Source organism: Giraffa tippelskirchi, chromosome 5 (genome assembly GCF_054371585.1).
Source record: "Giraffa tippelskirchi isolate mGirTip1 chromosome 5, T2T-mGirTip1v1.2.pri, whole genome shotgun sequence".
Taxonomy (NCBI): domain Eukaryota; kingdom Metazoa; phylum Chordata; class Mammalia; order Artiodactyla; family Giraffidae; genus Giraffa; species Giraffa tippelskirchi.
This window is the reverse complement of record NC_137279.1, coordinates 162,514,278-162,586,366: the sequence shown is the minus strand read 5'-3', so window position 1 is coordinate 162,586,366 and position 72,089 is coordinate 162,514,278. Positions and strand designations below refer to the sequence as shown.

At 42.0% G+C, this 72,089-nt stretch overlaps 1 long non-coding RNA gene across 1 annotated transcript; it reads left to right on the top strand.

Annotated features, from left to right (window-relative positions):
- The first annotated feature begins 38,274 nt into the window (after positions 1-38,274).
- Positions 38,275-47,536, top strand: LOC145505054 (uncharacterized). The gene is made up of 4 exons (XR_014052795.1): positions 38,275-41,548; positions 45,723-45,865; positions 46,827-46,919; positions 47,251-47,536. It is a non-coding gene; the product is annotated as an uncharacterized LOC145505054 (long non-coding RNA).
- Positions 47,537-72,089: the final 24,553 nt, after the last annotated feature.

Genomic DNA, 72,089 nt, shown 5'->3' with positions numbered 1-72,089 from the left:
GCAGAAATTCAACTTAAACTATCTTTGCCCAAAAAGGTGAGGCATTAATTATTCACAGGATCCAAGAAAGGGATGAATAATCAGATACAATCAGGGCAGTAAGACAGCTGGACATCAAAAACGATTGGACCTGGAACTTGAAAACTCCCCGTAATGGCATGTGCCCATGTCTTTTCTCTGACTCCTTCAGTATGTCAGCTTCATTTTCTCTCATTCAGGCTGCCTTCTTTCACAAGAGAGGGAGCATAGAGGCCTAAACCTTCTTAGGTTCACATCACTCATTTTATTCCTCTGGAAAGGGGCGTTGATGCATTTTCCTAATTTCAGCTCCAAAAATGTAAAGCAAGAGCTCATATGGCCAGGGTGAGATCCAATGCCCACATATAAATCAGGCAGTGGTTCTTGCAGATTGCATAGTTACAGTAGGGGAAAGAAAAGGCATAGTTCTCAGAAGAAGAAAAAATACCCTCTTCCCAGAAAAATGAGAGGGGTGCAGTTGAATAAATAACATTATAGTGGTCCACTAAAGCCTTGATAAAGGATGTTAGCTAAAGAGTTATACACAAAGTCTGTATGAAAAGATGCAAAAGAGCATGCGAATGTCAGGGCATCTGCAACACTGAGTGTGTGTGTGTGAGAGAGAGATAGAAAGGGATTGAGATACTATATGTGAGGGTTACAACTAATTGTTCATTGAAGAGTCAGTGCTTCAGTACAAACTCTGACGAGACATTTTAATTCCCTTTATTCTAATGTCCTGGTCATCAGGGCTAATTTGGCTTCCGTAGCTTCAAGAGAAAAAGATCTTTTGGACAGAGTACCAAAGATACTGGCTGCTAAAAAATGTATAGCTCCAACTGTAAACAAATAATTTAACAGCTTTTTTTTCCCCAAAATCTTTTGTGAAGTTCGTCTTGTTTCCTTAGTGTCTAGCATAGAGTAAGATTTCAAAGTCTTCACAGAGTCAGTGCATGAAAAAAAGCAAGAGTGAAGTCCCTCTGAAACCATTCACTGCTAGTGGAAAGAAGAATAATGTCAATTCAAATTTGCCAATGTGAAGACAGACCCATTCTCTTCTACAAGGATAACTAAAGGGGGCTTTTGTTATTTTTGTCCCATGGATCTCATTTTTAAAAATATCTTCTTTGTCTATGATAGATTGGGGATTATTTTTCTGAACTGTTTCTCTATAATAAGATTATATGTTCCCACCTATTTACATGTGATGTGCCTACACAAACTGAGGGAGGAATCTGCATCCTGGCCTCACTGACTTTGAGCATGCCCGTGTGACATACTTTGGCCAATGGGAGATCAGGAATATGTGACACTTATCAAATCCAATCAGAAGCTTTAAATGTGCTTGCAGGGTTTGGCTTGATCCCTCTCATTCCCACCTCCACTGCAAAAAGAGCATTCCCAGCTAGTGGCCACTGTTTGGTTTAGGTTGCAGTACAAGAAGATACATAAGCTAAGTTGAACCCAGCTGATCCACAGCTTTCGTACAATGTGAATAAGAAATAAATATCTGTTGCCATGAGCCTCTGAGACAGAGGTTGTTTATTATTGCAGCAAAACCTGACTGATATACTGCCTAAACAAACTCTACATATTGTCATAATTAAATCAGTTCCCATTTTTTTATTTCATCAAGTGCCATGCATAACCACTAGCCAGCATAGGCTAGGTAGTGATAATTTGCTGGAGTGGAAAGTTTATGGGCAGTGAAGCCAATCAAACTAATACCTCGTGTAGCCCAGATTCTTCCTCTCCACAAAACCCCGTTAACTTGTAAAAATCAAGATCACATTATTGTTAGGGTGAGAAGAAATGTATGTGAGATGTCAGCACAGCATAGCTTATTAGTGAATGATTGTTCAATGAAGGAAGGAAGAATTCATGAACCAACGAATAAATTTCATATTCCATTCATTCAGTCTCTAATTATTTACTGAACACTTATGCACTAGCCCTTCTTGGAATATGGTATTGAGTAAAATGGGGGAAAACATCTATAAACTCATAAAGATTAAATGCCCATGGGAGAGACAGAGAAAAACCAAATAAATAAGTAAATCTATCATGCAAGGTAGAATAAATTCTATACAAAAAATAAAGCCTGGATAAAACAATATCACATTAAATCATGGGATGATCAGAAAAGCCCTCTCTGAGAAGGAACACTTGAGCAAATACTTGACTTAGATGAGGGTACATAATGGGGCTTCCTTGGTGGTTCAGTGGTAAAGAGCCCAGCTGCCAATGCAGGAAACACAAGAGGCGTGGGTTTGATCTCTGAGTTGGGAAGATCTCCTGAGTGGGTGGCCTTGCCCACTCCAGTATTCTTGCCTGGAGAATCCCATGGACAGAGGAGCCTGGTGGGCTCTAGTCCTTGGGGTCACAAAAAGTTGTACATGACTGAAGTAACTTAGCATGCACCATGCAAATACCTGTAGGAAGACGATCCCAGAGAGAGGGACCAGCAATTTCAAAGGCCCTGAGGGGAATGTACTTGAGATGGTCTATAGGAAAAGCAGAGAGACTTATGTGACCAGAGGACAGTGAGAGAGTGGAAGAGGAGAATTAAATGAGGTGGTGTGGTTTGAAGCCAGATTCTGTGGCATCTTATAAAACTGCAGACTTTACTATAGGTGTGGAAGGCAGTGCTGAGGCATTCTGAGGAGAGCAGCAATACATTTTGACTTAAATTTGAAATTTTTGCTCCATGAAGAGTAGACTGGAAGAAAGCAAGTAGGGTCACTGTGAAGCACTACTTCAGGGGCATCTTCACACTGAAGTTGATGTGGATGGTGTCCCTGGCGTTATACTGTGTACCGTATGTGCTCATAGTCATTGACCTGGAGGCAAGGCTGGAAGTAAGGGGTTTGGTCAAGCAAGTGCAAAGATTGATGTTTGAGGCTAGGATGAGAGTGGAGGGGATCAGTAAGAAATGGCTAGATTAGGATTATATTCTGAAAGTAAAACTGATGATATTTGCTGATACATTGGATACAGGCTATGAAAGAAAGGCAAAGGTCATAGATTATTCCAACTTTGGACCAAGTAGTTGGGTGAACTTGGTGTCATTTATTGAATGTGATATATTGAGGTAAAGGCGGGCTTATGGAGCAGGGTAGAGAATATGTCAACAGTTCTGCTTTAGTCCCATTATCTTTGAGATGTTTCACACCTACATGAACATGGAAAATAGGCAAATGAGATGAGTTTGAAGGTCAAAAGGAGAAGGTGGGAACGAAGAAATAAATTGGTAGTCATCAGGATATAGATGCACTTAATGTCATGGAATTGAGTAAAACCCCTCCAAGAATGTCAGCTGAGAAGAGATCAGCCCATTTGTTTTTTGTGTTTCCCTCAGTGACAGGATTAGTCACGTAGTAGATGATCAATAAATTAGTTAAATTAGATGTAAAGGCTTTGGACTAAAAAGAAGAATAAGATGCAGAGACAAATATCCATGACATAATAATAACCTTGACATTTTGCAATCTAGGCTATAAGATATATCTTGTTAATTGTCACAGCCATGTTCAGGTCTAGTTTTTAAGGGTTGTCTAAGTTCTGATCCCAAAAGATAGAATTCTATGCTCAGCTGGCATTCACCTTGGTGTCTTCTCTGAGTCTCTAGATTTCTTGGTATGTGAGACTGGGATTTTTTATTTGAAATAATAATATTTATAATAATAACAACACTAGCTTCTATTTATTGAACACTTATGATATCTCAGGGTCTTTAAAAATATACTCGCAAGAATCTAGTGAGCTAGCTGGGTATTATCATCCTCAATGTGCAGTAAGGAAACAAAATCCATACTGCTCCTAACTGGCAGAAAGGGGTTTGGCACTTACTTCAATTTGGCTTCAAATTCTGGACTCTTTCCATACTTTCTGGCTGTAAGAATTCAGTCCTTTACTAAAAATGGGTTCAATTGGATAAAATACTCATTTTTCATATTTAGGATAGTAATAACATCTCTCATTTGTTGAGAGCTTGCTATGGGCCAGGGAAATATGCTAAGCAATTTTGATGTATTATCTCATCTACTCTTCATTAGGACAGTTTGAGGTAGCTATTATTATAATCACCATTTTACAGATGGGCACATTGAAACATAAGGTTATTGGTTTCTTCTAGGTCACACAACTAATTTAGCAACAAATATAGGATTCAAGCCGAAATTTGGTTCCAGCACTTAAGCACTTGTCCAATGCAATGGCTAATACTTGCAAAGTAATACTGTTTAGAACAATAAATAAAAGCTAAATAAGAAAAATGTTTTGGATCAGAGGAATTTGTTAAGAGAAAAAAGCAACTTATACAGTGAATTTTTAGAAGTTATTTTGAACCAGATAATGAAACTTATTTTAGAAATATTTTTCATTTTTCTAAGTAACCCAAGAGGAAAAGCTAAAGTCACTCTTTAATGCTATTTGAAATGAATCATGGTAGCATAATCCACTGGGAAGAACTCATTTTCAAAAACCGACTTCAAATTTTAGCTCTGCAACTCTCTGGCTCTATAATCTTGGATAAACGACTCTTCTCTTGACTTTAGTTTCCTCATTTGTAAAATCAAATAGTAACAGTTTGGGAGGGGATCAAAAAATGGAGTAAATAAAAAGTACCTTATAATTTACTTATAAGGAAATATAAGGAAAGTGCCTTATAACTTGTGAAGCACTACAAAAAATATGCATGCTTATTATAATATATGTAAATGAACAGAGTCTCCAGATGTAAATGGATGAAGGAGCAAATTACCCAGAGAGACAATGGTCTCTTTTAATTCAGGCACACAGTAGGTGTCCTATAAATGCTTAGTTAAGTTCAATGGGTAGAGAGTATCAGTCATGCAAGAAGAAAAAGCTCCACGGATCTGCTGTACAACAATGTGCATGTAGTTAACAATACTGTAAATGTACCCTTATTAATTGCTAAAAGGGTAAATTTGTTACATGTTTTGGTACAACAATTTTTTTAAAAAAAATTATGACTACAATGTGAAGACCACTTTTCATTTCAAAAGTTTCTTCTAAAAGCCAAAGTCACTTTTGAACACCTGGGGAACACCTTCAGATTTCCACACTAAAGCAAACCTTTATTTCAGAAATCAACTTTGATGCTTGAAAATAAAAGACCAAAAACTGTTTCTTGGGGGCAGAGAGGACTTCTCTCAACTTCTCTCAGCTTGAGAGGTATATAGCAACCTGAGAACTGCCTGGTGTTCTTCATCTCTGAGCCCCCAGCCCTCTGTACACTCTACCTTCCCCACGCTTTTACACCTCTATCAGCTGCGGCTGCCTCCTCTCCAGCACCACTTGAGTCCTTCATTCCTCTCAGCCACCCTCACCCCCCTTCCACTTTCCTGCAGTTAGCCTTTATGTGGAATTTACCACTAGTGCCACCTGGGAAACCCCTATATGGAATTAAGGCATAGATATTCTTTCATTTCTATGGCATTCTTAAATTTTTTTAAAGCTGTGGTATCTCTATTAATTTAGGAAATTCCAGTAATTCCCTTTTAATGAAATATTCAAGAGAACTGGACATTTTGTATTCAAGTCATTCATTGAACAAATATTATCCAGACCACAACTCCATCTGGGGATACATTTGTGAACAAGACCAATTCAATCCCTGCTCTAATGGAGTCCACAATTTGGAGATTAGAAAAGAAGTAAGCAAAATATGGTGTGAACAAATTGTTGCACAGGATTATTTATAGCAGCACTATTCACAATAACCAAAAAGTAGAAACCACCTAAATGTCCATCAATAGATGAAGATGAACAAGTAAGCAAAATGTTGTATATACATACACAACAGAATATTACTCAGGCTTAAACAGCAATGAAGATCTGATACATCTATATATAATACAATGAATGCACTTTTCAAAAACACTGTACTAACAGAAAGAAAGTTGGCTTAAAACTCAACATTTGGAAAACTAAGATCATGGCATCCAGTCTCATCACTTCATGGCAGATAGATGGGGAAACAGTGGAAACAGTGTCAGACTTTATTTTCTTGGGCTCAAAAATCACTTCAGATGGTGACTGCAGCCATGAAATTAAAAGATGCTTGCTCCTTGTAAGAAAAGCTATGACCTACCTAGACAGCATATTAAAAAGCAGAGACATTACTTTGCCAACAAACGTCCATCTAGTCAAAGCTATGGTTTTTCCAGTAGTCATGTATGGACATGAGAGTTGGACTATAAAGAAAGCTGAGCACTGAAGAATTGATGCTTTTGAACTGTGGTGTTGGAGAAGACTTTTGAGAGTCCCTTGGACTGCAAAGAGATCGAATCAGTCCATCCTAAAGGGAATCAGTCCTGAATATTCATTGGAAGGACTGATGGTGAAGCTGAAACTCCCAATATTTTGGCCATCTGATGCAAAGAACTGACTCATTTGAAAAGATCCTGATACTGGGAAAGATTGAAGGCTGGAGGAGAAGGGGACGACAGAAGATAAGATGGTTGGATGGCATCACCGACTCGATGGATGTAAGTTTGAGTAAGCTCCAGGAGCTGGTGATGGACAGGGAAGCCTGGCGTGCTGCAGTCCATGGGGTCACAAAGAGTTGGACACAACTGAACAACTGAACTGAACTGAACCGAAACAAACCAGACACAAAAGATTATATATTATTCCATTCCTTTTATATAAAACAGACACAGAAAGCATCAGGTGCTAAGAGGTAGGGGAAAATGGGGATTGATTCCTTAATGGCTACAGGGTTTTATTCAAGGCTGATGAAAATGTTTTGGAACTCGATTGAGGGAGTGTTTGCTCAACATTGTGAATGTGCTACATCTACTAAGTTTGTGAGTGAACCACCAAATTGTATTCTCTAAAATGAGGACCTATTTGCAGGAAAGACAGACACATAGACATTAAGAGCAGAAGTGTGGATGGAGGGGGTGGGATGAATTGGGAGGCTTGTATTGACATATATACACTATCATGTGTAAAACAGATAGCTAGTGGGAACCTGTTGCATACTTCAGGGAGTTCAGCTGGGTGCTCTGTGGTGACCTAGATGGATAGGATGGGGGAGAGGCCAAGAAGGAGGGGAGATATATATATATATACATATATATACACACATATGTATACGTACATATGTATGTGTATATATGTATATATATACACACATATAGCTAATGCACTGTGCTGTACAACATTGTAAAATGACTATATCCTGATAAAAAAATATATATGTAAAATATGCCCAATGTCAGCATATAATATCTTTTTTAAATTATTTATCCGTTGGGATATATTTGATAGGTTGTGAAATGCATTCATTGAAATTGTATAACTTTTGAAATGCTTAACATACTATCTCTGTTTTGTGATAAACTTATAGTTATTACTCATCATTTGCAAAGATCTAGAAGATTAATATTTTAAAAATTTTTTGCAAATCTCTATGAATTTGAGTTCTCAAATTTCCAATGACTTAAAATGGGATAAAATAATCTAAAAAACATGTTTCTTCTTTTTTTGGGGGGATGTTCAGAGCTTTATACACGTTATTTCCTTAACACTCCCAACACCCCCAAGAAGGAGGTGTTGGTATTATTGTGTGTTTTTTTTTTTACATCTCAATTTTCCAGATGACACTTGGGGAGGCAAAGAAACCTGAGCACAGTTAAACAGCTAGCAAGTTTCAGGGTGGAGGTTTGACCCCAGGCAGCCTGATATCAGGGGCTTCTGGGAGATGTGAATTCAGTTCCTGGGTCAGGAATATCCCTTGGAGGAGGGCATGCAACCCACTCCAGTATTCTTGCTTGGAGAATCCCACAGATAGAGGAGCCTGGTGGGCTACAGTCAATAGGGTTACAAAGAGTCAGACACAACTGAAGCAACTTAGTACGCACGCAACCTGACATCAGACCCCAAGTGGTTAGCTTGTATTCTAACCTGACTCTCAGAACTCCATCTGGCTGGGCAAAAATACTCACTATGTGACTGGAAGGTCTAAGGTCCAGGATATACTCCACAACCCCAACTACTCTGATAGCAACACGTGTGACACCCAGCAACCAACTGGCCATGTGGGGCTTCAGTCTGGCCCCCAAGGCCACCTCCCTGACCCTGGACTGGATCTCAGGAGGGATAGTCCAAACAGGACCGGTAGTGAGGGGATGGATAGTTATCCGAAATTGTTTCAAGTTTATGTGCCAAATCTTCTAAAATGTAAATAAATTTTTGAATGTATTTAATCCGCTAAAATACATTTGTATTAAATTACATTGACTTGTCATGGGTCAGAATGTCCTTTCTTTTCGTCCATCTTTTTATTGTTGCCAAAACAATGCTCTATAAGCATAGACTTTAGTCTGTCACATCCCTCAGAGTTATCAATTTTAGGATGAGCTCCTTGATGGCATTGTTTCACCAGGTCACAAAAAACATGTTTCTTTCACAAGTAGTGTTCTTTGAGAACCTCCTCCACATAGACAAAGAAAGTGGATAGATATAAAGAATTTTTATTAAATATTAAATGTTTTCTAGATTGTCAATTATCCATATCAATCCCCATTAATAAAGTATAACAAATAATGATAATTATTATACAAAATAAAATGGTAATTTTATACTACATGTACTTCAATTTAATTTTTTAAATATATGGTATTAAAATTGCTGTGATGGAGTAAATGCAAGATGAAACTTGTTTAGGATAAGTTTCAGGGAGGAGATGCGCTACAAAGTAGATTTTCATCCATTCCACAAATATTTATCAAGGTTTTTCTGCACAGTGGGACCTGTTCTAGGTGCTGTGGATACAACTGTGATGACAACAGCAACCTCCCTCTTCTGTTACATTGGCAGAGGAGCATGGGAGAAGCAAACAAAAATATAATGAAAATGTTTTATATTATATTAGGAGGTGGTAAGTGCTATGGGAAAATACAGTAGAGTCCAGAGCTTGGGGAGCTTCAGAACATGTTGAAATACAGCAAAAATTATCCAGACAAAAGGGAAAATGTTTAAAGGCCCAGGAGAAAGAGAGTCTGACATTTTCACTAAACCTTATAAAATTTCTTTCCACTTGTATGTGGATAACTCATGAATCTTCCCCATCCTGAGCCAGCTTAATCTTTCTCTTTTATTCCCCACCTCAGTTAATGTTATCTGTCAAGCTAAAACTTTAGTGCTATTTTTAACATATCCCTGCTCTGTAAGACTTGAAGATAATTTTCCAAACAGAAATATTTTAGTTGCTGTTCAGTGAAGAATGTGCAGTGCTATTAACTCTAAAATTAATATTGAAATTTTTGAATGCAGGATTTTATAAGATATCCTGAAATCTGAAGAATAATCTTATGATATCCTAGGTCAATATTTTTCTGCTGAATACATCTGCAATTTTATAATTTGAATTAAGAGGGAAGAATAGGATTTGCTTTTAGAAATTCTAATCAGAGCTAAGTTTTGCAAGATTATTTCTACTCTGTGAAACTAATATTGATTTTATTAACTCTATGGTAAAAGCTATAAAAATAAGGAGAGAGTTGATCAGTAAAAGAAAGATAAAGTGAAAGTATTAGTCACTCAGTCATGTCTGACTTTTTGTGACCCCATGCCAGGTTTCTCTGTCCATGGAATTCTCCAGACAAGAATACTGGAGTGGGTAGCCATTCCCTTCTCCAGGGGGTTTTCCCAACCCAGGAATGAAAGCCAGGTACCCCACATTGCAGGCAGATTCTTTACCATTTGAGCCACCAGGAAAGCCCCATATCCCTGACTAAATACAGTCTGGTGTTTTTCTCTAAAGAACGTTGCTTTTATATATTTTTCAAAGAATCTTAGAGTTTCCTGCTTTTTGCTTTAACCATCTCTCTGTTCTTCTCCCAACTCACCCACAAAGTTCCTTTCTATTGTTTTCCATCAGGTACTAGAGACATCCATTCCCCAATTTTTCCAGGACAATAGTAAAAGTGCAGGAATGAGGGTAAAGAAGGGAAGACATGTCACCTTCATGAGCCAGGTTCATTGACCCCAAAAGCCTTCAGTTCAGGAGTCTCTGGTGTTCAGCATGTATTGAATTCAGCTTCTTTTCGTTCCCACTACCAACTCCCCCAACCCTACTCCACTCACTCTGAAAGGATGCCAGTGATGAGGTTATTGGAATAATGATACAACTTCAGAGCCTCAGATTCATGAAGGGGAGCAGCTGGGTTAAGGTGAACCTGTGCCTTTTAATCATCATAGTCTCTCCCTCATCTAGAAAAGATACAAGAGCCTATACTGAAAAGAGTGTGGGGCTTCTCAACATCCCAAGTCACAAAATCACATGTCGCCGGGATGATGTGCTATGACTACTCCAAACAAAAAATTAAATCCCTGGGCAAGAATGAACTAAATCAGACTTTGGAAGTTGAGCTAGAATCTATATGTGCCCTTAGTGCAACCTCAATCAAGTCACTTTACTTCAAAGCTTAGTTTTCTCATTTGTGAAATGGAATGACTACTTCTCAGGGTTGTCTTCCATAGGTAGAAAAATCTGGCACATAGTAGGTCCTGGAAAAACATGAATCTCAACAGATGTTGTTTGAAATTTTCATCTTGCTCCAGATTGCATATGCAAAGTGTCGTGCTTTTGAGGGCTGTGGCGATAAAACAGCTGGGTGGCCACCTGTGTCTTTTCTCAATTTATGTACAGATGTTCTGGGCTCCATGCAGATCTAGCATATGTAGTACATTACCCACATAGTATCATTTGTTGGATAAAAGCAATGTGTGGTAACTTGAAGTACAGAAATGAAGAGTTAAGGGAAAGGAGGAAAGTGTGACATATGACAGAGAATCAAGCCTTATTTTTACAAGTCTTTATCAGTTCACTTCAGTTCAGTTGTTCAGTTGTGTCTGACTCTTTGCAACCCCATGGACTGCAGCACGCCAGGTCTCCCTGTCCATCACCCACCCCCAGAGTTTACTCAAACTCATATCCATCAGGTTAGTGATGCCATCCATCTCATCCTCTGTCGTTCCCTTCTCCTCCTGCCTTCAATCTTTCCCAGCATCAGAGTCTTTCCAAGTAAGACCCATCTTCCTTGTAACAGTCCATCAGTTAAAAAGAAGGCATGTTAGAGATTACAACTGGAGGATGGAAAAATCGTGGCCCAGAAAAGTCACATGACTGCTCCAAACTACCAGCTATTTAGGACCGAAGTTTGGACTAAAATCCAATAATCCTAGTTCCCAGTCTCGTGCTCTTCTACTCACATCCCCAGCTTCCCTTAGCAGAAAGCAATAGAGACCAGTTTTTGAATTGTAAAGAACTTGTGTGTATGTGTGTGTGTGTGTGTGTTCGGTCATGTCTAATTTCCTTGCAACCCCATAAAATGTAGCTTGCCAGGCTCCTCTGTCCACTGAATTTTCTAGGCAAGCATACTGGAAGGGGTTGCCATTTCCTACTCCAGGGGATCTTCCCAACCCAGAGATTGAATCTGAGTCTTTTTCATCTCCTGCACTGGCAGGCAGATTCTTTACCACTGCACCACCCGGGAAGCCCAAAGAACCTTGGAGTTTATCTAAAACATAAAAATTATTATCCTAGGGCTTCCCTGGTGGTGCAGTGGTAAGGAATCCACCTGCCAATGCAGGAGATGTGGCTTCCATCCCTGATCTGGGAAGATCCCACATGCCTTCACTGAGCCTGTGTGCTGCAGCTACTGAGTCTGTGCTCTAGAGCCCTGGAGCCACAATTACTGAGCCCATGTGCTGTAACTCCCAATGTCCGCACACCCTAGAGCCTATGCTCCACAACAAGAGAAGCCATCCCAATAAGAAGCCCTCACACTGCAACTAGAGAAGAGCCCATGCAGCAATTAAGACCCAGCATAGCCAAATAAATATAATAAAAATAAATAAAATATAAAAAAATAAATAAAATTAGTATCATATATTAAACACAGCATGCCCTATGAAGTAGAGATTATCTGCAGTTTACTGATGAGTGCAACTTAATATTCAGATAGGGTGAATAACTTATCCAAGGTACAGAGGTAGTAAATGAGGGATTGAAATTTGAATCCAGGTAATCTGACTCATGCCCTTAACTACTCTTCAACTATGATATAAGCAAATTATATTATCTATTAATAAAGAAGACAAGTGATATATTGGAAAGGACTTCGAATTAAGAGTTAGACAAACCTGATATCAGAATCCTTGCTCTGCTACACATTGCCACTCACCAAGAGGTTTTTTTTTTTTTTATGCAGTGGGGAAAGATATCTAATCTTAACTTAGTTATCACTTCCCTAGGCTGTATGACAGTGTCCTGGTTAGTAGTGTTTATCTCCCTCCTGGTAGACTATAAACTCACTAAAACAGAGCAGCATCCACATCTTTCAGTGGGACCATCGTATTTCCAGCATCTAGGAAAGTGCTTGGCACACGGTAAAATAAACATTTTATTGAGTGAACTGGAACTTCAGTAAGTCACTTTCTCTGCTTTGGCCTCACATTTTCCATTAATAAATGTACTTTTCTGCAAAAGCACTTCTTAGCCCTGAGGTTTTCTGAATATTTGATTCTGGGATGGCCAGAGAGATAACATGAGTTGCAGCTTTTAGAACACCTGCATATATGAAGCTTCTTAAAGACAGCAGCACTTGAGCTTCTAGAAAAATATGGCCAAGACAATTAGATATTTGTAAGTAGAAGAGGCCACAACTAAGGAAGAATCTGAGAAACTTTGAAGATGGCTAATCTTTGAAGAGCTCAAAAGATTAAAAACTGTCTCAATGAATTGGTCATCTTGGATATGACCTCAGGCTATAGATTTACCATCTATAGGCAATGTCTGTGGGCACCAGTGATCAGAGATCCTAATGAGATTGTGAATGAGTCAATAATTAGGATCTGAGTCAGATTAGCATAATATAGCAGCACAATATATTTTCATTTAATGTTCATTATATCTCATCCTTTCTTCTGAACTCCAAACCCGTATACTTAACTGCTCACTGGACGTTTCCACGTGAATGTCACAATAACATCTCAAACTCAATATATCAACTCTGACTTCAATATTTTTTAGCTCTCAATTTCCTTATCTCTCTAGTATGCTGCTGCTGCTCAGTTGCTTCAGTTGTGTCCGACTCTGTGCGACCCCATAGACAGCAGCCTACCAGGCTCCTCTGTCCCTGGGATTTTCCAGGCAAGAGTACTGGAGTGGGTTGCCATTGCCTTCTCTGTCTCTCTAGTATACTTTATAGCAAAGCTCATAGCCTAAACAAAAGTCCTGAAGGCTTCCTACCCCTGCTTCAGTCTCCTTCCATTAAAAAGCACTGATTCCATTTATTTATTATTTCCCACAATTTCTCTTTTCTCTCATTCTCCCACTACATATACCCAGCTCATACCCTTATAACTGTTTGCTCAAACTGTTGCAGTTCTCTTCTAAATGATTTTTTGTATTCTAACACTGGCTGTTCAAATACAATCATCCAAAGTATTCTTTCTAGGGTTAAAATCTGGCCATGTCACTCCCTGCATAAAGGTTGTCCATACTACTTTACTGATAGGCTTTGTCCAAACCCCCTGTCTTTTACTTGGCTCTTGCATACCTCTCTAGATTGAGTCATCAATAGTCTCTCATTTGCCTCATGTGTTCCAGCCCCAGCTCTTGGCACCACTGAACTGATGGTGTGGCTGTCCGTGGTGCTGAATCAACTAGCACTGGCTGTTGGTATTTTCTCTTCTACTAGGAGTTGGACACTCTTGTCCAAGTGCTCCTAGAACTCTAAGCTTTTCTTTATTTCTGTTTTATGTATTGATGAAGTCTTTGAAATTTTTATACAACAATATGCCTTTTCATCTGTACATATTTTGCTTAGGCAGTTCTATTTTTCTTTTCTGTTTTTAGTCTTTGGAAAATAAATTGGGGAGAAACATTTATGAATCTATGTACCAACATGCTTCAGTTGGTTTCTATAGACATTTATTGATTACTTATCAAGATACTTGCAGCACTGGATCAGGCATTGAGCAAAGTAGAGGAGGAAAGAGTCTGTACACTCTAAGAGTTCACAATTAAGGAAAGATGCAGATATGCAAGTAATTAGAATGTAGTGTAAGTACAGGATGGGATAGAGGAGGTATACAAATGAAGTCATAGAACTCATGGTAAGGGGATATATAATAAAGTTAACACTGTATAAAATATGAAATATGCATTGATTTTCATTCAGTCCTTACAACAACTACACATGATTAATATGTTTATTGTCTTTATTTTAAAATTTATAAAATTGAAGCTCAGAGTGTGGAAATAATTTCTCCAAAGTCATATGGCTGCTACATAGTGTGACTTGGATTTGAACCTAGGTCTGATGGCTCTATGTTCTAGGGTGCTGCAGTCCATGGGGCCACACAGAGTCAGACATGGCTGGGTGACTAAATAACAACTGATGGCTCTAGGAACATCAGTTAACTCCTTTTAATTCTTGCTTGCTTTTTTTCCCAGGAGTATCTAATCATGTCTAAGGATTAGATAATGAAAGCTACCAAAGGAGAGACTGGAGATCATTGGTGAATTCAATTACCCTTCAACTTCCACTTAAGGAAAGCATGGGATCATAGAATCTTTGATGTGGAAGTGATTTTTGGTATCAGATAGTCCAAAACACTACAGATTGGTGAATTCCCAAAAAGATTGTATTATTTATTCAGTGTCACACAATCTTCAAATTCTAAGTTTATATCTATAATCAGATTTCCCAAATCAGAGACTGTTACACTTTCTACCCCACTACACAGGTAATGCATGTAAAGATGGAGAAAAAAAATGGCTAAAGAGTGAGGTTAAATAAAGAACAAGGGGTAGGTGGGGTAAAACAATGATTTTTCTTTGTTGTTTCATGCTGACCAAAGTCCTGGTAATTTTTAATATTCAGCAAATTTTTTAAATAAATGAACTAAATGTAAACTGGACCAACTAATCTCATCCAATATCAAATTTCAGTTAAATTTTGGTAAAGAATATGTAGTAAGTAAAAATACCATTTTCCCTCTCTTTCTAATATCTGCATCATTTTTAAAAATAACTGTTTACTGGGCAGTTACCAAATGTCAGTCAATATGCTAAGTGCTTTACACTAAGTGCTTTACAAAAAGATCCAACCAGTCCATCCTAAAGGAGATCAGTCCTGGTTGTTCATTGGAAGGACTGATGTTGAAGCTGAAACTCCAATACTTTGGCCACCTCATGCGAAGAGTCGACTCATTGGAAAAGACCCTAATGCTGGGAAGGATTAGGGGCAGGAAGAGAAGGGGACGACAGAGGATGAGATGGTTGGATGGCATCACCGACTCGATGGACATGGGTTTGGGTAAACTCCGAGAGTTGGTGATGGACAGGGAGGTCTGGCGTGCTGCGATTCATGAGGTCGCAAAGAGTCAGACATGACTGACCGACTGAACTTACACTTATTATCACATTTAATTTTTTAACAATTCTAACAATTATAAATATATATGAGTTAAGCATGTTAATATGTTGTCCTCATTATGATGAGGTAACTAAGGACTGGAGAAGTTAAAAGTCACTCAAGACCAGAAGCTATTAGAAAGATAACTGGGATTTAAATTCCTTCAGTCTGACTTCATAATCCATGAGCTTAATCGCACCATACTCCCTGGCAACCTCACTTCAATGGAGCTAAGAAAACTTGTCCTTTTTTAACCCAGGATAGAAAGGAGAATCCCTCGGTCCATATAAATCAATGTGATAATATCAGTCTGGAAAACTGGAGGGAGGAAACTGCATCTAGGCTAAATGAAAGAGGAGAAAACAATAGTAGAAGTGGTCTGGGGAGAGTCCAGTATGTCCTGATCACAATGCACTCCCTTTTCCTCCCAGGTCTGCCTCAAAAAGGATCAGAGGGAGTCAGACATCATTCTCTCCTGGAAAATCTTAAATGATCCTAAGCCACATGGATTTCATCAGGTGAAATCACTTTGCCACTACATGTGTGCCAACCCTGTGTGTGCGTGTGTGTGTGTTAGTTGCTCAGTCTCTTTGTGACCCCATGGACTGTAGCCCGCCAGGCTTCACTGTTCCATGGAAATCTCCAGGCAAGAATATTGGAGTGGGTAGCCATTCCCTTCTTCAGGGGATCTTCCCAACCCAAGGATCAACCTGGGTCTCCTGCATTGCAGACAGATTCTTTACTGTCTGAGCCACCAGGGAAGCCCTAATTCCATGCTTAATCATCCCTTTTCCCAGGACACCTGTGATCTCTGATGAGAAATGGTTCTAGAGTCCCATTTCATGATGCCAGCTGAGGCCTGATTATTCCTGGAACCACAGTTTTTAGGGCTGGAGAATCCTTTACTATTTCCTGTCCTCAGACTTTAAAAACTTTTCCTCACAGAGTCCAAGGCCCAGAGGAACATCTGTGGGAAGAAGACAAGAAGGAGGTGGGAAGGTTAAGGCTCTGACTTCAACCAGGTCACCTGCTCTATTGCCCTTTGAGCTAAGGATTACTATACAAGGCTTAAGAGCTAGGGCACTCAAATCAGATGACCTAGGTCTGAACGCAGCTCCACCACTTACTGTCTGTGGGACTAGGGCAAGTTACCTAACCACCCTGTGCTTTGAACATCTCATCTTTAATATTTAGATAATAACAGCACTTACAGAGTTGTTGAGAGGATTAAAGTTGTTGCATATAAAGCACTTAGAATAATTCCTGGCATGATAAGAGCATTCAATAAATTTTAGCATTATTAGTTTGCTTATTTTCCACATTGGTTTCTATGTGAAAATACTATAACGACATTTTTTTTTTTCAAATAAAGGGTTGCATTGGAAAAGAGTTTTGTATGCTACCACAACAGGTTAGTGTGGGGCTGAACAGAACCTAGGCATCCTGATTTCTTCCCAAAACTCATTCCCTTAGATCACACCATGTTATCCTTGCTACCTGCATCCCCAGTGGTCATGAGAAGGACCCCTGAACAATTTTATCTTTCATCATTTTCTCTATACAACGGGTCTGGGTCAGCAAGAATCCTTGCACTTTTTCTGCCGTTATGAATAACAAGTGAATCTTAATTCATTGAGTTTGTAGTGAGAGTGGGTAGAAGATTGCCTATGTAATTCGTATTCCCTTTGCCTAGAAGATCATCCCCCCGCCCCAGATCTTGAAAGAGCTGGCTGCAGTTCAAATATCTCTGAATCTAAAAAGGCCTTCCCTAAACACTCAAACTAAAGCATCATCCTGGAGTCACACTTTACCTCATCATTTTATTTTCTTCACTGCAATTATCTTTATCTGAAATTTTGAGATGCTTTCTTACTTATACTGTGTATGCTCTACTATAATAAGAATAAGAAAGTTGTATGTTTTTATCTCTGCTATTTTCCTAGTCCTTAGAACAGTGTCCAATATGTAGCAGATTCTCAGTAAATATTTGTTTATTGGATGAATGTATGGATAGTTGGAAGAGAGGAAGTCAGGAAAACTGAAATGAAAAGGAGGAAGGGAAGGAGGGAGGGGAGGAGGGAAGACAGGGAGGGGGAGGGCAGAAAAAATGAATGGATGGATGGATGAATAAATGAAAAGAGAATAAGGGAGATCTCTGTGTGTTATAGGGCCTGCTTTAGTTCCTTAGACTTACACTCTGAAATGGAACAGAATGGTTTCCAGGGGTCACTCAAGTCACACAAAAACCAAAGGAGAAAAGAAGACCACATAAGGAATCACAGGTGTGAAAAGTATGAATATGGACAACCTGATTATAGTGAGAAACTCACAATGTCAGCTTATAGCTACAAGGGAGACTAAAGGCTGTCAACAGAGGTAAAAGGAAGGGTTACGTTTTGCTGACAAAAAGTTGGGAGGAGAAAGAAGAGAAAGAATCCATGTTGTTCTGTATGAAGAGCAGTGGTAGAGAAGTCAGACGACACAGTTGTGCGGCCTTACACACTTCACCCAACATATGTGAGTCTGTCTTTTTTGTTTGTTTAAAAAGCTTTTATCCATTTTTGATCAGATAAATGTCAACTTGTCACCTAATCGAAAATTTGAACTTACAGGATTAACTGCCCTAAAGACACTGCACCTACTGACTTTGACAACATAACTTAAAGTGGAAATCTTTCTTTTAGTTCCTTTAGGTTGCATGTTGGAAAAAATGAACAGTCCCTCAGGACTTTGTGGCAGTCCAGTGGTTAACACACTGAGCTTCCACTACAGGGGGCACAGGTTCAATCCCTAGTCAGGGAACTAAGATTCCACATGTTGCGTGGTGCACCAGCCAAAAATAAATAAAGAGTGAAGATTATATTTAAACAGAAAGAAAAAATAAACAATCCCTTGCAATCGTCAACACTGGTACTTGGTCTAAGTTTAAGATCAAATAGCAAAACAGGAGCAAAACAAGGCCAAAAGCATTATAACGTGATAGCCCCTCAAGTACAAACATCACTGGAACAAAGCGAGTTCCAGGCACCAAATAAAACAAACAAACAAAGCCAGGCTCATTAGCATAAAAAATTACACTTAGTTGAAGGTACTATGAGTTTATTCACTCTAATTCTCATATTGTCTTCTACATGGGAAGAGACGGACAGAAGTTGTATGCTTCCGAGGGCTGTTGTGTGGGTACACTAAGATCATGAGTATGGACTGCTTTGTGAACTCTCAAGTGCTGTGGACACAGGTGTTATATCCATTACTAAGTGAGACTAGGAACATTACTGTTTAGCCTCTCTCCTTCCTTTTAGAGGGTTTCAGGGAGAGCACAGGATGAACCTCTGGCCTTTAGTGTGAGTCGCCAGTGCTTGTCACTGACAGGCACTCCGAAATGTTTGCTTATTAATAAGATGGCATAAAAACAGGAGTATGTGTGTATGTGTCAGTCACTCAGTCGTGTCTGACTCTTCGTGACCTCATGGACTGTAGCCCGCCAGGCTCCTCTGTCCATGGAATTCTCCAGGCAAGAATACTGGAGTGGGTTGCCATTTCCTTCTCCAGGGAGTCTTCCTGACCCAGGGATTAAAATTGTGTCTCCTGCCTTGCAAACACATTCTTTACCATCAAGCCACCAAGGAAGCCCATGTACAGGAGTGGTGCCCCTTTTATGAAGGAGGCTTTGGAATGGTCCTGAGTCTGAATCTTGCTGTGCCACTTCCTAGTGGCATGACCACAAGCAAATTATTTAATCTCTTTGGGCCTGTTCTCTCAACTGTCAAAACAATGTTGCTCACACTATTTATTTGGTTGGTACAAAAGTAATTGCAGTTTTGCATTGTTGAACTTTGCCGTTTGCTGTTGGAATACATTCTTAAATGTGGCTATGTTATACATCATTTTAATGCACATTTCTCACTTAATGTTTTTTTGCTAATGGCTTATTACTTGCTTTTTCTTTTTTATTTATTTTAGACTAGGGAAATGATGTTAGACAAAAAGCAAATTCGAGTGATTTTCTTATTCAAGTTCAAAATGGGTTGTAAAGCAGCGGAGACAACTTGCAATGGAGACAACTTGCAACATCAACAACACATTTGGCCCAAAACTGCTATGAATGTACAGTATAGTAGTGGCTCAAGATGTTTTGCAAAGGAGATGAGAGCCTTGAAGATGAGGAGTATAGTGGCTGGTCACTGGAAGTTGACAACAACAAATTGAGAGCCACCAAATTGAAGCTGATCCTCTTGTAACTACAGAAGTTGCTGAAGAACATAATGTCAACCATTCAACAGTTGTTTGGCATTTGAAGCAAACTGGAAAGGAGAAAAGGCTCAATAAGTGGGTGTATCTTGCTGCTGCTGCTGCTAAGTCGCTTCAGTTGTGTCTGACTCTGTGCGACCCCACAGACGGCAGCCCACCAGGCCCCTCCATGCTTGGGATTCTCCAGGCAAGAACACTGGAGTGAGTTGCCATTTCCTTCTCCAACGCATGAGAGAGAAAAGTGAAAGTGAAGTCGCTCAGTCGTGTCTGACTCTTCACAACCCCATGGACTGCAGCCCACCAGGCTCCTCCGTCCATAGGATTTTCCAGGCAAGAGTACTGGAGTGGGTTGCCATTGCCTTCTCCGGGGTGCATCTTGAGCTGACCACAAATCAAAAAATCATTTTGAAGTGTCATCTCTTATTTTATGCAACAACGAACCATTTCTTGATTGGATTGTGACATGCAATGACAAGTAGATTTACATGACAACCGGCGATGACTAGCTCAGTGGTTGGACAAAGAAGAAGCTCCAAAGCACTTCCCAAAGTCAAACTTGCACCAAAAAAAGGTCATGGTCACTGTTTGGTGGTCTGCTGCCAGTCTGACCCACTATAGCTTTCTGAATCCTGGTGAAACCATTACATCTGAAAAGTATGCTCAGGAATCGATGAGACACACTGAAAACTGCAAAACCTACAGCCAGCAATGGTCAACAGCAAGAGCCCAATTCTTCTCCATGACAACGTCTGACCACACAACACACAACCAAAACTTCAAAAGTTGAATGAACTGGGCTATGAAGTTTTGCCTCATCCACCGTATTCACCTGACCTCTTGACAACCAACTACCACTTCTTCAAGCATCTCAAAAACTTTTTGCAGGGAAACACTTCCACCACTAGCAGGAGGCAGAAAATGCTTTCAAAGAGTTTGTCAAATCCCAGAGCACAGATTTTTATGCTACAGGAATAAAGAAACTTGTTTCTCATTGGCAAAAATGTGTTGATTGTAATGGTTCCTATTTTTGATTAATAAAGATGTGTTTGAGCCTAGTTATAATGATTTAAAATTCATGGTCTGAAACTGCAGTTAGGTTTACACCAACCTAATATAATAGCCAAGACATGGAACCTGAGTGTCTGTCAACAGATGAATGGATAAAGATGATGTGGTGTGTGTATATAATGGAATATTACTCAGTCATAAAAAGAATGAAATAATGTCGTTTTCAGCAACATGGATGGACCTAGAGATGATCACACACAGCGAAGTAAGTCAAAGACAAATATCATATGGTATCACTTATATGGGGAGTATAGAAAGATGATGCAAATGAATTTATTTACGAAACAGAAACAGACTCACAGACATAGAAAACAAATTTATGGTTACCAAAGAGGAAAGAGGGGAGGGATAAAGTAGGAGATTGAGATTAACAAGTATTCAACTGTATATAAAATAGATAACCCACAAGTACTTACTGTATAGCACAAGGAATTATACTCAGTATCTTGTAATAACCTATAGTGGTAATGAATCTGAAAAGAATATACATGTATATATGTAACTGAATCATTTTGCTGTACACCTGAAACTAATACAACATTGTAAAATTAACTATACTTCATTAAAAAGAATTATAGATTAAAATAAATAGAATAAAATGAATATAGGCAAAAAATAATAATGCTGCTCAGTTCATAAAGTTATTGTAAGGGTTAAATTAATTGATATTAAAGAAGGGGGCTCCTGAGCACACAGTAGGTGATATAAAGAAAGTATCTGTGGTGATAAAGATGAAGATCATCAAGCATAAGAGATAAAAGTAATGAAAGATGACACTGGTGTCCCAGTGGGGTGGGGAAGAACAGGATGGATTCTAGACAATCACATCATCTCTGCACATCATCTGACATCAGCCCTGCTCCAGGAACATAATCGGTGTAAGTGAATTTCCTGCCTGTTGGGAGCACAGTGTGAGCCTCAGATGAGAGGATGGTTCACACGTACAATGGAGAATGAGAGGACTCAGACCTGAGCTGTCTCTGCCTCTACTCCCTGCCTCAGTCTTCTCTTCCATAAAATGGGAAAGGAAGAACAAGGTAATCAAAAAGGCCCTTCTGGATGTAAAAGTCTCTTGTCTCCAAAGGAAAAATGACGCCAACCCGAGGTGAGTGGATGGAAAAGGAAGACTCTTCTCTTTTCTTGGCAGATGAAATGTGTATGTTGGTTGCAGTCATGCTGAGAGGTTAATTAACATCACTGAGTCTGTTTTCTCATCTGTAACAGGGAACGTTAATACCTATCTCGCTGGATGGTTGCATGGGTAAGATGAGGTGATGTGTGTTGGGCACAACGTAGGCTGTCAGCAAACACTCAAATATTCTAATTCTCAATCACCCCCTCACCATCCTTCCCCAGGCAGGCTGGGGCTCTTAACCTTTCCTTTACACTACTGCTGTGACTGGCTTCTAAGGGACTCCCTGCCTGGCATCCAATAGATACATTTGCTCATCAATGAATGAAAAGGTAAAAAATCCCCATTCAGTTCCTTCAACCCCCCTTCCACTGGGCTGTCAGGATTATCCTCAGAGGCATAGCTCTCATCTCCTTACTACCCTGCCCAAAAGACACCTGTGGCTCTTTCTCCATCACCCTAAAACAAGGACCATAGTGCTTGGCCCATCTTTGTTGTTGCTGTTCAGTTGCTAAGCCATGTCCAACTCTTTGTGACCCCATGGACAGCAGTGTGCCAGGCTTCCCTGTACATCACTATCTCCCAGAGTTTGCTCAAGTTCATGTCCATTGTGTGGATGATACCATCCAACCATCTCATTTTCTGTCGTCCCCTTCTCCTCCTGCCCTCAATCTTTCCCAGCATCAGAGTAATTTCCAATGAACTGGCTTTTCACATCAGGTGGCCAAAGTACTGGAGCTGCAGCTTCAGCATCAGTCCTTCCAATGAATATTCAGGGTTGATTTCCTTTAGGATTGAGTGGTTTGATCTCCTTGCTGTCCAAGGGACTCTCTGAGTACTGTTAATTGCTACTTGAAACAACCCATTTCCCAGCCAAACCAAACTCAGCTGCAGCCTCCTGCTTTCTCACCATTCCCATGCTACCTATAACACCAGCAAAGCAAAAGAATTATGTCTGTTTTGGATACTGAAAGCCACAAGGGGATATTTCACTCTGGTACAATCCAAATCAGAATTTGCTGCATCAAAGTGGGAGAATTTCTGCATTGTTTTTCTCGTGAAAACAGTACTCCCTCAGTAATGAATTCAGCAGGGGCTCTTCCTGTCCCTAGTCTTGGGGGTTCCCCTAACAGAACAATGCTTACTTTCCTCCATTTCTCCTCCTCTAATGGGGGCTGTCAAGAGCCCTCCTCCCAGCATCCCGGGAAGAATGCATAAATCCAACTGGAAGCTTTGCATGGCTGTCACATTTTCTTTCTAATCAGCAGCCCCTTCCCCCTACCTCTGTTTTCCTCCAGGGAGAAGAGTTACTCCAACCTCCCTCCTAAGCTCCCCCCATGCTTAAGAGGACCTCTGGCCTCCCCCCGCATCCTCCCCCAATACCAGGAGGTTGCAGCCCCTCATTATCCAAGGAGGCTCCCCCTTGGAGGTTCATTTCACTTATCAATTCTGAGCTTTACCCCTGACTTGAGCCTTCCTTGGGTCATGATCTGCCCTCCTCCCTCCCCTTCCTGGGTCAATTCCATAGATTTTTGCTGCTGCCAAGAGCAGCTGCTAGGGAGCTGGGGAGGGGCACTGTAGAGATTGGCTGTCTCAGCTCTGAGTGAGACACCGAGGAAGAATGAGACTTGTAACAACCGCAGCTCAGTGATGAGAAAGTGATGGGGCCCCAACACCATCACTCAGACCCTCCTTTAAGCCCTCTGCACTTGCCAGGTGAAACGGAAAACATTCTGATTAGGCCTAACACGATGATAAATACAGGAGTCCGGCCCATGCAGACGCTAAATCCATTTCCTGCTGCAGATGAACGGACAGGCAGCCTGCAGTTTGATCACAATTTTCCTCGGCCAGAGTGGAAATGAAGGCCCCGTGCCACCACCCACTGAACTCAAAATAGCTGTTTATTCAGCTTTTGTGAGAGGATCCTATCCTCCACACAGGACCCCATATGGCAGTTTTAATAGCAATGTATGCTGGTGCTTGTTATTTCATGGTATTGTATAATCAGAGCTTTAAAAAAAAAGATTTTTAAGGCCATTTAGTCAATTTGCTCTTGTTTTAAAGCCCTGAAACCATTTTTGCAAATAACATCTTACATAGTATCTCCATACTGGAAATAGACAAAAATGGAGCTTCTCTGAATAACGTTCTTCAGAATCTTGGGGTTCCAGGGACTTCTCTGGTGGTCCAGTGGCTGACTCCATGTTTCCAAGGCAGGATTTATAGGTTTGATCCCTGGTCAGGGAACTAGATCCCGTATGCCCAGCTAAGAATTCACATGATGTAACTGAAGGTCCTACACGCCACAACAAAGATGGAAGATCCTGCATGCCGCAACTAAGACCCAGTGCAGCCAAATACATACATACATACATAACAAATAGAGAGTATGAAATGTAAAATTGTAAAAAAAGAAAAGAAAAAAAACTGGGTTCCAGAGACGGCCTTTTGAAATACAATGATTCTTCCAATCATCAAGCATAGGTAGGCATCTGTTCTATCATATCCTGGCATGCAACCACTAATTTGATTATCTCTAGTGATGAGAAGCTTATTGGGTTAAAAATAATAACATTCCTGTCCTAGAACCTCTTACTAATGAATTGTGTGATGGTGAAAGTGAAGTTGCTCAGTCGTGTCCGGCTCTTTGTGACCCTATGGACTGTAGCCACCAGGCTCCTCGATCCATGGGATTTCCCAGGTAAGAATACTGGAGTGGGTTGCCATTTTCTTCTCCAGGGGATCTTCCTGACCCAGGGATCAAACTCAGGTCTCCCACATTGCATGCAGACTCTCTACCCTCTGAGGCACCAGGGAATTCTAACCGTGGGCAAGTCATTTAACCTCACTAGACCTCAAGCATCCTCACGTAAACATAAGGGAAAACAAGAACAACTGCCTGTTAAAAGGAAAAAATGAATATCATGTGTAGAAACACTTGAAACTCAAGAGTTCAGCAGGCACACTGGTGGAGCAGAGAGCCATCCATAAGTGAAAGGACTAAACTTGGAGTTGGATTTCAATTTACACCTGATTCTGCCGCCTATTAACAGTTTGACTTTGGGCAACTTACCTAACCTCTCTGTGTTTCAAAATCATCTATTTCATCATATGATTCGTGGAATTGTCTGAAGATTAAATATGTGATGAATGTGAAAGTGAAACTCGCTCAGTCATGTCTGACTTTTTGTAACCCCATGGACAGTTCATGGAATTCTCCAGGCCAGAATGCTGGAGTGGGTAGCCTTTCCCTTCTCCAGGGGACCTTCCGAACCCAGGGATCAAACCCAAGTCTCCTGCATTGCAGGTGGATTCTTTGCCAGCTGAGCCACAAGGTAAGCCCCAAAATACTGAAATGGGTAGCCTATCCCTTCTTCAGCAGATCTTCCTGACCCAGGAATTGAACTGGGGTCTCCTGCATTGCAGGTGGATTCTTTACCAAGTGAGCTATCAGGAAAGGGCAAATATGTAATAGAGATGCATTTTCTAAAACACAGGGGATGGTGATGATTGCTATGAATAGGGTGCACATAGGAAGTCAGTCTCAGCCATCTTGACCTTGGTGGTGACAGTTACCACACTCAGACCAAAAAAAATTCCGAACCAGCTGGTAAGGGCAGTCCTCTGAGGTTTAACCCAGTGTCCTGGAGTACAATAATTGTGTCACAAGGGGAAGGAGGCTAACTATTTTTACACGAGACTATTGAGGTCTTACAAGGTTAAGTGACTTGCCCATTGTCACAGAGCTCATTAGTAAGAGGTTCTAGGATAGGAATATTATTTGTAACCCAATCCAATGAGCTTCTTATCATTAGAGCTCATCAAACTGGTGGTTGCATGACAGGATATGGTAGACACAATGTCTACATATGCTTGATGATTGGAAAGAATCAAAAGCCTTCTCTGCTTTTCTACTACCCCATGACACCTATAACCTTCTGGAGAAGGTTATTTATTCAGCGAAGCTCCATTTGTATCTATTTCTTGTACTGAGATACTATGTAAGATGTTATTTGCAAAAAACCCTTTGTGTACAATGCTAGATGCTTAATATGAAGGAAATCATTTAACTCCTGTTTGCTCTCAGCAACAGTTCTCACCCTTCTCCAATCCACACTCTGCCACAGGGAGGCTAACACTCACCAACTTCAAGTCCAAGGCTCATTGCTGAAAGGCAAGGTTTAGCTAGTTGGAGGCAATCGGGGGAGACTGGAGGAAGGGAGGAAAAGAGAAGTCTAGAGCATTTCTCACCTCACCCTCTTTGCTTTAGGCAGAGTCTTGGCTGCAGCCCCCATGTAAGCCTTTTAAACCATGATCTGAGTTCCTGCCAGGCAGCCTCTTCAGTACCTCCTGGTCCTGACTGCCTGCCCCAGGAATGGCAGCCTGCCAGGTCCTGGCTAACATTGGGCTCTGAAAGGAGGGCTCTACACACTGCCTTTAGTCCAGTCACTTCCTACCCTTTCACATCCTAGAATTACCTCACCTTCCCCAGGTTGCTACATTGCTCCTTCTACCTACCCATGGCCAAATTATATTAAATTCCATCTATGGAACCACCCAGTTATGAGTTCTATTTCCTACAAAACCCTGACAAGTACACCCTCCAGCAGCTCTACAAGGTTATTCTTTTTCCCTGTTTACCTTTGAATGAATTGAGTCTCTAAGAAGTTAAGTATGTACTGAAGATTACAAAATAGAGTAGTTGAACTGAATTCAAACTCAGTCTATGAGACTTTCAAGGAAATCTATGTTCTTTCCACCAAATCAAAGTCTTCTCCTGAGATTAGTCAAATCACATGAGGCTAGAAGTCTCTCAATACTGGAGAAATCCTTGTTAAGAATTACCAAAAAAAAAAAAAAAAAAGCCATCCTGAATTTGTCTCAGGTTTTCATTTTTTTTGGTATTGACAGCAGATGTTCTATTGTTTGAGGCTCAAATTTGCTATTAAAAAACAGACAGTGATATAATAAAAAGAAAACAGAAGATTAAGTGGGCTTCAAATTAGAGATCTTGAGTCTGCCCCTAGCTTGGTTATGAGATGTCAGTAAAACCCTTGTCCCATGGAGGCCTCAGTTTCCCTATCATTAAATTGAGGTCTTTGGACTCAATTATCCAGCATTCTGATTCTGTGATTCTAATGCGGTTATACAGTGATTTTTGTTTCACACTACAATGAGACTTTACACATGTTGGAACATTTTTTGGCACATGAAACCCTCAATTAAAGTGAATAAATGAAGTCTTTGGCATGCCACTCTTGAAAGATTTTCAGACCCTGAATTAGAATGAACAAAGGAAGACCTGTCAGGAAACTTCAGAAAGGTGGCTAACCTTGATTTAGATCATCAAGATGTTGTTAGGGAGATTGGAATGCTTGGCTGGCTGCAGCTCATCTGGGGAAGTTTTATGGAAAAGTGAGTTCAGAACAGGGTTCTGAGTGAGAAGAGAATCTGGTTCACACTCCACAGGCATCTTCACTTCCAAGGGGGCACCTTGTACCCCACCTGCAGTACAAGCCCACTCAAGTCTTTAGAAACTTAAACTGTTCCTACTCAGGGGAAATTTATGAGTCCAGGACCTTAGTGGCACATAACATGAGGATGCTGACTATGCTAGAACCTTGGTCTTGGTTTGAGTATCTGAGCTCTTTAGCCTGAATCCCTGCTTTTCTGTTAGTTCCATGAAGTGGTACCCAGTGCCTTAGAATCATATTCCCATACCCCAGGATGAAAGCCAAGGGGCCTGAGGAAGTACCCATTGGGAAGAGTGTTGTCAATATCAATTGTCAGCAGTAACTATCCAAGACGAGTCCAAAGTGAAGTTCTCCAGCTCAACATCTGGACCTGACTACTTCAAGGGAACAGGTATACTTTTCAAGAATGGTGCTCATACCTTAAACTTAGGCCGGGTTCTTGCACAAGCCTAGATATAATCATGGCCCCAACCTTCAAAGAGTCAAATATAAGAAACAACTGAGAAAGTTCAAAGGTGGGTCATAGGATAAAATAGCTCTTGGCCTTCTCACTCATTTGTAACAACTCTGAAAGCAGGGACCACACTAGACGCTGCTAAAAAGCAAGAGAACTTTAACCAGAATGCTCATAACATGAAACACTGTACAAGGCAGGAAGGTCAATTGTGATCTTCTTGGGAAGGGGTAGGGCTGCTGAGATCCATAAAGGGACCGCTAGAGTCTTTCTAGATGAACACTTCTAAAGAGGGTGAATCTAGGCAACTTCAGGGCTGTTCCTGGATGTGGGCACATGAGTGAGGAAGCCATTAGGGAGGGCTTGCAAGTTCAGGGCCAGAGGGAAACTATTAAATTGTTCAGAAAAATGAGGAGCAACTGGCCACACCCATCTCTGGTTCTCCTTCTTTGTTCCTCCACCTTGTAGCACCAGCCTCTCCTTTAATCCATCGGTGTGAAGGGATGCCTTACTGTTGGCCTGTCCAAGGCACCCACTGATCCCGGACATGTCTCAGTTTGTCCTGATGCACAAGATTACTGTGATAGCACACGGAAGGCATGTCCTCCAGTGGACACATGTGAGAAGCACTGCTTTCCTCTCCAGAAACTTTCAGTTTTCCTTTTGTGCCCAGAAACCTCCCCTGCCTTCTCCGAATTCATTTGTGCTGGAAAAAGGTGATCCATGTGTACATGCTGATATCTTCATCCAAGTGCCATACTTGAAATTAAGCCTGTAATCCCCTTCCTATTAGCAATAGTAAGAAATGGTCATTGAAGATTGAAAAATGCTGAGGAAGAAATAGAATTAGTTACCCATCCGTGTGCTCAAACTCTAAGTAGACAGACATCAGGTGTGTACCTAACATTTGTAGACAAAGGAACCGCCACTTAGGGATGAACAAGCAGAGTCAGAGCTTAGAGAGTTCATCAAGGGCAGCAGTTAATGCACGCCAGCTCTAGCTCTCCAAACTCTGCTCTTTCTACCTCATTCTAGCACAATAATAAGAGACTACCAGGAAAAAAAAAATGAGTTTGATGGAGACTGACACATTACCCAACTCCAAGAGGTGCCATCACATTGTAGCCTAGTAAACACCATTGTCTGGAGTTACACCATGCTGCAACACTGGTTCTATCTAGGAAACTTGGACAACTCTTTTTCCAAAGGTCCTTTTCTTCATTCATGCCCACTTCATGAATTCCATGTTTTGAAATATTTAGTTTCTCAAATAAACTTCATTTTTAGGGTATAAAGAAAACATATTCCCATTGTTATAATGATTCAAAACAGAATAAAACATCTATTGAGGTCTTGGTCACTAGGAAATAACCAAAGTTATAGTTTCAAGTTGATTTCCCTCCAACCAAACACACAGACATTTGACATTTGAGTTAGCAAGTGAAATCTCAAAACAGGTAAACATTGCTTCCCTTAAACCTCTTGACATACTAAAAATAATTAGAGCACCCCACTGCTACATTCATACTAGTTCTGTCACAGACTCTAGTTATCTGTAAGATCCTGCTTTAGGAACCCTAGACTTCACTATACCAAAACAACAACCTAGTCAATTGTTCATTGAGTTGGAAATTAGTGGATGGGGAAAACAAAACAAAACAAACTTAAAGACTTTGTAGAAAATACCACAAAACACACACACACAGATTTCTCCTGTTTAAATTATGTTTGTTAACATAGAATAGAATGACAAGTAAGAAAATAGCAACAATTCTACTTTCTTCTTTGTTATTCAAAAAGAAAGAAGGGACGGGAATGGGAATTGTAATGCATTTTTTATCTACCGTGTGCCAGGAACTGTAATCATTACAAGTGTTCCCCATGTTTAATGAAAAAAGGAAACTGAATTCTACTGAGCTAAATAAACTGCCACATATCTAGTAAGCAATAAAAACCAGGATTTGAATTCAAGATTTCCTGGCTTGAAGTCTAGGTATTTTTCCTTCATTATGCCATTTTATCTCCTGAAGAGAAAAACAAGTCAGCAGACTATTACCAAGCTCTTGCTTTGTGTCAAGCATTCGTTTCCACTCATTTCAACAAACACTTACTGAGCCTCTAGTAGGTGCCAGACACTGTACCTGTTATCTGGTGGCTCATGGTCTAATGGGAGAGACAAGCAAGCTGCTCATGAGGAAACTGATAGAAATGCAGCGGGAATAAATGGGTGTCAGGGTACAGACATCGGATCTTTCTTATTTCTGTTTTTCCCTTTCCTTTTCTCAATGTGGTTATCTCAGTGTTCCCAGGTTTAAAAAAGATGGTCAAGGCATCAATCCTATTTTACATGCAGCCAAAGGATAATACTTGAGACACACTGATACAAGCAAAGATCCCTCTTCTTGTAACATATTATAAAACATGGAGCACGTAAACCTGTTCCATCAAGGGAACCAGTGTAATTGGTGCACCTTCTCTCGTAGCATTTAAGGTGTTATCTCTATAAATACAGTGCTTTTTTGCTTTAATAAAAAATGAATTTTCCAGAACAGTGACAGTATTGACCTTACATATTATCCAAATAGAAATTGTAATGAAACAAGTCGAACAGTGAGTAGTTATAATAGATATGCAAATATTGGTCTTTTCTTAAAGGTCTTTCGGCCTACTCACACGTGTCTCTCATGTGTCTGAGAGGGCGGGTTCAGCCTGCCTTTATAATCCAGGACGACACAGAGGAGGAGGGGGAGAGAGAGAGGAGGGGATGCTTGTCAGACCATCACGGACAGTAGAGTCCAGGAAGATTGTGCTCTACTCCACAGCTTCACAAACATGTTAGGACTCCGAGATTCCACTGCAGGAGGGGTGGGGGTTCGATCCCTGGTCAGAGAACTAAGATCTCACATGCTTTGCTGCCAAAAAGATAAATAAATAAATAAAAGGAAATTTCTTGAACTAAGTGAAAACGGAATTACGACAAATCAACTTTAAAAAATTTTTAAAGAAACAGATTTTAGGATAACTGCTCTCATATGTGCTACCTCATTTGACCCACATGACAACCTGTGACACAGGAATAGATGTTGCTATTTTATGGGTGAGAAGACCAAACCTCAGAAAAATGTGTTATTTGCCCAAATTCATACAGCCGGGGAATAGCATCATTGGAATGTGCATCCTAACCTCCCTACCCTCAATTAGTTGATTTTTCATCTAAAAACTCACCTGGGCAAAGCCTGGCTATAATAATCAAACTGAATCAATAAATTCATTTCCTCATTAACTGCATGGATAGTTACTGAATGTCTCCTGTATGCCAGGTGCTTTCCTAGGTGTGATAAGAAATTATGAAATAAAAATTGGTTTATGGGGCTTCCCTGGTGGTCCAGTAGTTACGAATCTGCCTGCCAACGCAGGGGACACGGGTTTGATCCTGGTTCAGGAAGATCCCACATGCCACAGGGCAACTAAGACCATGCGTCACAACTACTGAGATTGTGCTTGAGAGCCTGAGAGCTGCAACTACTGAAGCCAGCTATCCCTCAAGTTTGTGTTCCATGACAAGAGAAGCCACCGTAATAAGAAGTCTGCACATTGCCACTAGAGAGTAGCCCCTGCTCACCGAGAAAGCCTGGATGCAGCAATGAAGACCTAGCCCAGCCAAACATAAAAATAAATATTTTTAAGTGGTTTATTTGAGAAACTAAATATTTAATAATAAATAAGAAATGGTTTCTGATCTAAACTGTTCCCAGGTTGTCAGGAGGTTTCATACAGACTTCAAACTTTAAAAGGAAATAGAGAAGCAACTGTACAACTCAGTTTTCCTTAATGCAATCCCTTTAAGAGCCTTTAGACAAATTCACCAGCCAGTCTCCACCTGAAAAGTGGAACAGTTCAATTTCAGACTTACTATACAGTGGTAAATATGAATGAGAAGGTTATATGGTTCGATCCTTAATTATCTCTAGGTGGATTAGATACTTTGTAGGCTATCAGTGGAAATTTGCAGCTAGTTTGAACCAGATTGAACTTGATGGAATGCAACCAAGGGAGACTTTTATTTTTCTCCCATCACTCTTTTCCCTCAAGCTCAGATGAATCTACCCCTTAATAACTGTCCTCCAGACCTCTGATTTTCCTGGTCACTTTCATGAATTAAAATGTCCAGCCAGGTTTGGATCAGTTTTCTCACCGCAACTTGATGCTCGCTTCTTCCTCTCACTCCTGACCTAGCAGGCCTGGGTATGAGGAACTTGTGGGTGAAAAGAAGGCTTGTATGGTCTCTAGACACCTCCACTTCCCCCTATTCCCTTCCTCCTCTGGGATGGTGGGTACAGTATAGTATAAGAATCTCTTACCTAGGGCTATTTCCCTATTTTTTTCTTGACTAACCCTAGGTCACCATTCATTTACTCTGTTGTATAAAACCAAGTGATGCTTCCATCTTTGTTTTTGTTTAGTTGCTAAGTTGTGTCCAGTTCTTTTGCAACCCCATGAACTGTAGCCTCCCAGGCTCCTCCATCCATGGAATTTCCCAGGCAAGAATACTGGAGTGGGTTGTCATTTCCTTCTCCAAAGGATCTTTCCAACCTAGGGATTGAAGCCATGTCTCTTGCACTGGTGGGTGGATTCTTTTACCACTGAGCCGCCAGGGAAGTCCACTTCTGTCTTAGGCAAATGCAGAGTCTTAAGAGCACCCTGCTTAGAAAGCCAGTCCACTGTAGTGATAAACTGCATGACCAGAAATGAGATCCCAATCTCTCCTCCTGAAAGCACCTCAATCTCTGTAATACTTCTCTTGGAAATTTCCTCACTTAGCTGGAGGGAATAGCCTCTAGAGAGGGAAAGAAAAGACCACAGTATTCCTCCCAAGCTGGCAACTTCTAATTCTGGGCATCCTCCTCTCCTCTTCAGTCTTTAATTTATGCAAGGTTTGTAGAAATAGATGGAGATGAAAACTTGGATAAACATTGAGATTTCCAAGGTCCTCAAAGTAGTGTCTGCCCTCATTCACTTGGCACTTGATTCCCTTTGACATGAACTTTGGGTTCTTATTGCCAATTCTAGGCAACGAGCAAAGTTCCTATTCAATAATCTACAAGTATAATAAGAGTACTGGTCTATACGTTGTCTAAAATCTGCAGGAACCTTGCTTGTTTGTGTGTCATAACACAAGGACGCTCAAGATCTTTTTGAAAGCAGCTTACATTCAAAGGGAGAAATATAAAAATATACTTATGTGCATGTAACAACAAACATTACAAAATCAGTGATGAGTACTATGCAGGTGATTATCATGGGGAGTAACTGAAGCAAATTTACATTACATGATCAAGAAAAGTTGTTCTAAAGAGATGACATTTGGGCTGTGATTTGAGTTAACAGAACTAGTATGGTAAGAACAAGAAAGAACATTCAAGATAGTGAGAATAGCTCATACAGAAGCCCTAAGATGAAGCTCTGTGGGTGGAGCCCAGAAGGAGAGTGGGCAAATATAGACGTTTGGGTCAGAGATGTAGCTAGGCCACAGATCTCCTGGGAATTTTTCACTGAAGTAATGATTTCTTTTTATTATATTCTAGACGAAATAGGAACCCACTGGAAGATTTTAAGCAGTGAAGTGATGAGATAAAGGTTGGATTTCTTTAGTGGCAAATTTCTTTTGGCAAATTGGGATAAAATGGAAGGGAGTAGTAATTCAAATCAAAAAGGGGTGTTTTGGGCTAGGTCTACAGTAGTGAGAATAGAGAAATGAGAGGGGTGAATAGACACTTAGAAGAATACTGCATCAGACTAGCCGGTAAATTGGATGTGCAGGTGAGGAAAGGAGAGAAATGAAAAGTAACATGCACATTTGGGGCTTGAGGATATTTGTGGGGGGCAGTGACATTTCTGGAGGAGAGGAAAAATAGAGAAGTAGTTCTGAGGTTCAAGAGCTGTCTTCTAGTCCTATAAAGTTTGACATGAGTCCGTGTCAGCTTTCAAGGAAGAGAGTCCAGCAGGCAGTAGGCATTTAGAGATGTGAATATGATGTTCCTGAGAGCAGTGGGGTTACAAAAGCATGTTTAGAAGTCAACAGCAAACACATACTGGAAGCTGTAAGAGTAGATGTGTTCATGGGCATTTAAATCTTGTTAAAATGCAGATTCTGACTTAGTGGGTCTGAGATAGGGCCTGACAGTGTACGTATCTAAGAAGCTACTGGGTGATGCAGGTGCAGAGCTCATTTTGAGCAGCCTGAGTCTAGAGAGGATGAGCAGAGGGAGAAGGTAGACCTGGACAGAGGCCTCTGAAACCCAACATCTACATCAGGTGAACAGGGAGTCAGTACTAAGGAGGTGTCCCTCTTCCCCCCCCTCAGTTCTTTCCATCTTCCCTCCCTCCCTTTACGCATAAACATTTATGAGACCAGTTAGGTGTCAGGAGCTGTGTTCAACAGTTTATGTTCCTCTATCAACTGACGGCTGCCAAACCTTAATTCAGTCTTTTGCTCTGAAGGTAAATTTCCCATCCCCTGCTGCTCAGACCTTTCTGCTGAACTCAGAGGCTCTGTTTACCCATTTCCAGAAATATCCAGATTAGAAATTTAAGAATGTAAACACCTGTTTGAAAGGATCCCCTTAGGAGCCTTAACTATCTCTGGGCAGATGAGGCGGGGGAACAGGAAAATGCAGGGTTAGAAAGATTTGGCTAAGCTTGACCTTGGGGAAGAGAACAGCTGGGGATTTAGAAGTTCAGCCCTCATCCAAATGCAGCCAAGTGTGGCATTTCTCCTCCTAATTTCAGGAAAGAAGATAAAGACAGTTCCCTACAAAGTCAGGCTGGTGCTCCATCAGAACCAATACTGATTATGCTTGACAAAGAAAACAAGAAAAGAAAGAAGCATAACAAGGAAAAACCCTACCACCAACACCTAGTTAAGGGAAAACTCAGACTGAACATGACTCATCTGAAAACAAACAAGTCAATTAACCAAGCATCTCTCTAAAGCAACCCAGTCCCCCTCCAGTCCAGTTACTAAATTGCTTCTTGCTTCAAAGATAGAAAGGAAACAGAAGGTGGGGATGTACACTGGATTTATGCATGAGGAAAACGGTGGTGATAAAAGACAGGGCTTTGAAAAGCAATCAGAGCTGCCAGCCTCCCGACTGAGAACTGTTTAAAATAGCACACCATCAAATAAGAGCTGCGTGTGTACCAGTCAAATCCTGAGATTCCTTTCCAGAATTCCGGAATAATATGACAAGTCTTCTTGTCTTTTTTCTTTTCTTCTCTCTCTCTCTCACACACACACACACACACACACACACACACACACACACACACACTGTGTATGCACACACAATCAAAGGATGTTAGAATCCATGATGGCTCTAAAGAGAGGAGAGTGAACTTGAGATGTATGATTTAGCAAAACATGAGGAGGAGCAGGAAGAGGATAGGTTGTTTCATTAGTTCATGGCTCTGTTCCCTCTATTTTTAATAACATGAATGCCTTGCCCATGTGGAAGACTTCCCAGAGTGAAAGCAATTTCACACACATGATCCTATATAAGCCTTCATACCAATCTGTGAAGGAAGTAAAAAACATTACCTCTCTTGTTTTCACACATGAAGAAACAGACTAAGAGATATAATGGGATTTGTCCAAAATTACTTTGCAAATCAATGCAAAAGGACATAAACCAAGGGCTTTGGCTCTCAAGTTCAGGGTTCTTTCCACTAAACTTTTGGTTGGAGATGTGAAGAGTGACAGCTTTGTCCTCAGGCTCAAGCTGTGGGCCCTCTTCCGGGAAGTGTGCTGAGTTCTCAGTTGGAGCACATTTCCTCATTCTAGAACGTGAAGGTCAACAAGTCAAGTCAATGAGTCTATTGTTAACTGCTGACAGGTCAAAACTGTGCTAGCTAGCAGCACAGGAGATACAGAGGAAGTTAAGATGTACTGGATGCTTCAACCGTCAATACATGCTTATGGCAAGAGGTGTGAGAAAGAAGCTTTATTAGGTAGCAAGAAGGGGAAGTGATAATCATAATGATGGCAGTAGTGCATTTATTCATTCAACTAGAATTGACTATGTTCCAGGCCCAGTGCTATCAGTGGGAAGACGATGATGGTGATGGAGATGACTATCAATTGCAGAACTGAAAGAGCACAGGTTTGGCAGTCAAACTAACCTAGATTCAAATTCCAACTTCATCACTTACTAGCTGAGGGATTTTAGGCATCCATCCTTGAGCATCAGTTTACTCCTCTCTTGAATAGAGGCGACATTAACTTCCGTGCTTGCCTTTACATCATCTCTACCAAGTTGACTGACTACTCTGTGCCAGGCAAGGTGCTAAACGCTGAGGACACATAGATGAATAAGACTCCACTTCTGCCCTTGAGGAGGCCATGTTCAGGTGGGGCTGTAGAGGCAGGACACAGGTTTATTCCAATATCTAGTGTCAGTACCTATGAAAATATCAGGTATATACAATGCACTCTGGGAGCACAGAGGAAGGTGTGGTAAATTCTGCCTGGATTCAAGGAAGGGCTTCAAGGAGGAGGTACTTCAAATGAATCATTTAGATTTTTTACAGGTGTTGAGAGAAGAGTGAATGCAAAGGCAAAGGAACTTGAAATAGCGGCTTGTTGTGGGAATAGCAAGTTTCTGTTGTGACCATAAAACATGTTTGTGGATGTGAAAGCATTCCAGACTCCATCAAGCACCATCTCTGCACACTTAGGGGCATGTTTTGTTTATACAGATCCATGATCAGCCTGAATCACTGAGGCTACATCTCGTCTTGCAGCCTTTCCATCTTTATATCTGCCTTTACCCTGCTTTCCGCTTCAGTTTCTGCAAAAAACATGGCCTCCCTTCCACAGCCATGGAGCTGGACTCCTTCAAGCAAAGGAGACAGAGAATATAAGAGTTTGTGCAAAGATGCAGAGGAATCATTCAGAGACACATTGCAAGATGGCTGGCTGTCAAGTCACCATCATGAGCAATCAAGTGTGCTTGTTTGTGGAAAGTAAAATACTGAAACAAAAGAGCTTCAGACTTTGGAACAATCACATTAGGAACTGTAAGAGCTTATTTCCCAATTATACAGGTAATGCATACTCTTCATAGAATATTTGTAAATACAAAAAAATATTCAAAAATCTCATCATTTAGGTAAATAACTTTGATCTTTTTTACTTTTTCCCCCAAATTAGAATTATTCTAAATAAACTGCTTTGTAAATAGACTGATTCCAGTTAAAGTTATGTTGTGAATATTTCCTCACGTCTTGAAATTCTTCTGTAACATGATTTATTGTTATTTTGAGAGATTGCAGATATTAAAAAAAAAAAGATTCAGAAAACATAATGAATGCCCATGTACCTACCTACCAGCTGGAGTCTGCCATGATGGTTGTGGCTGTCAATCTGCAAACAGGCAGGGCATGGCCGCCTCTGCAGAACACAGCCTCAGCCATCCTGCCTGCTTCCTCGGTACCTAGAAGTTCTTAGGCTGGCATGTGGCTAGAGAGAAATAACTCCATGGCTCACCTGAACAAGCTAGGTCTGGAGGTGTCCTCATCAGGTGCTTTCTGCTCTCTTGCAGATTAGACCACTAAGGAAAGGCTTTCATTGTGTGTACAAAATTCCTCTGTGTGTAATGACTACGTGCTTGTTTGTATCCTTACTGGACTGCTTTTCAGGGCAGAAAATCTTGTCTTTGTTGTTCATTTCAGCACCTACCATGGTGCCTCATAAGTGTCTGTTAAAAAAAAGCGTGGCTGGAAATTTCTAGCTCTGGGGCATGATAACCTAGAGGTTAAGAAAATGAGCTTTAAAATCAGACTCCCTGAGTTTCAGTCTCAGCTCTACCACTGTCTTATTTAACTAACTCTCTAAGCTTTAGTTGCATCATGAATAAAATTGAGATAGCCATAGTTCCTACCTGCTCCTCAGCTGTTCTCAACCTTTGAGACCAACAGCTCCGTTCTCATGACCTCTTCACTGTGGCCTAACATTCCACCATGAAAAATCCATTCCATTATGATAATCATATTCCTTGGAATGCTGAATCAGCATATATATGCTCCCTTCCACTGGGAGCTGCCCCAGCCCAGGCTCCACTAAGTGAGACTTGGTTTTTAAACTCCCCTGACTCTGAGCTAGGGGCTAGGCCGGGCCGGGGCCGAGGGCGGTGGCCTACAGGGCCTAGGCCAGGCCGGGGCCCGGGGGCCGGGAGAGGCGGCCGACAGGGGCTAGGCCGGGCCGGGGGCCGGGGGCCGGGAGCCGGGAGCGGCGGCCGACAGGGAAAACTAGCTAATCTGATCACATGGACCACAGCCTTGTCTATCTCAATGAAACTAAGTCATGCTGTGTGGGGCCACCCAAGACGGATGGGTCATGGTGGAGAGGTCTGACAGATTGTGGTCCACTGGAGAAGGGCATGGCAAACCACTTCAGTATTCTTGCCTTGAGAACCCAATGAACAGTATGAAAAGGCAAAAAGATAGGACACTGAAAGATGAACTCCCCAGGTCAGTAGGTGCCCAATATACTAATGGAGATCAGTGGAGAAATAACTCCAGAAAGAATGATGGGATGGAGCCAAAGCAAAAACTATACTCAACTGTGGATGTGACTGGTGACAGACGCAAAGTCCGATGCTGTAAAGAGCAATATTGCATAGGAACCTGGAATGTTAGGTGCCTGAATCAAGGCAAATTGGAAGTGGTCAAACAGGAGATGGCAAGAGTGAACGTCGACATTCTAGGAATCAGCGAACTAAGATGGACTGGAATGGGTGAATTTAACTCAGATGACCATTATATCTACTACTGTGGGCAAGAATCCCTTAGAAGAAATGGAGTAGCCATCATGGTCAACAAAAGAGTCCGAAATGCAGTACTTGGATGCAATCTCAAAAATGATAGAATGATCTCTGTTCGTTTCCAAGGCAAACCATTCAATATCATGGTAATCCAAGTCTATGCCCCAACCAGTAATGCCGAAGAAGCTGAAGTTGAACGATTCTATGAAGACCTACAAGACCTTTTAGAACTAACACCCAAAAAAGATGTCCTTTTCATTATAGGGGACTGGAATGCAAAAGTAGGAAGTCAAGAAACACCTGGCGTAACAGGCAAGTTTGGCCTTGGAGTACAGAATGAAGCAGGGCAAAGGCTAATAGAGTTTTGCCACGAGAACGCACTGGTAATAGCAAACACCGTATTCCAACAACACAAGAGAAGACTCTACACGTGGACATCACCAGATGGTCAACACCGAAATCAGATTGATTATATTCTTTGCAGCCAAAGATGGAGAAGCTCTATACAGTCAGCAAAAACAAGACCGGGAGCAGACTGTGGCTCAGATCATGAACTGCTTATTGCCAAATTCAGACTTAAATTGAAGAAAGTAGGGAAAACCACTAGACCATTCAGGTATGACCTAGATCAAATCCCTTATGAGTATACCGTGGAAGTGACAAATAGATTTAAGGGTCTAGACCTGATAGACAGAGTGCCTGATGAACTATGGATGGAGGTTCGTGACATTGTACAGGAGACAGGGATCAAGAAAATCCCCAAGGAAAAGAAATGCAAAAAAAGCAAAATGGCTGTCTGAGGAGGCCTTACAGATAGCTTGGAAGAGAAGAGAAGCGAAAAGCAAAGGAGAAAAGGAAAGATATTCCCATCTGAATGCAGAGTTCCAAAGAATAGCAAGGAGAGATAAGAAAGCCTTCCTCAACAATCAGTGCAAAGAAATAGAGGAAAACAACAGATTGGGAAAGACTAGAGATCTCTTCAAGAAAATTAGAGATACCAAAGGAACATTTCATGCAAAGATGGGCTCGATAAAGGACAGAAATGGTATGGACCTAACAGAAGCAGAGGATATTAAGAAGACGTGGCAAGAATACACAGAAGAACTGTACAAAAAAGATCTTCACAACCCAGATAATCACGATGGTGTGATCACTCACCTAGAGCCAGACATCCTGGAATGTGAAGTCAAGTGGGCCTTAGAAAGCATCACTACAAACAAAGCTAGTGGAGGTGATGGAATTCCAGTTGAGCTATTTCAAATCCTCAAAGGTGATGCTGTGAAAGTGCTGCACTCGATATGCCAGCAGATCTGGAAAACTCAGCAGTGGCCACAGGACTGGAAGAGGTCAGTCTTCGTTCCAATCCCAAAGAAAGGCAATGCCAAAGAATGCTCAAACTACTGCACAATTGCACTCATCTCACATGCTAGTAAAGTAATGCTCAAAATTCTCCAAGCCAGGCTTCAGCAATACATGAACCGTGAACTTCCAGATGCTCAAGCTGGTTTTAGAAAAGGCAGAGGAACAAGAGATCAAATTGCCAACATCTGCTGGATCATCGAAAAAGCGAGAGAGTTCCAGAAAAACATCTATTTCTGCTTTATTGACTATGCCAAAGCCTTTGACTGTGTGGATCACAATAAACTGTAGAAAATTCTGAAAGAGATGGGAATACCAGACCATCTGATCTGTCTCTTGAGAAACCTGTATGCAGGTCAGGAAGCAACAGTTAGAACTGGACATGGAACAACAGACTGGTTCCAAATAGGAAAAGGAATACGTCAAGGCGCTATATTGTCACCCTGCTTATTTAACTTATATGCAGAGTACATCATGAGAAACGCTGGGCTGGAAGAAACACAAGCTGGAATCAAGATTGCCAGGAGAAATATCAATAACCTCAGATATGCGGATGACACCACCCTTATGGCAGAAAGTGAAGAAGAACTAAAGAGCCTCTTGATGAAGGTGAAAGAGGAGAGTGAAAAAGTTGGCTTAAAGCTCAACGTTCAGAAAACTAAGATCATGGCATCTGGTCCCATCACTTCATGGGAAATAGATGGGGAAACAGTGGAAACAGTGTCAGACTTTATTTTTGGGGGCTCCAAAATCACCGCTGATGGTGATTGCAGCCATGAAATTAAAAGATGCTTACTCCTTGGAAGGAAGGTTATGGCCAACCTAGATAGCATATTTAAAAGCAGAGACATTACTTTGCCAACAAAAGTCCATCTAGTCAAGGCTATGGTTTTTCCAGTGGCCATGTATGGATGTGAGAGTTGGACGGTGAAGAAAGCTGAGCGCCGAAGAATTGATGCTTTTGAACTGCAGTGTTGGAGAAGACTCTTGCGAGTCCCTTGGACTGTAAGGAGATCCAATCAATCCATCCTAAAAGAGATCAATCCTGGGTGTTCATTGGAAGGTCTGATGTTGAAGCTGAAACTCCAATACTTTGGGCACCTCATGCGAAGGGTTGACTCATTGGAAAAGACCCTAATGCTGGGTAGGATTGAGGGCGGGAGGAGAAGGGGATGACAGAGGATGAGATGGTTGGATGGCATCACCGACTCGATGGACATGGGTTTGGGTAGACTCCGGGAGTTGGTGATGGACAGAGAGGCCTGGCGTGCTGCAATTCATGGGGTCGCAGAGAGTCGGACACGACTGAGCGACTGAACTGAACTGACTCTGAGCTGTAGCTGATTGGTCCAGAGATGGCACCGGCACCAAGCCTGGCTAAGAACTGCCCTCTCTAGGATTTTTGAAACAGAAACCCAGAATGCCAAGGTTGGTCCCTCCTAGAGGCAGATGTAAAACTCAAGACTTTTCCTACTATGTCTCTCACCCTGGGAAAATACTGATATATGGTAAGAGCAAATGAAGTTACAACATGGAAAAGAGCAGAAGGCTTTTGAACCTACATCCTCGAGTTCCCAAGATCCAGTTGCATGCCTGCTATTCCTGAATGTTGGTAGTTAGACTATTCCTTGATTTTGGTTTCCTAAGGACAAATAATTCCTCTCCATGGTTACATTCAAGTTTGCTTGTGTCACTTGTAACCAAGAGGAAGGAAGGGAGAGAGAGAGGAGGAGGAGGGGTAGGGGAAGTAAGAAGAGTAGAAAAGAAGGGAAGGAGAGAGAAGGGAAAGTAAGGGAAGAGAAGACTATTACTTCAATTCTTTGAAAGTATCTCCAGAAGGAGCTGTATATTCCATCATTGACACTGAAGAGTAAGAATCAGAGAACTTCAAATGTGGAAAGGTCCCTACATATAATTTAATTAAACTTAAATTCCTCAATTACAAGCGAGAAAACTGCAGAGCAAGGAGGAGACAGAACATGCCCAGATCAGAAAAGCAGAGTCCCAGTGCCTTAGCTCAGGCTATCATAACATAATGCCATCGACCTAGTGGCTTGAACAACAGAAATGTATTTTCTCACAGCTCTGGAGAGGGGAAGTCCAAGATCAAGGTCCAGCAGGGTTTAGTTTCAGGTGCAGGCTCTGCCCGGCTTGTAGATGGCTCCCTTCTTGCTGTGTCCTCACATGGGAGAGAGAAAGAGAGAGAGAGAGAGAGAGAGAGAGAAGAGAGAAGCTCTCTGGTATCTCTTCTTATAAAGGCACAGATCCCATAGTATCAGGGCTCCACCTTCATGATCTCATCTAACTGTTATTACCTCCCAAAGCCTCCATTTCCAAATACCAAATAACATTGGAGGTTAGGACCTCAACATATGAATTTTTACAGGATACAGTTTAGTCCATAATATACAGCTTTGGGCTTCCCTGATGGCTCAGCTGGTAAAGAATCCGCCTGCAATGCAGGAGACCCCGGTTTGATTCCTGGGTCAGGAAGATCCCCTGCAGAAGGGATAGGCTACCCACTCCAGTATTCTTGGGCTTCCCTGGTGGCTCAGCTGGTAAAGAATCCACCTGCAATGTGGGAGAACTGGGTTTGATCCCTGGGTTGGGAAGATCCCCTGGAGAAGGGACAGGCTATCCACTCCAGTATTCTGGCCTGGAGAATTACATGGACTATATACTCCATGGGGTCACAAAGAGTCGGACACAACTGAGCAACTTTCACTTTCATAAAGCTTTAGGATTTGTAGGCCTGGAATGTCTTTAAAGATCATTTAATCCAAATTTCTTGTTGGCAAGTGAGAAAATTAAGGTCCAAGCAAATATAGAGATTTTCCAAGGGCCCATACATGACCCAGTGGACTTCCCCAGTAGCTTAACGGTAAAGAATCTGCCTGCATTGTAGGAAACGTGTGTTTGATTCCTGGGTCAGGAAGATCCCCTGGAAGAGGTCATGGCAACCAACTCCAGTATTCTTGCCAGGAAAATCTCATGGACAGAGGAGCCTGGTGGGCTACAGTCCATGGGTTCGAAAAGAGTCAGACACAACTGAAGTGACTGAGCATGCATACATGCATTGTGACCTAGTGGCAGACTTTACCCATCAAATTATTCTCTGAAAGCCTAAGAAAATCTAAAGGTATCAAGAAGTATGAGAGGCTGCAAGAAAGTTGCTGGTGAGGCCTGGTAATGAGTGAGAGTAAGAGTGAAAAAAGCAAAGACATTCGAATATAGCCAGTTCTTCAATCCTCACAGTTCTGTTAGGGGGGATGGATCAGACAGGTTAGTACACAGGTTAGAGGACATTGCAAGCCTTGCCCATTTTTTTCATTCTTCTGCAGCCAACCACCAGGCAGCAATTATCCATTCACTCCATGTTGGTGCATATTTGGATATGCAAATCAACTATGTTCATGGATAATTAAGACAGACACTGTGGAAAGTTTCATTTTCCAGCTTGCCAGATGGCTGGAAACAGAAGTTTGTACAAAGTCCTGCCTCACTTCCTTGTCTCAGGCTATGGGTTGAGGGTAGTGGCATCCAGTCTTCTCCTGCCCTGTTGCATTCTGTTACTGCATCAGAGAGCCTCAGTGGTAGTCCTTATTTCCCTCTCAGACCTGGAGAGACCCTGAGGCTTTCTACAAAAACAGAGTACTCTCTGTCCCCAGTAAAAACAGGGGTACCTCTGTGCCCAGAGGCAGAAGTTCACCCTCTTTCTAGAGTCAGCAGGCTCACTTTATGATCCAAGAGGGGGTTATTTCTGAAGGACAAACACTTGGGGAATGTTTTTTTAATTTATTTTTTAATTGCAGGATAACTGCTTTATAATATTGTGATGGTTTCTGCCGTACAACAATGCAAATCAACCATCAGTTCAGTTCAGTCGCTCAGTCATAATTATGCATATATCACCTCCCTCTGGAACCTCCCTCCCTCCCCCACCCCACCCCTCCTCTAGGTCATCACAGAACAGCTGGCTTGGCTCCCTGTGTTATATAGCAACTTCTCACCAGCTATCTATTTTACACGTGGTGTATATATATATGTCTATGCTACTTTCTCCATGTCCCACCCTCTCCTTCCTCCACTGTGTCCACAAGTCTGTTCTCTATATCTGCATCTCCATTCCTTCCCTGCAAATAGGTTCATCAATATCATTTTTCTAGATTTCCTATTATATATGCATAAATATGTGATATTTGTTTTTCTCTTTCTGACTTATTGCACTCTGTATAACAGGCTCTAAGTTCAAATTAGAGCTGAACTGACTCTAATTTGAGTCAGTTCAAATTCAAACTGACTCAAATTCATTCTTTTTTATGGCTGAATAATATTCCATTATATATATATATATATATATATATATATATATACCTCATATTCTTTATCTATTCATCTGTCAATGGACATTTAGGTTGCTTCCATGTCTTAGCCATTGTAAATAATGTTGCTATGAACATTGGGGTACATGTGTCTTTTTCAATTATGATTTTCTCAGGGTATATGCTCAGTAATAGGATTGCTGGATCATATGGTAGTTTTCGTACTGTTCATGGGATTCTCAAGGCAAGAATACTAAAGTAGTTTGCCATTCCCTTCTCCAGAGGAGTTGGTTGGATGGCATCACCAACTTGATGGACATGAGTCTGAGCAAACTACAGGAGTTGGTGATGGACAGGGAAGTCTGGCGTGCTGAAGTCCATAAGGTCGCAAAGAGTCAGACACGACTGACTGACTGAACTGACTGATGGTAGTTTTATTCCTAGCATTTTAAAGGAATCTCCATACTATTCTCCATAGTGGCTGTATCAATTTACGTTCCCACCAACAGTGCAAGAGGGTTGCCTTTCTCTCCACATCCTCTCCAGCTTTTATTGTTTGTATATTTTATGTTTTTATAAGTAGCATGCACAGGTTATTAAACCATTGCCTCCCAACTCCAAATACACCCTTAGTATACAGCTCAGTGATGCTGGAACCAATATTCAAACCCCCAAGGAGAGGAACACAGTTGTTCTGGACTTTCTTCCTCGGAGGAGAGGTAAAGAGGTTGGTTCTGGGAGTGTGACAAGAGGTTAGAAACTGAAACACCTTGATACTGAGCCAAATACTGCTTCCAGGTAAGGAGCTGTGCTGGGCTCCCAGGGGCGGGAATAGGAAGGAAATTGGGAACTGGAAGGCCTTCTCCCTCTTTCGGCTTCTAGTCTTGCAGAAACTAGCATGGAGCCAGCTAATAACAGAGTAATGCATTTTTACAGTCCCAGTCCCAGCATTGCAAAAAAGTGTAATAAATGGTAGATTTGAAGTTGAGAGACAGTCATAGCTTAATAACCAGCACAGACCACCCCTTTGGTTACTCAGCACCCACACCAGTTCTGTATATATTGAATCTCTCAGATGTAATCAGAGCTACTTCTGAATATTCTCTAAATTAAATGCCATATTGTAACACTAATCACCAACATCAGTCCTTATGGGGAATAATAAGGGGAAAGGAGGAGAGAAAGAAAAAAAGAAAATAGTATGTATATATTTACTTGCATGGGTGTATGTATGTGTATGTATTCACAAAAAACAAGAAAAGATAATAATAGCTGCTGCCATCCTTGTTTCTTTCATGGGTCAAAGGCCATAGTTGGTATTTATAACTTCTTCATTATTCCTTGTTTCCTTTGTTTTCAGCCAGGACCTCAAATAATTGGATTCTTTACCTGACAGTGTGATCTAATCTTCATTCTTGAGGAGCTTGAATCATTTGTCCTGACTTACTCTTGTTGCTGTCATTTTCCATGAAATTTTACTATTGGATATACCATTAAAAAGAGGCAAGTTGATCATCTGGACATTCCTCGGCAGATCATACTGGTCCACTATATTGATGACCTCATGTTAGTCAGAATTCCAGGGCAGAAAATGACAAGTCACCTGGATGCCCTCCTCTGACACATGCACAACAGAGGATGGGAAATAAACCTTGAGAAGAGTCTAGGCCTGCTACACAACCAGTGTTTATAGAGATGCAGTCAGTTCTTTTATAGTGCATTGGAAACAAATTTGTTCCAAAATGATTGACATTTTAGGAACAATTTGAGCATAACAATAATTCCACCTTTGTTTGTGAGTGTTTTTGTCTTGCAAGAAGCACTAAGTAAGCTATGAGAACACCCAGGTGAATAAAGCCACATAGGAATAATCAAAGTGTCTCAGTGGTAAAGAATCTGCCTGTCAATAGAGGAGATGCGGGTTTGATCCCTGGGTTGGGAAGATTCCCTGGAGAAGGAAATGGCATCCCACTCCAGTATTCTTGCCTGGGAAATCCCATGGTCAGAGGACCCTGGCAGGCTATAGTCCATGGGGTCACAAAAGAGCCGGGCATGCCTTAGAGACCAAACAACAGTAACACACATACAGACTTCAAACATGTACCAGCTACCTCATTGTACTGCCTGTGTTATGAGCCACACTGATCCATATCTGGTATAAAACTGTGTCCAATTTCAAATAATCCTCCATTTACCACGTCACAATAATTTACAAGTTGCAACTTTATAATGGCCACATTCATAATCGAACTTCATGTATCTTTTCCAAGGTGAAACTTTATATTTATTAGTAGTAATTATGTCACCTACCTCTTTCATACCTACATTTCTTTCTCAGTTCACACCTTTGACTTTTCTGGGGAATCCCTAATACCGACAAAGTAGGTAAAAGTCCAGGATTCCTCAGTAGGAATCAACTACATATACTGGTATGGCCTGATAACACATTGCTTCTGTCCAACAGCTCTGCTTGGATGTCTCATATCAAGCCCCACAAGAAATCATCTGCTATAGAGAATGCATTAAACAACCAATTGGATATTATAATTCACTCCAGGTAGGCAACAAGTTTCTGTCCTCAGCCACCACATTGTTTGCCCAATGGACTCAAAAACCAAGTATCTATGTGTCAAGAGTGGAAGCCATTCTCCACAGCACTGGCTCCTCTCACAAAAACTGACTGAGCCACTGCTGCTGAATGTCTAACCTATAGACAATAGAGCTCAAATTTGAACATTGATTATGGCACCATCTCTTGAGTAGACTAACCAGCTACTTGGTGGCAAGCTAATTATTATCAGTCTTCTTCCATTCTGGAGGGGGTAGTGATTTGTTCTAATTGGGATAGATACATATTCCAGGTATAAGTTTGCCTTTCTTTCCCACAGTTTTTCAGCCACCACCACTACCACCACCACCCAAGGGATTCACAGGCTCCTGCATAACAGAATCTTGGAACCAGATAACCAATTTATGTCAGAAGTTGTAAGCAATGGTCATGTCATATGACCATGAGCTCCACTGATGCGGCCATATATCACACCATTCAAAGCTGCTGGCTTGATAGAATGTTTGAATGGCCCTTAAAAGCACAGCTAAAGCACGTTCTGGGATGACACCTTGCAATGTTAGAATGCCATCTTGCTAGAAAATACAGTTTATATTTTGAACCATTGACCCTTCTGCAGCTGAGCTTTTGTTTGTTTGTTCATTTGTCTGCTTTAAGAGTTAGGGCATGTCACAGTCTTGCAGAATCAGTGACAAGTTGCAGGAAACTTGGGCATAAGTAGGCTTGGGCAGTCCGAGAGGTAGACTGCAGCATACAGTATTGTCATCCTACACTTACTGCCTCAACCTCACCATTTCCTCTGAGATCAGGCCATCGTCCAAATACCAGCATCTGCAAATTTGCCTGATGTTTTCTTTGGCCACCAAAAACTTCTCTGTCCACCGCAGGACAAGCAGAAATATCCTAGCTCCCTTGCACCTTGGGTGGAATAACTTTGCGGTAGATGTTCAACACTGGCTCCTAGAATTTCCCAGTGATATTATGTGCCATTTCCCCTGAAAAGTAGTGTATTTGATAAAGCATCTTTTATTGGCTTTTTTCCTTCACTGTTTCACACTCCCTCTCTCCTACTAGTGCATCTTGTATTACAACCTAAATTAAGTATTAGCATCTGAAACTTTGTCTCAGAGTTTACTTCTGAGAGAACCAAAACAAAGACAGTGCCGTATCTGGTTGATTTTAAGACTCAGATTTTAAAATCCTGCCAAGGGCTTCCATGGTGCTTTAGTGGTTAAGAATCTGCCTGCCAATTCAGGGGACATGGGTTCAATCCCTTGTCCAGGAAGATTCCACATGTCGCAGGTGCATAAGCCAATGCACCATAACTACTGAAGCCTATGCACTGAGAGCCTGTGCTCTGCAACAAAAGAGGCATGCACATTGCAATTAAGAGTAGGCCCTGCTCACCATAACTAGAGAAACCCTGTATACAACAAAGAAAACCAGCACAGTCAAAAATAAAGAAAAGTTTTTAAAAATTATAAAAAATTAAGTCTTGCCAATACTATCTCTCTGACCCTTCCCAACACCCACATTCATACGGAAACACAAAAAAAACCTCGACTAGCCAAAGCAATCTTGAGAAAGAAGAATGGAATTGGAGGAATCAACCTACCTGACTTCAGACTATACTACAAAGCTAGAGTCATCAAGACAGTATGGTACTGGAACAAAGGCAGAAATATAGATCAATGGAATAAAATAGTAAGCCCAGAGATTAAATCTATGCACCTACGGACACCTTATCTTTGACAAAGGAGTCAAAAATGTACAATAGAGAAAAGACAATCTCTTTAACAAATCGTGCCAGGAAAACTGATCAACCACCTGTAAAAGAATGAAACTAGAACACTTTCTAACACCATACACAAAAATAAACTCAAAATGGATTAAAGATCTAAATGTAAGACCAGAAACTATAAAACTCTTAGAGGAAAACATGGACAGAACACTCTCTGACATAAATCACAGCAGGATCCTCTATGACCCACCTCCCAGAGTAATGGAAATAAAAGCAAAAATAAACAAATGGGACCTAATTAAACTTAAAAGCTTTTGCACAACGAAGGAAACTATAAACAAGGTGAACAGGCAGCCTTCAGAATGGGAGAAAATAATAGCAAATGAAGCAACTGACAAAGAATTAATCTCAAAAGTATGCAAGCAACTCATGCAGCTCCATACCAGAAAAATAAACAACCCAGTCAAAAAATGGGCCAAAGAACTAAACATACATTTCGCCAAAGAAGACATATAGGTGGCTAACAAACACACGAAAAGATGCTCAACATCACTCATTATCAGAGAAATGCAAATCAAAACCACAATGAGGTACCAACTCATGCTGGTCAAAATGGCTGCTATCAAAAAGTCTACAAACAATAAATGCTGGCAAGGGTATGGAGAAAAGGGAACCCTCTTACACTGTTGGTGGGAATGCAAACTAGTACAGCCAATATGGAAAACAGTGTAGAGATTGCTTAAAAAACTGGAAATAGAACTGCCATACAACTCAGCAATCCCACTGCTGGACATACACACTGAGGAAACCAGAATTGAAAGAGACACGTATACTCCAGTGTTCATTGCAGCACTGTTTACAATAGCTAGGACACGGAAGCAACATAGATGTCCATCGGCAGACGAATGGATAAAGAAGTTGTGGTACATATACACAATGGAATATTACTCAGCCATAAAAATGAATGCATTTGAGTCAGTTCTAACGAGGTGGATGAAACTGGAGGCTATTATACAGAATGAAGTAAGCCAGAAAGAGAAACATCAATTTAGTATTTTAACACACATACATGGAATTTAGAAAGATGGTAATGACGACCCCATATGCAAGACAACAAAAGAGACACATATGTAAAGAACAGATTTTTGGACTATATGGCAGAAGGCAGAGGTGGGACAATATGAGAGAATAGCATTGAAACATGTATATTACCATATGTAAAATAGATGACCAGTGCACGTTGCAGGGTACCCAAAGCCGGTGCTCTGGGACAACCCAGAGGGAGGGAGTGGGAAGGGAGGTGGGAGGGGGGTTCAGGATGGTGGGACACATGTACACCCATGGCTGATTCATGTTGATGTATGGCAAAAATCACCATAATATTGCAAAGTAATTAGCCCCCAATTAAAATAAATTAATTTTTAAAAATTATAAAAAATAAAATCTTGCCAATACTATCTCCATGATCCTTCCCAACACCCACACTGAGCTCCTTGGACCTCAAAACAGTGACATAAAGTGGGTGGTTAATATATTGCAGGCCCTATATGAATCACTTTTCTGGCTTGCATACCTTTGATGATGTCCTTCCTTTTAAATGTCCTTCCTTTTTGAATGTTCTCTACCATATCATTTACTTCATCTAAAAAAGCAATGAAAATAATACCTACCATGCAGTATTGCTGATGCATTACCTGAATTCCATACATTCATTTTCTAGTATAATGATAACATGATACTAGGGCTTCTCTAGTGGCTCAGACAGTAAAGAATCTGCCTGCAATGCAGGAGACCTGGGTTTGATCCCTGGGTTGGGAAGATCCCCTGGAAGAGGGCATGGCAACCCACTCCAGTATTCATGCCTGGAGAATCCCCATGGACAGAGGAACCTGGCAGGCTACAGTCCATGGGGTGGCAAAGAGTCAGACACAACTGAGTGACTAAGCACCTCACAACACAACGTGATACTAAATAATATTACTGTTAGTAACAACTAATACCTGTTAAGGTGCTTAGTCATTCGATAACCTCAGCTTGAATATCTCCTCCCAGGCTTCCCTAACTCCATACTTACATCACCTCCTGATTAAAATGAATCTCCTCCTATTCTATGCTTTCATAGCAATTGGGTTACAGCACTTGCTTAATATCTTACCTACAGTTACTCTTGTATATATCTGCCTCCTCAGTAACCTATTGACCAGGTTTTATTCACTCTCACCCCAAAAGTACCTGGTATGTCTTGGTTGAACACACTGAGATAACATTTTCTACCTTTTTCTTCTGCAAATACCTCCCCTTTATTACGTTTCCAGGCCTCCTGAAGAGATTATGTTCCATTAAAAATCAAGATTATTCCTCTCAGCAACAGGAGGATTTTTATTAAATGTGTAGTAATACTAATAATTTCCATCTGATAGTACTTTACAGTTTATAAGGTGCTTTCACTTCCATCATACATTTATTCATTTATTATGGGGGCAAGCATTGTTTGTCTGCCTGGGATTCCTGAGTGGCTCAGTGGTAAAGAATCTGCCTGCCAGTGCAGGAGATGTGGGAGATGGTGGGTTCGATCCCTGGGTTGGGAAGATCCCCTGGGGGAGGAAATTGCAACCCACTCCAGTAATCTTTTAGGGAAAATTCCCTGGACAGAGGAGCCTGGTGGGCTACAGTCTGTGAGGTCTCAATGAGTTGAATGCAACTGACCACACACACACACACACACACACACACACACACACACACACACATCTTCCCCATGTGCCAGGGAAGCAGAAAATGAGAACAGCCATGCCTGCTGTAGAGTGCTGCCCTGCTGCTCAGCCCCAAACTAATGAGAAAATGACAAGGGAGTTGAGTGGAGATCCAGGTAGCAACATTATTGTTTCAGAGCTGCATAGTGAACACCACGCATCAAATGTCAGAATCAGGCTTTCTCCTAGACCACCTCATGCCTTTACCATCAAATACAGCCCTTGTGTTCTGGCCAAGGAAAAACTCTATGGGACTGAGAATTACTCAACCAACTACACTGGATTTAGCACTTTCCTTGTACCGGAAGTGTCATTTATAACATATTAACTCTATCAATCAAGAGGAATTTCTTCCCATTCCATTGGAAAAAAAAAACCTTGAGAGAAGAGAGAAAGGAAAGGAAAGGAGGGAAGAAGGGAGAAGGAGAAAGAGAGGGAGGGAGGGAGGGAGGGAAGGAGAAGGGGAGAGAGGGACTTAGTTTTCCTTCATAAGGTGAGATGATTAAAAGGTAAAGAGTTGGGATAGCAAGGTTTCTCAAGTATTTTTTTCCCCCTAAGAAATGAAGTGGAAATCCCTTAGTGAAACATGAGTCCTACATATAGGTTCCTTCAAAACATGCCCTCACAGACCTCTCAGTTTAATGGGGATTATGTATCCCTTGTGCATAGGGAAAAGGTGTAAATAGTTTGATAAGTTCTATACTCCAGCTTAATAAGAAATGGTAAGTTGGAGGAAGGATACTAACTTGCCTAGGAGATGATCAGGAAAATGTATTAGGGTCCATAAAATGCTCATTTTCCTTTTTTCTGAGCACTTAAGATAAACAGGCAGTGGGGAGGGGTCATTGATTCTTCACAACCTTATGAAGTTAGTAGGATTATTGTTATTCAATGGATAACTGATAGGCAGAGAGAAAAAAATGACTTAAAGTCACAGTGGGTCCCAGGATACTGAATCCATTCCAGGTTTTATCACTTACTAGTCCTATGACTCGGAGAAGGCAATGGCACCCCACTCCCGTACTCTTGCCTGGAAAATCCCATGGACGGAGGAGCCTAGTAGGCTACAGTCCATGGGGTCGCTAAGAGTCGGACACGACTGAGCGACTTCACTTTCACTTTACCCTTTCATGCACTGGAGAAGGAAATGGCAACCCACTCCAGTATTCTTGCCTGGAGAATCCCAGGGATGGCGGAGCCTGGTGGGCTGCCGTCTATGGGGTCGCACAGAGTCGGACACGACTGAAGCGACTTAGCAGCAGCAGCAGCTGTCCTATGACTGAGCAAGTGACTTAACCCCTCTGAGCCTCAGTTTCCTCTTTTGTAAAATGGGAAATATTGATATCAGACCTGCATGACTCCTGGTGATTCATCCCTACCTAGTTTAAAAGGTCTTCACGGAGGGAGATTAAAAGTAATAATGCACATGAAAGTGTTTTGGGGAAATTAAAAGCCTGGATCAATGTAAGGGATTATTGAGGTCGTTACTGCTCAGTCTAGTGCAAATTGGTGGCAAACACTTCTAGCTCTTACCCATCTCCACTCTCCTTTATTATATTAACAGAACTGTGATTCTATTTCAGGAGACCATGTACCTCCTTAGAAATATTCACACCCCAGACTCTCTTGTAGCCACACGTAGCCAAGTGACCATTTGCAGCCAGTTAGATGTAAGCTAAAGTCTACTGAGCAGTTTCCAGAAGAGTTATCCTTTTGCCGATAGAGACAGACTCCACTGCAGTATGGTTTTTATCCTTTACAATTCCTCCTGCTTGGCATGCAGACTTGATGCTTAGAGACAAGATATCCATCTTGCAACCATAGAGACAAAAGTTCTATATTCAGAATGTCAGAGCAGAAAGCGAAAAGGGGCCTAGGTCCTTGAGTATTTGCTTGAGAAGTTGCATGAGGTCTAGATCATCCATCTGATTCTTGTTCCCTAAGAAAAATAAAGCTATATTTGCTTAAGCCACTGTAGTCAGGTTTCTATTCCATGCAGCCAGGCACAATCCTAGTTAACAACAGGTGTTAACTACTGTCATAAGAGAAGGGTCAAAATGCCTTCTTAGGCTCTTTACTACAATTTTTCCTTCAGCATCATTAAAGAACTCAATGCAGTGTGATATAGCAGGAAGAGTCAGATACTTTAGAAGTGATTTTTAGGCCTGGAGAAGCCTAGTCGTGAATGCTGCAACTGTTACTAACTAGCTGTGTCACCCAAAACAGGATCTTAACTGTAAAATGACAACAGCAATCTCCATTTCACAACGAGTTCTACATGAAAAGGGCATAGTGCATATTAAGTGCTCAACAAATGGTTATGATGCTTTAGATGGGAGCAGAGGAGCCCCTAACAGTATTTCAAGGTTCTGATCTGGACTCGAGGTCATGCATCCTTAGTGAAGACATGTGTTTCTGGTTGTTTGGTCAAACCCTGTTTTGATGCAATACTCTAGGACAGTAAAAATCAGCTGTCAAGCTACCAAGTCAGAACTTTAGCATCAGGAACTTCAGAAGCTGCGTGGCATAGGACTAAGAGTTCTGACTTTGGGGCCAGATACCTCTAGGTGTGAATTCTGGTGCCATCTTTCTACTTACATAACCTGGGTGGATTACACCATCATTTTGAGGTTGCATTTCTTCCTTGGCTTGTACACTTACCTTACAGAGGTTGTCAAGAGCCTCCAATGAGATAACATACATGAATATGCTTAACCTGCACAAATATTACTGATATGAATGTCTGTATTCTCCACTCTGGTACAGTAGTGAGTCCAGTGCTGGTAGGGGAGGGGGAGATTGCAGAGGAGAGAAGAGTTTGTTGTGGCCATAAATTGAATTTCAAATACACAGAACCACTGGTCTGCAAAGAACTATGGTTGGAGGTTGTTTCAGTCAATGCTAGCCTTGAAGCAGAAGCTTCCCAGGTGGCATAGTAATAAACAATCCACCTACCAATGTAGGAGATGCGAGATACACAGGTTTGATCCCAAGGTAGAGAAGAACCCCTGGAGGAGGAAATGGCAACCCACTCCAGTATTCTTGCCTGCACAATTCCATGGACAGAAGAGCCTAGCAAGCTATAGTCCACAGGGTTGCAAAGAGTCAGACATGACTGAACACAGCTTTGAAGCAAACCTGACCATTTGGCTTATGAGGTGGCAGCTGCCTGCAGGGTGGCAGCTCTCAGGAGGATGGGGGGGGCAGGTGCTGAAAGAGGGGTTCAAAGCCTGACACCACTCCCTGGCCTTTCTCCACTATAGCCATCACCCTGAGGGTCCAGTATGGCTAAAAATATAGTTTGCCTCCAACACAGCTCAATATATTTGGGGCTGAGGAGGGGCTGGAGGAGGTGAGAGCCTAGCTAAACACTGCCTGTTGGTAATAAAGGCCCCAAGAATGCACACAGCTCCTCTGCAGAGGCTCCTAACCTTTTTGGCACTAGGGACTGGTTTCATGGAAGACAATTTTTCGACAGATTAGAGAGGGGTAGTTTCCAGATGATTCAAGCACACTGCATTTATTCTGCACTTTATTTCTATTATTATTACATCAGCTCCACCTCAGATCATCAGACATTAGATCCTGGAGGTTGGGAACCCCTGCTCTAGAGGAGAGACATGCCCCCCTCCTGGGTCAGTGGCCACTCTGCTCTATCTCTCCAGCTACCCCTCTTCTAGCCAAAACATCTCAGGGAACTTATTACCAGGGTCAAGTCCATCCTGTTCTTAGGGCCTTGCATTGGTGGCACTTGGATTTAAATACAGATGCTTGTATAAAGGAGGGGGAGGGAGAACAAAGAAGCCAGGGCTGCTCCTATAGCAGTCACTGCTGGTGTTGCCCTTGGTATGCACAGTTGGGTGTCCCCAACATAGGCAAAGGGAAAGAGCACTATTTTGGAGTCACAGGGACCTGAGATCAAGTCTTATAACCTGCTAACTCTGAGACAGTCATATAACTTTGTGTGCATGCTCAGCTGCTCAGTAGTTTCCGACTCTTTCGTGACCCTATGGACTATAGTTTGCCAGGCTCCTCTGTCCATGGGATTTTCCAGGCAAGAATACTGGAGTGGGTTGCCATTTCCTCCTCCAGGGGACTTCCTGCCCCAGGGATTGAACCCCCATCTCCTGTGTCTTCTGCATTGGCAGATGGATTCTTTACAACTGAGCCACCTGGGAAGCCCCTAGTCATATAACCTTACTGATCCTTAGTTTCCTTGAACTTTTTGTGGAATAGTCATTTTAAAAAGCAATGATAACAGCTGAAATGTATAATAATTATAGCTAACATTTACTGACTAGTAAGAATCTGAAGATCTTTTTTGTACAGTTCTGTGTAGAAGTTGTACAATTTGTACAAATTGTAGTATATCCATACAAAAATGGTCTCTATTCTGAGTGTGTGTATATACACATACATACATACATACAATGGAATATTGCATGCATGCTCAGTCATGTCTGACTCTTTGAAATTCCATGGACTGTAGCCTACCAGGATCCTCTGTTCATGGGATTTTCCAGCCAAGAATACTGGAGTGGGTTGCCATTTCCTCCACCAGGGTATCTTCCTGACCCAGGGATCAAACCTGCATCTCTTGCATTGGCAAGCAGATTCTTTACCACTGAGCCACCTGGGAAACTGACACTGGAATATTACTCAGCCATGAAAAAGAATGAAATTTTGCCATTTGCAGCAATGTGGATGAACTTATAGGGCATTATGCTAAGAGAAATAAGTCAGAGGACAAAAAGTATTGTATGATATCACTTATATGTGGAATCTAAAAAATACAACAAACTAATAAATATAAGTAAAAAGAAGCAGATTCATGGATATAAAGAATAAACTAGTGGTTGTCAATGAAGAGAGGGGAAGGAGGAGGAGAGTAAGAGGTATAAACTATCAAGAAACTATCAGATATGAAATAAGCTACAAGGATATGCAACATGGGGAATATAGCCAATATTTTATCATAACTATAAATGGAATATAACCTTTAAAAATTGTGACCCACTATACTGTACACCTATAACTTATATATTACACAGCGACTATACTTCAATTAAAAAAAAAAAGAGGCCAGTGTTCTGAATTCCTGCCTGTGTGTCTCACTACCTTTTCTCTTCATCCTCACAACATCTGAGGGTCACATGCAGGGAGGGGGAAATAAGAAAGGAAGATGGAGCTGGCCATGAAGGACAGACATCTAGAGTCCTGCCTAGAGCTCACATCCTGGGAAATCAGAGTTCCTTCTCTGAGGCCAGCCAGGCACTGCAGTCTAGAAGCAGGAAGCTCCATTCATTTGACAATCACTTATGGAGCACCTACTGTGTATGATACCACATATCCTCATTAAACACCTCCGGAGAGCCTGGTGCTAGGACTGAGCAGTGAAACAGACAGATATGACCCATACCATGGGAGTTAAGTTGGGGAGACACTGATCAGATTTAATTTTTCAAAATTTAAACTGGCCGCCTCGCCTAGAATGGATCATAGGTATGAGTCTTCCTATTTTTACATATAAGGAAATTGGGACTTAGAAGGATTAAAAATCTTCTTCCAAGAAGCTGTGGTACATATATACAATGGAATATTACTCATCCATAAAAAGTAATGCATTTGAGTCAGTTCTAATGAGGTGGATGAACCTAGAGCCTATTATACAGAGTGAAGTAAGTCAGAAAGAGAAAAACAAATATTGCATATTAACACATATATATGGACTCTAGAAGGATAGTACTGATGAACCTATTTGCATGGCAGCAGTGGAGACAAAGACATAGAGAGCAGATTTATGGACATGGGTGGGGGCGGGAGGAAGGGGAGGGTAGGACGAATGGAGAGAGTAGCATGGAAACATATACACTACCATATACAAAATAGACAGCCAATGCGAATTTGCTGTATGACTCAAGGAACTCAAACTGGGGCTCTGCAATAATCTAGAGGGTGAAAAGGGGTAGGAAGAGGGAAGGAGGTTCAAGAGGAAGGAGACATATGTATACCTATGGCTGATTCATGTTGATATATGGCAGAAACCAACACAATATTGTAAAGCAATTATCCTTCAATGAAAAATAAATACGTTTTTTTTAAAAAAAAAAAAAAAGTCTTGTTCCAGCTAGAGACTCTGAGACTCTGATTCTTGGCCAACCCCATAACCTACACTGGCTACAATCTATGCAGTGTTCATGAAGGTGTCTCTTTCTATTCATGTTATTCAAGCAGGAGTAGGGAGGGGGAAGAGGGCCAGGGAGGAGGGAGAGGAGGTGATGGAAATGAGGTGCCCCTGGGTCAGGATGTGCTTGGCTCACACTTTAAGTCGCTCCACTGTGATACCCTCTGTTTGAGCCTGGTCAAGGGCCAGCTGCTCCCAAGGGCTCTGGTCAGAGAAACTGCAGGCTGCTGCTGCCCAACAAAGATGTCTCGTTGCATCTCGTTCCTATCGATTACCCACCAAAGTGTCTCTCAATGTTAGGCATTCCCCAGGGGCAACCAGAGAAAAGGAGTCCTTTCTCCTTTTTTTTTTTTTTTTTTTGCTTTTAATGAAATCCAATCCTACCCAGTGATCTATGCCCTCTTCCTAGAGGCAGCAGAGGGGCAAGGGGGAGAAAAAGGAGAGAATGAAAACACAGAGGTAGTGAGGACAGGGGTAGACACACACAAAAATGAGGGATGGAGAGACAGAGACAAAGAGAGAGATGGAGAGAGACTGAAACAGGTACGAAGAGAGGCAGCAGAGACTCTGAGGCAGAGAGAGAGAGAGAGATGGAAATAAAGACAAAAGAGGCTCTATTTTGACTTTTTGTGCTAAGATACTCTATGTAGGAGAGACAGAGGCAGACCCAGAATGAGAGGGAGAGAAAGGAGACAGAACAACAGAGGAACAGAGGCAGGCAAAAACAAAGCAGCAGAGAAAGAAAGACGAGATGACAAGAGAGAAGGAGATAAAGAGAAAGAAAGGGAAGAGAGGAAGGCAGGAGAGGGAACATTAGCACTAGAGGTCCAGGGGCTAAGAGGACTCATGAGGAACCCACATGGAGCCCCAGACAGCCTGGGAATATAATTCCTATCCCCAAGTGTACAGGGATGGGTTATTCTGCTCTTTCACCTGTTAACGGTGTTAATCCCCCCCGACAACTGGAAATGAGAGCTCCTGAGAGGCAGCCAGACCCTGCCCCACACTTTAGTCTGGGTACCATAACCAGAGTAGGATTTGGACTTGGGGGTTGTCATGCTCTAGGACTCAGCACTCACCTCCCTCACCTTTCCCAGAGTTTCTCTCTCCTTCACCTTCATGACTCCAAGATAACACTGAAGCCCAAACCTCCACATCCAGCACAACTCTGAGATCTGCACACCAATGTCCCAATGTACCATTCCCCCATGTCCCACTGCCTCACACCAGCCTCTGGTGCCTTCAACACAGACACAGCTCAGCTAAGCATCTTCCCATCTCCTTCTTCGCCCTGCTCCTTCTCCTGAGTACTTGGCTTCCTGACCCCTCATCCTAGCCAGAAACCTGGGTATCATCTCTGCTTTACCCCACATCATGCATATTGCCCTCTGGACTTTATCTCCTCAACACTTCTTAATCTCTCCCTGCCTTCATTCATCTCTGCGCCTGAAACAGAAAGATAACAATAGGACCTACCCAGTGGGTTGTTAAGATAATTAAATGAGCTAATATATGCAAAGCACTTGCAACAGTGAATTCCTGGCCTAGAGTAAATCCTCAGTAAATATCAGCCAGGGGTTGGTAGTCACAGAAGCTGTTCCTTCCTGTCCATCCCACAGCCTGCAGCCCTCCTGGGGCCCAGCATCAGCTCGCAACCTCAGCGTGCCCTGACTGAGCCCTGCCTTTAGACACACAGATTCCAATCCATCCCCCACAGCCACCAGGATGACCTACCAAAAGGACAACTCTCTTCCCACCTCCACCACAAAAGCATTCAGAGAGCCCAAGTGAACACAGGATGGGGTTCAAGCACCTCTGCTGACACAAAGTGTCCTCTGTGCTCTGGACTCATCTATGTCTCTTCTCTTGGTCTCTGCCACATCCTATCCCTCCTCCTAAAGACACATCTGTGCACACCAGGCTGTTCTCAGCCTCCTTGCCATTGTTCCTGCTGTTCCTTCTTCATGGGACAACTTTCCTCCTCCCAGTGCCTCAGTTGCTGCATTTCTTAAGCGTCCACCAGTACCAAGCATTTTATGTATATGTATCATTTTTAATCTTCCCAAGATAGGCATGGTCACCTGGCCCGTACAAAAGGAAGGGAGGCTCCATGGCCTAAGACACATAGTTGTAAAAGGCAGAGCCTGGACTTAACCCCAAGGCCCTTTTCCCATGACAATACACAGCCTTGATATATTCCTTTCCCAGTTTTGAACCAATTTGTTGTTCCATGTCTGGTTCTAACTGTTGCTTCTTGACCTGCATACAGGTTTCTCAGCAGGCAGATAAGGTGGTCTGGTATTCCCAACTCTTAAAGAATTTTCCATAGTTTGTTGTGATCCACACAGTCACAGGATTTAGCGTAGTCAATGAAGCAGAAGTAGATGTTTTTCTGGAATTCCTTTGCTTTTTCCATGATCCAACAGATACTGGCAATTTGATCTCTGGTTCCTCTGCCTTTTCTAAATCCAGCTTGCACATCTGGAAGTTCTCAGTATGATGAATACTGTGTGTGTGTATAAACAAAGACTGTAGGATTTATTATAATTTTAATTTTAGATTATGAAATACATATACAATTTTTGACATTCATAATCGAAGGTTATTATTTAGGTATTTTGGAGAGAATTACATTAATGCTTTGCTATAAAAAAAAACACACCATATAAAATTTAAAAGATAAGCCAGACGGGTTTTTATGCTTTAGCCATGACGAAGTAAGAGTGCAAGAACTATAACGAGGTGGTGTGGTCTAATGGAAAGAGCACTGTTATCAGAAATATGTGATCTGAACTCCAACCCAGCTCTGAAATTTACTAGCAGTGTGATTCTGGGAAAGTTATATACCCTCTCTACTTCTAATTCCTCCTCACAAATCAGGGACTTTGCTACCAAACTCTTAGGGTCCTTGAAAACACTTACTGGCATCACTGAGACACATGAAAAATCATTCCACTCCTCTGTTAAAAGACCTCCAAGTAAAGGCCACAGTCCGTCCCATACCAGCAAGGCCCAGCGTGATCTCCCCCATCAGCTGTTCTATGCCGTTACACATCAGGCCTCCTCTCTGCTCCGTATCATTCTCTCCTCAACTCCCCTGCAGGGACAGCAGCTTCCTTACTATCTTTCAAATGCTCCAACCACACTCCCAGGGCTGACACCCTGTCAGCAGGGCTGACACCTGCTGTTCCCTCTGCCTGGGAGCCCTTCCCCCTGCTATCTTTAAGATGCACCTTGCACCTTCAAGTCTTTGCTAAAGACTCATTTTCTCTGACCTCCCTTTTTAAAACTGCAACCCCTCTCTCCACCGATCCCCCCTCCTGCTTCTTCTCTATTATTCACACTCCCTTTAATTGAGTCTATAATTTACTTATTTCTTTTACTTTTTGTCTGTCCTTCTCCATCAGAACATAGTCTTCTTGAAGGCATGGATTTGTATCTGTTTAGTTCATAGTGGCATCTCAGCATCTGAAACACAGAGTAAGCAACTCAAGAGATATTTACAGAATGAACAGATGAATGAATGAATACATGAAAGCACCTAGAGCAAAACTCAGCCTGTAGCAGGCACTTAACATCGCTTCCTTCCTTCCACATCTTCTGAAATATTTCCTTTTCCTCAGGTCTAAGTTAGATGTTAGTTGTAGGTGATGTTTTCTTTGAATGCATAGGAACATAACACATTTCATATTCTGGCTGCTCATATGTCAGGGATTTTCTTCCACTCCTCTGCACTTCTATCCTTGCTTTTTTAATATACATTACACGTACACAGAAGGTTCTCCATAAATATTTGCTGAATTGGCTTATTTATCCAAGTTCCATGAAAGGAAATAAATATTTTGTCTATTGCTGGTGACACTTTTGATGATCAATTCTTGATAGAGTCTTGATTACACTGAGAAATCTATATGTTGAGAAAGGATGAAGACATCCTCTAGCATCAGGTATGTGAAGGGCCCTGTATTCATTTGCTCCTGGAGGGGACAACAGCTGTTTTTGTTTTTCCACCTTCTTGAGAAAAGTCACTAATCTCCAATCCAACCAGATCATTCTAAAAGAGCTGCCAATCTTTGGATCAGTCTTGCCCCGCTGCCCTCCACTATGGGATCCAGACCAGCCATTTATAGTGTCCCTTCCCTCTGATCCAGTGAATGGCCCTCTAGTGGCCAATCAAACTCGCTCTCTCCAAAAATGGTTAACTAGCAGGATAAGGTTCTTGCTTTCTTTTAAATGTAACGAAGATGGGAAGATTTGTATCAGGGATCACAGATAGCCATTTTTCTACTGCACTAAGAAAGTCTGCAATGGGAGAGGAAAAGAGAAACAAACATAGAGAAGAGATAAGGGGGTGGGGAGGGATGAATGCGAACAAGAGCAAAATTGGCCGTACCCCAATATTTGGAATAGTTCCTGATACCTAGTAGAATGAGTGAGTGAGTGAAGTCACTCAGTCATGTCTGACTCTTTGTGACCCCAAGGACTGTAGCCAACCAGGTTCCTCCATCCACGGGATTTTCCAGGCAAGAGTACTGGGGTGGGTTGCCGTTTCCTTCTCCAGGGGATCTTCCTGACCCAGGGATTGAACCTGGGTCTCCCACATTGTAGGCAGACGCTTTACGGTCTGAGCCACCAGGAAAGTAGGCACTCAGTAAATAATGGTAGATGAATTACTGAAGGGGAGGAGGAGAAAGAACTGGTAACTTCACCTGTATCCAGATCAAAAAACTTATTCATTTTTTTCTTCACACATTTATAGAGTTAGTATCATATGTTAGGTGCCATGCTAGTAGCTAATATAGGGAAAGAACAGACAGTGTTTCATGCCCTAAAGGAGCATACCTTCTAGTAGAAAATATTAACAACAGACAAATTATGACTTGCTGTAAATCAAACGCCTCCACGAGGAATGCCTTGGAATCACCCACTCTGGAACTTGGGGACAAACTGCCTCCAGTTCTCAGAAGGTGTTCCCAGTGGTGATATCTCTCCCATTTGACTTCACACTTTGGCTGAGCTATGTTTCTGGCAAGAACTGGAATTTCTGACCCAAGACACGGAGACTGGGATGCACTGCAGTTGAGTTGTGCTAAAGCCAAAGTTTTAGAATAAACTTTTAGAAATCCTGCTGCTGAGAAATGGTCACTGGTCTTGCCAATTCTGAGGCTTGGTTAGTTGATTTGGATTCTATAAACTTCCCTAGGTCCTGTATGTACATTTCCCTTTTTGCTGAAGCTAACCAAAATTGGGATCTAATTTTTGCAAGGCAAAGAAATTTCATTAAAACAAAAGCATTTCCTCAATTCCCTGGAGAATGGAGACAAAGAGAAAGAAAAGAAGTAAATCTAAGTGCTTTGGGATTTTCATATGACTTTTCCCTGCAACAGTTTCTTTTAACATCCCAGCATCCATGAAGAAGGTGTTATCATTTATTCTCATTTACAGATGAAGACTCCTACCCTCTGTAATGTTAACTGTTAGGTCAGATTTTGAGATCAGAGAGACTTCATTTGAAACTCAAGCACTCAAGCACTATCACTAGTTGTGTGATCTGAGCAAGTTGTTTATCATCTCCAGGTCTCTTGGCTATGAAATGGGAGAGGCAGTTATGTCACTCTCACAAGGTTGAGAGGATGAAGTCAGATTCTGGGGGTGAATCTCTGAACTTGAAGTCAAACCTTGATGGTTTCCCAGATGCTCAGGCTCCCTGCCACTAACCTTCCACCCTTGATGCAGGTTTGAAATGTTAATTCACACGCACATACACCCCCACATGAATGATTTGAACCAGGTTTGAACCTTGGTCCTTTGACTCTAGAATCTTCACTCTTTTTATTACTGTCAAGCTCCAAATAGGATGGTGCGGAGACTCAAGCCAACATTATGGAAAAACTTGGGCTTATTTGTTCTGGAGATGATTCTAAAGAACACTTGAAGGACTAGCACATGAAATAGAGACCAGACTTACTCTGTGAATCCTCAGAAGCAAAACTGAAGCCAACAAGTGGTGCCTACCAGTTTTCTGCTTAGCACAAAGAACTATCTCAGGGCCAATACACGCAAATTTCCAGAGGTGGTGAGACTCCGATCAGTGGCTCTGAGCAAATAAACTGAGTGACCTACTTGGAAGACATGTCAACAGAATGCAGGAATGAGATGTAAGTTCCTCTAGGCCCTGAGCTCCTAAGAGCCTTTTCCTTACAAGATGTGTATTTGAAATTCTCAGGCAAATGCCTGTGCCTTGAGGTTCAGATTTCATAAGCAGTAAGTTCTTACTGAAAGGACAAAGCCTTAGTGGCCTGTTACAAGATGAAGGGGAAAGGCTAGGCCATTTGTTGGCTTTGATGTGATTCCTAAATTCATCACATCTCATCCCTCTGATAATCGGGACTAACCATGATCATTACAGAGGCCCCTAAGCAACTGCGACCAGTAGGACTAATATCCCTTATCAGCCCTGAGGGCCACCTGGATTAGGTTTGTCTCCTTCACAGACTACCAAGAAGAGTGCCTGGCCCAGGCAGACTGTAGGAAAAGCAACCCTGCTTTGACTGGAAAGCCATGGCTTTGAAGTGGGAAGTAGTGTGCTGCAAAAGTTGCAAGCCCTCCTCCAGGGATCCTAAGAATCTAGGTCCAAATCCAACCTAGTCTATGACCCGAGCATCACTAAACCTCTCCAGATGAGGCTGAGTTCCTCATCTGTGATACCCAGGGTGGCTGGGAAGATGAAATGGGAAGAAACGCTCTTAGCACAAAGCCCAGGGAACCATGGATGCCCACAGAGCAGCAGCCCACCCACCCTCCTCTCCCCTCACCCCTTTGCTTCCCTCTTCCTCCAGTTTCTGAGACCCTTCAACCCACATGAACTAATTTTCCAGTTAGACTGGTAGCTCCAGCTGGACCTAGCAGACTCTCTCAACATATTGATTACTCTGACTCCCTGTGGTCAGTGCTTTACAGTTTGTGAAGCACCATTCACATAGCTGGTTGCGGTGAATCCTACAGGCTCATTTCCCACTGCCGCCCCTTCTGCTTCCTCACTCGCTTCCCAATCACATCCACCACATGTTCCTTACACATGCACAAGTCTTTTCATCACCTGGAGTCTTTATACTTGCTGTTCCCTCTGCCTGGGATTTGTCCCTAACCCCTTCCATCTCATAGGTGGTCACTCACCACAGGGCTCCCTCTGATGCTGCACCTCAAAGAGGCTTTCCCTGGCCCCTCTATTTAAAGCAGATTCCTCCCAGGAACGCTTCATCACATCATCCTATTTTAATTCTCTCAGACTGATCATAAATCTATAAACTCATTCTGTGCTTGCCTGCTTACTGCAAGGCTGCCCTTTTAGAATGTAAACTCCACAAAGGCCTGTCGTCTCTCTGGTTCATTGCTGCATCTTAGAGCCTGGCAGAGTGAGGCACTCAGAGCAGGGTGAATGAATGTATGCATGAATGAACAAATGAATGATGTTGTTAGCATCCCATTTCTTGGATGAGGAAACTGAGGCTCAGTGGAGGCGACTCACCCATCTCTCATAGGACTGTGTGGCTGTCTTCTCACAGTCCTTGTGTGCCCTCTGCTTTGCTCTAGGAGGCTGGCGGCTGAGCAGGACTCAGGGAAAGGATAGGCCAGCTCTCAGGAGAGCAGCCGCAGCCAAGAGCCACAGGAACACCTGATTTTTTTACCGTGACCCAGCCCCAGGCACTGAGCTCCATGCTTGATGGGCATGATGTCACCTTGTTCCCCACAGTCACCCTCTACTCATCTCAGAAAAGGAAACTGAGGCACAGAGAGCTCGAGTGCCTTGTGTGAAGTCATGGCAAAGTAGGATTGCAAACGAAAGGTCATCCGACCACCGCGTCACAGAACCACAGGGCGTCACTGCCTCCTCTCTCCCTCCTTTGTCCTCCCTTAGCTGGCGCTCTGGTGACCTGTGAGCCTGTGACAGACTCTGTGAAACACAGGATTGCTTTTGAGCTTAAATGGAGCCAGAAATCTTAGAAATCTCTGCAAGCAAAAGAGAAGGACCCCTTTTGAGAGGCGTCCACCTGTAATTGGCATGGCCCAGTCACATCTCCCTAGATTTGTCACCAGTAAGAAATCCTGTTGAAGTCCCTGGAAGGCTGTCCCTGCTTAACGAGGATACGATCCAGCCCTGGGCAGTTCCAGCCGCTTTCAAAGCCACAGCCCAGAGCCGGTTTTAATGATCACGGAAGGAACTTCTGAGAGAGTTGTAAGAGGATGCGAGATAATTGCAGTAGAAATATATGCCACTGATGACAATGGCCCGCTGGCCCTGGGCTCTTCAGGAGACGTGGCCTTCAAGGTCAGCTCCTCTGGCACCTGCTCTGATTCTCTCTGACTCTCTCTGCTCCAAGATAATTATGAAAGAAAGATAGTACAATTCCCCCCGCCAGCTCCCCCCACCATGTCACAGCCCCCCAACCTCCCACCCCGGTGAAGCTGCAGAAAGGAATGATTCTCAGCGGCTGAGGTTAATGAAAATAAAGTGGGTTTGAGAGTGGGAAGCTTGACTGTGCTCCTCACCAGTTGTGTGACCTTAAACAAGTTACTTAACCTCTCTGGACCCATTTTTCTCAGCTGGAGAAAAAAATATCAATTAATATCCACCCAGTGGTCCATCTGGAATGTTAGTGACAGTACCTGGGTGTGCTAATGTTATCACTGCTAGCAGCAGAGAAAGAAAGATTGATGTTTGACTTAGTGTTAAACATTTCTGGTTTTCAAAAGTTCATTCATGCCTGTGTGACAGAATTATTAATACATAAGTGTTCCTGTCTTCTCCCTGCTCTCCTCTCCCTCCTCCTCCACATCCCTTACCGGTTAAGAACACATTGTCTTTTTAAGTCCAACTCCTCCCAGGCCCCACCCTCCCAGGGAAATTTCCGGCTTTGTTAGATTTCTGTGCTTGGGATTTGATATTAATAGAATGGCTTCCCTGAGGGCCTTCTATCTCTCTTCTCCCTACCAGATATACAAACTCCCTCATGGCATGGATTTGGCCTGTTTTGTTCTCAGCTGTATCCCAACACCTGCTACAATCCCAGCACGTAGATATTTGTTAGCCTCCATAGGTATTTGTTGAATAAGTGAAAGATGACTGAATCCATGACACCAGGGGTTTCTCAACAAGGGGTGATTTTGCTCCTTCCCCAGAGGATATTTGGTAACGTCTGAAAATATTTGGGAATGTCATTTCTGGGAGGGGTTGCTACTGGCCTCAGGTGAGTAAAGGTCAGGGATGCTGCTAAATATCTTGCAAAGCATAGGAGAATATTATCCTACAACCAAGAATTATCCAGCCCCAAATTTTAAGAGCTACCACACTCGAAGTGCAGACAGCTCTCCATCCAGCATCTACCCTGTAACCAGTCCAGGGCCAAGACTCTGTCATTTTTCACTTGTTCCTCTGCAACATCCACCTATCAGACGCTTCTACTCCGGCCAGCTGAAATCTACTCTCCAAGAAGTGGTTAAATTAAGATTTTAAAAATGAAGCCAGTTTCCTACTAAGAACCTTTCAGGAAATCGATGGCTTCCCATTGCCCTCTGAAAAAATACAGCCCACTTACCATGTTTTACAAAGTCCTGAATCATCTGGCTTTCACCTGCTTCTCTGTCCTTGATTCCCACTACCTGCCTCCTCACTCAGCTCTACCCACACTGAATGTCTACTTCTCTGATTGGTGGTTCCCAAAGTGTGGTCCTTGGTCCAGCAGCATTAGTATCCCCTGAAACTGGTGAGATGCACAAATTCTCCAGCCCCAGACCTAGTGAACAGAACCCAGGGATCAGGCTACTGATCTGTGATTTAACAAGCCCTCCAGGTGATTCTGAGGCAAGCTCAAGTTTGAGATCCTATGACCTAATGGAAAGGCTCGTCTTTACCTCAGGACCCTCACATTTGCTCTTCTCTTTGTCTCGAATATTCTTCCCCCAGATCTTCATATGATTATACCCTTATCATTCAAGCCTCAACTCAATTTATTTCCTCACACAAGCCTTCCCTAAACATTCTAACTGGAGTTGTCCTCTGACCTAAGGTAATATCACATTACTTCATTACAGGCATCATATTATTAAATTGTAATAGTCAATTATTTGTATTTATTTTCTCTCTCTACTATTATGTAAGCTTTGCTGGAGATCAGGAACCTTGTCTGTCTCATTCATTGCTCTACCCCTAGTGCTTAGAGCAGTGCCTGTCAAAATATTTATTAAAGGAATGAATGAGTAAGTGAAAAACCTAATTAATGGGGAGCAGAAGAGAAACTAAAAGAGAAACAAAAAAAAAGTATCAATTCCTATTATAATGAGAAGTAGGGGCAGGGAAAGAAAGAAAAATACTCAAATTGGGGTCTTTAAGACAATTTCGGCTTTGGAGAAATAAAAGGAGTAGAGAAATGGGAAAGGGAGTTTTGAGACGTGTTGCTGAGGATCTACACAACACCCGATAGAGACTTGATTCCTCCTGAGCACTGACTTTTACTGGGTTGAATATGACCTCACAGAGGTGACGTGGGGCCTTGGGACAGAAGAGGTTTATACATGAGCTTCCAGCATTCATTCTTTTTAGACACTTGACTTTTCAAGAACACAGAGAAGAACTAGATACGAACCCTGTCTTTAAGAAGCTAAACATTTAATCTGGTAGCTGAGACACGTACAAGGAATAGACAATGCTAAAGAAGTGTATGTGTTGATACTTATTACTGTTTCTTTGTGAAGCATTTTCTTGGTGCCTTACATAAAATATCTCATGATACCCACAGAAACTCTGTTGTGTATCCCTGTTTTAAAGATGATAATAAAAGTAATAACACTTGTTAAGATTCTAGTCTGTTTTAAGCTAAATTCTCCCTAAGAATTCTCATTGAATTTTCACAACACTCCTAGGAGGAGTTAACTATCGAAAAGTCCTTTTGCACAGATGAGAAAATTAAGCCTTAGATGGCTGAAATGGTTTATACTAGATGATAGAGCACTCTGCTCAAAACAAACAACAACAAAGCCCCTAGGGATGCCTGTTCCCACTGGATGTTAGGCAGAAACCACTTTCAGCTTCATGTAAGGAAGAACTTTCCAAGCAGTCAGGCTATCTGATGATGTGATAGGTCATTTCCCAAGATGGTGAGCTCTCTGTTGCTTTCTACATCTAACCAGAAACCAGACAAGCTTCTGTCTGGGACAATTAGTGACTTCTGAGAAGAGAGGGATGTTAAACTGATGACTTCCAAGTTTCTGAATGTATGATCATACGATTTCATTCCTAGATACATGGCTTTGGAACAATTCTTTTCTCTGGATCTCATTTATGTGCCATGGGATTACATGACCTTTAAAGTTCCTCCCAGACCACCCCCTACTCAAAAGTTCTCAGTTTTAAAGGGTAGACACAGAAGGCAGCATCGCTGAGCTCTAGCCAGGTTTTTGACATCCTCAGGGGGGTCCTGTTGAGCCAAGGGACCTGGGAGCTTTGAAGTTAACTTTGTTCCCTCTTTTGCCTCCAGTTGCCCACAAGTAAACCTGTATTGTGGAAACTTCCAGGCAGCAAAAGACTGGTGTGATGACAAAGTCCTTTAGTCATTCAAACAGCTGGCTTGGGAAACTGCACTTCCCCACATGCCACCTCTATCCCCACAACGCCCCTCAAACAACTCATTTTATTAGAATTCCAATTATGCTCCAGTGATCTCAAATCCCCAGAATTCCTTTTTCCCAGGGCAAAAGTAATTGGATTTTCCTCCTCTAAAGCCTCAGCCACCCCTCCCCTCCATCAGCATGCCAGGCTCTGGGGTCACCTGGCTCTGTGAAGGGATTGAAAAGCTGCCATGCAGCTTTATAAAATCATACATAAGATCTTTAAAGATGCTTTCTGCAGTGGAGGGGGAGTTGTTTTTTGTTAAATTGCTTCCAGTCTTTAGATAACAATTTTGCATGCAGTTAAGGTTCTGAGATAGACTTTATGGTTCTGAAGAATGGCTCTTTCCTAATGTGGCCCTTTCTTTGACCTTCCCCAGCTTCTTCTTGGAGGATCCAGCAAAGGGGGAGGGAGCTGAAGTGATTACCTCCACTACCCAACACGTACGGTTCCTCCACAGGCTCTGCACTTTGTACCCACAAAGCACTTTTAATAACCACAATGTCATGTCATCTTCAAGAAGAGGCTAGAAATAGGCTGGGCAGGTATTACTGGTCCCATTTTCCAGGTGCAGACAGTGAGGCTCCAATAGAGCAGGATTCAAACTCACTTCTTCTGATCCCAAGTTCAAGGCCCTTTCTAACATGCCATGGTCACCCTCTAATTACTTTGTGGCCTCTTTTCTCTTCCCGAGATCAGAACAGGATCCTGGTTGGAAGGGAACTTCTAAAATGATAGGCCAAGAGTTACAAGGCTATTGTTGTGTGATAATGAGGGAGACCTGTCCTCCTTCCCAATCTCACAGCCACCAGTCCACTGAGGTAGCAAATTTATTAGCCAAACATTTGCAATCCTCTTTAATCCATCTTATATGCTACTGCCAGAGTTACCTCCAAGGGTGAGAATGAGTGGGACACTTGATTGCTCAAAAGTTTTCTGGTGGTCCAGTGGTTAAAACTCCATGCTCTCAATGCAGGGGGTGTGGATTTGATCCCTGGTTGGGAAACTAAGACCCTATATGCTGAGCACTCAGTCAAAAAAAAAGAAGAAAAAAATAAATGAGATGGAATGCGTAAAAGAAGGGACCGAAAAAAAAAAGCTCTCAGTGTCTCTCTTTTGCCTAAAGGGAAAAATTATAAAGTTGGAAGGAAACTAAGGAACCATCTAATCCAACACTCTAAATCATGCGATCATGTGCTCAACCACACCAATATCCCTCAGACCTCTGCTCGAATAACTCCAGTGGTGGGGATCTCATTATCCCTCCTGATTCCATTCATTCTAGAATTAACTTGCCTTTTAAAATCTATACAACAGATATTTACTGGACAGGCATGGAGTTAAGCCTGGGAATGTAATCCTGAGGCCACATACTCAAATAGTACTGGTTAAGAGAAAGTTCTGAAGGCCAACTGCCCAACTTCAGGTTCTGGCTCCATCACTTGGTTGTTGCATAACTTTGGGCAGTTACCTAACCTCTCTTTGACTCAATTTTCTTGTATGTAATATGAAAATAAGACCACTAATCAACCTGGCACATTGTAAGCACAGAATACATGGAAACAGGTGACAAGTAAACAGGTATATACAGTACAATGAAATGTGTGTACAGAAATCTGTAGGGGCATCTAGTCCACTGGGGATACTGGCCAGGGGAGTCTTCCTGGAAGCTGTGGCCTCTCAGTGAGACATCCTAGCAGTAGTTGTATAAGCAAAGATGGAGAAAATGATTTTAGGAAGAGGAAATGGAAGTGTAGGCTGTTGTGGAGTAAATAGAGGCATGGAGTGTTCAAAAATTCTAAGAGCTCAGTGTATCTGAAGCAAACAGGGTAAGACAAGGACATGTGCTAACTGTTTCCTTTCAGAGAGCTTGATGATGAGGAAATCCTTTCTACATCTGGATCTCTGGCATGACACTTACAGACTCCTGAAGTTTGGGCCTAGATTACTTTTGAAAATCATCTCTCGGTTGTGTACTATTCACATGTCTATCAACATCCAGGCCTTTGCTTATGCTCTTTCTCCTTCCTGGAATGGTTCCTAGGGTGTGCAGACGGGGTCTGGATTTTCTCAGGACCCCTTCACACCATCTTTTACTACAGTATCCTTCTTTTTCACAGACTGCCCATTCCATGTGATTCCTGACCTAACTGCACCTTCAGACCCCACAAGGAACAACCCACTCTCTGGCCGTAGTAATAGCTTCCGAGATGGACATATGACCCAAGCCAACCCATCCAGAGTCCTCCTTTGACTTTTCCACTGGAGTTACCATTCCTGTGGTGTTGCTTAATTGGAAGAACATGTGTTTAGGGCTGCCAGACCATCTTGTCTGCTTCTCAAAAGGAATAATTCTGAGAAATAAAGCCAAGTAGGGAAAAGCAGTGCTGTCAGATGGCAGGAGACACAAAGGCAAGAATGTATCATTTGAGACCATTCTCTGTCACCTGTCACGGGTAAGCACAGTTACCAACTCTTCCATGATCAACCCAGTCATAAGCATCACTTTCCCCCACATCCCACCACATTCTTTTTACTTGTGGAACATTCAGGTCTGCAATAGCCAACTGGCATTTACCACATCATACTGTCCATGCTAGAATTTGGCAAATATTCTATTTATCATGTGAGAGGAAAATTCCTAGGGCTTCCTTGGTGACTCAGCAGTAAAGAATCTGTCTGCAATGCAGGAGACTTGGGTTCGATCCCTAGGTTGAGAAGATCCCCTGGAGGAGGAAATGGCAACCCACTCCAGTATTCTTGCCTGGAAAATCCCATGGACAGAGGAGCCTGACAGGCTGCAGTCCATGCGGAC